The sequence below is a fragment of the Bidens hawaiensis genome, unplaced genomic scaffold, assembly GCF_021521415.1.
Source record: "Bidens hawaiensis isolate Kalapana, Puna unplaced genomic scaffold, B.hawaiensis_p1.1 tig00028494_1, whole genome shotgun sequence".
Taxonomy (NCBI): domain Eukaryota; kingdom Viridiplantae; phylum Streptophyta; class Magnoliopsida; order Asterales; family Asteraceae; genus Bidens; species Bidens hawaiensis.
The window spans coordinates 17,853-88,987 of record NW_027494656.1 but is presented as its reverse complement, the minus strand read 5'-3'; the positions used below and the strand labels follow the sequence as shown (position 1 = coordinate 88,987).

The 71,135-nt window shown below is 36.6% G+C and overlaps 8 protein-coding genes and 1 pseudogene across 8 annotated transcripts; 3 read left to right on the top strand and 6 right to left on the bottom strand.

Moving 5' to 3' along the window:
• The first annotated feature begins 19,827 nt into the window (after positions 1-19,827).
• Positions 19,828-20,538, top strand: LOC143577218 (homeobox-leucine zipper protein HOX22-like). The gene is made up of 3 exons (XM_077061115.1): positions 19,828-20,149; positions 20,236-20,461; positions 20,507-20,538. The coding sequence occupies exons 1-2, from the start codon at positions 19,844-19,846 to the stop codon at positions 20,455-20,457; spliced, it is 528 nt and encodes a 175-aa protein (XP_076917230.1). The 5' UTR covers positions 19,828-19,843; the 3' UTR covers positions 20,458-20,461; positions 20,507-20,538.
• An 840-nt stretch (positions 20,539-21,378) lies between these two features.
• Positions 21,379-25,163, bottom strand: LOC143577217 (mediator of RNA polymerase II transcription subunit 10b-like). Its single transcript, XM_077061114.1, has 5 exons — positions 24,952-25,163; positions 24,784-24,864; positions 24,583-24,685; positions 23,304-23,393; positions 21,379-21,512 (listed from the first exon to the last, which is right to left on the bottom strand). Exons 1-5 carry the CDS (start codon positions 25,161-25,163, stop codon positions 21,441-21,443), a joined length of 558 nt encoding a protein of 185 aa, XP_076917229.1. The 3' UTR covers positions 21,379-21,440.
• A 770-nt stretch (positions 25,164-25,933) lies between these two features.
• On the top strand, positions 25,934-26,531 carry LOC143577216 (homeobox-leucine zipper protein HOX24-like). The gene is made up of 3 exons (XM_077061113.1): positions 25,934-26,133; positions 26,229-26,454; positions 26,500-26,531. Exons 1-2 carry the CDS (start codon positions 25,945-25,947, stop codon positions 26,448-26,450), a joined length of 411 nt encoding a protein of 136 aa, XP_076917228.1. The 5' UTR covers positions 25,934-25,944; the 3' UTR covers positions 26,451-26,454; positions 26,500-26,531.
• An 837-nt stretch (positions 26,532-27,368) lies between these two features.
• LOC143577214 (mediator of RNA polymerase II transcription subunit 10b-like) lies at positions 27,369-31,153 on the bottom strand. The gene is made up of 5 exons (XM_077061112.1): positions 30,942-31,153; positions 30,774-30,854; positions 30,573-30,675; positions 29,294-29,383; positions 27,369-27,502 (listed from the first exon to the last, which is right to left on the bottom strand). The coding sequence occupies exons 1-5, from the start codon at positions 31,151-31,153 to the stop codon at positions 27,431-27,433; spliced, it is 558 nt and encodes a 185-aa protein (XP_076917227.1). The 3' UTR covers positions 27,369-27,430.
• Positions 31,154-31,911: 758 nt separating this feature from the next.
• Positions 31,912-32,521, top strand: LOC143577213 (homeobox-leucine zipper protein HOX24-like). The gene is made up of 3 exons (XM_077061111.1): positions 31,912-32,123; positions 32,219-32,444; positions 32,490-32,521. The coding sequence occupies exons 1-2, from the start codon at positions 31,935-31,937 to the stop codon at positions 32,438-32,440; spliced, it is 411 nt and encodes a 136-aa protein (XP_076917226.1). The 5' UTR covers positions 31,912-31,934; the 3' UTR covers positions 32,441-32,444; positions 32,490-32,521.
• Positions 32,522-33,358: 837 nt separating this feature from the next.
• LOC143577212 (mediator of RNA polymerase II transcription subunit 10b-like) lies at positions 33,359-37,143 on the bottom strand. Its single transcript, XM_077061110.1, has 5 exons — positions 36,932-37,143; positions 36,764-36,844; positions 36,563-36,665; positions 35,284-35,373; positions 33,359-33,492 (listed from the first exon to the last, which is right to left on the bottom strand). The coding sequence occupies exons 1-5, from the start codon at positions 37,141-37,143 to the stop codon at positions 33,421-33,423; spliced, it is 558 nt and encodes a 185-aa protein (XP_076917225.1). The 3' UTR covers positions 33,359-33,420.
• Positions 37,144-41,811: 4,668 nt separating this feature from the next.
• LOC143577211 (methionine gamma-lyase pseudogene) lies at positions 41,812-42,189 on the bottom strand (annotated as a pseudogene).
• An 8,237-nt stretch (positions 42,190-50,426) lies between these two features.
• LOC143577209 (short-chain dehydrogenase TIC 32, chloroplastic-like) lies at positions 50,427-53,258 on the bottom strand. The gene is made up of 7 exons (XM_077061108.1): positions 53,105-53,258; positions 51,763-51,994; positions 51,557-51,636; positions 51,302-51,455; positions 50,900-51,060; positions 50,743-50,789; positions 50,427-50,634 (listed from the first exon to the last, which is right to left on the bottom strand). The coding sequence occupies exons 1-7, from the start codon at positions 53,211-53,213 to the stop codon at positions 50,470-50,472; spliced, it is 948 nt and encodes a 315-aa protein (XP_076917223.1). The 5' UTR covers positions 53,214-53,258; the 3' UTR covers positions 50,427-50,469.
• A 5,508-nt stretch (positions 53,259-58,766) lies between these two features.
• LOC143577208 (aquaporin PIP1-2) lies at positions 58,767-61,823 on the bottom strand. The gene is made up of 4 exons (XM_077061107.1): positions 61,438-61,823; positions 59,946-60,244; positions 59,141-59,281; positions 58,767-59,029 (listed from the first exon to the last, which is right to left on the bottom strand). Exons 1-4 carry the CDS (start codon positions 61,763-61,765, stop codon positions 58,934-58,936), a joined length of 864 nt encoding a protein of 287 aa, XP_076917222.1. The 5' UTR covers positions 61,766-61,823; the 3' UTR covers positions 58,767-58,933.
• Positions 61,824-71,135: the final 9,312 nt, after the last annotated feature.

Sequence of the window (71,135 nt, the reverse complement as noted above, 5' to 3'; positions counted from 1 at the left end):
ACATCAGGGACTTGGATGTGTCCTTATGCAGCGAGACAAAGTCATAGCGTATGCCTCACGCCAACTCAAGACCAATGAAAAGAACTACACAACGCATGATTTAGAACTTGGAGCGGTTGTCTTCGCGCTAAAGATTTGGCGCCATTACCTCTATGGTACAAAGTGTATAATCTTTACGGATCACAAGAGCCTTCAGCATATATTTGATCAAAAGGATTTAAACATGAGGCAACGAAGATGGGTGGAGTTGTTGAACGATTATGATTGTGAAATTAAGTACCACCCTGGAAAGGCGAATGTGGTAGCAGACGCGCTAAGTAGGAAGGAGCGAATAAAAACGCTACGAGTCAAGGCTCTAAGGTTAACCATTCACGCAGATCTCTCTACCCGCATCCGAGACGCTCAGCAAGAAGCCTTGAAACCAGAGTTTGTTAAAAACGAATGCCTTGGGGGTATGGTTAAGAATTTGGAACTTAAAGAGAACGGCAATCTATATTTCGCTAACCGCATATGGGTCCCTCTCAAGGGAGGATTGCGCGAGCAGGTATTGAACGAAGCTCACAAGACGCGGTATTCCGTACATCCTGGCGCAGACAAGATGTACCAAGATGTTAAAACGCTGTATTGGTGGCCCAATCTTAAAGGCGCCATCGCGATGTATGTCAGTAAGTGCCTGACGTGTTCGAAGGTAAAGGCTGAATACCAGAATCCATCAGGGTTGCTTCAACAGCCAGAAATTCCCATGTGGAAGTGGGAACAAATCTCTATGGACTTCATCACCAAACTGCCAAGGACACCTGGGGGTTATGACACAATATGGGTTATTGTGGATCGGCTAACTAAGTCAGCGCACTTCCTGCCTATCAAGGAAACCGATAAGATGGAAAAGTTAGCCCGACTGTATATTCGAGAAGTAGTTTCAAAACATGGAGTCCCAGTGTCCATCATTTCTGATAGAGATAGTCGGTTCACATCAAGGTTTTGGAGATCGTTACAAGGGGCTTTAGGTACTCGTCTTGACATGAGTACGGCATATCATCCTCAAACGGATGGGCAAAGCGAGCGAACAATCCAGACATTGGAAGATATGCTACGCGCGTGCGCAATCGATTTCGAAGGTAGCTGGGATACTCATCTCCCATTGGTTGAATTTTCTTACAACAACAGCTATCACACAAGCATTAAGGCTGCGCCGTTCGAAGCTTTGTATGGGCGCAAGTGTAGATCCCCACTGTGCTGGGCTGAAGTAGGTGACAAGCAAATGACTGGTCCAGAATTGATCCAGGAAACAACAGACAAGATTTTTCAGATAAGGGATCGCCTTAAGACAGCGCGCGACAGACAGAAGAGCTACGCAGATGTGCGAAGGAAACCATTGGAGTTTCAAGTAGGGGATAAAGTACTTTTGAAAGTCTCTCCATGGAAAGGAGTCCCCCGTTTCGGCAAGCGAGGAAAGTTGAATCCGCGCTACATTGGACCATTTGAGATCCTGGAAAGGATCGGTCCGGTTGCTTATAAACTCCGTTTACCCGCCGAACTCAGTGGAGTTCATGATACGTTTCATGTGTCCAACCTCAAAAAGTGCTTATCTGACGAAACGTTGATTTTGCCGTTGGAAGAGATTCACATCGACAAACAGCTGCACTTCATAGAAGAACCTATAGCAGTAACCGATTGGAAAGAACAAAAGTTACGCAGGAGCAAAATCAAGTTAGTAAAGGTTCAATGGAACTCGAGGCGTGGGCCTGAATTCACTTGGGAAAGAGAAGACCAAATGCGCAAGAAATACCCACACCTCTTTCAGAACATGGCTTCTGCCAGCAACGTCTCCTAAATTTCGGGACGAAATTCGTTTAACGAGGGGAGAATGTGACACCCGGTAAATTCCCAATCCCTTAAACTAAGTAATCAACCTAATAATTAGGTGATTGTAAATATTATGCGCGCCATGTTAGTCAGCGCGTGCATTTGTTATGTACGCCCTGCGCGAGCGCGCCATGTTAGTCAGCGCGTGCATTTGTTATGTGCGCCCTGCGCGATCGCACCATGTTAAGAACCAGCGTGAGCATATGTTATATGCGCCATGCGTGAATGTTTTGGCTTTATGTTATGGTCTATGGGTTGACCATCCCGCATGATGCTAAGGCGGGTGCATCCTACATCGTTTATGCGCGTGCGGAAGGGAACTAACCTCCCCGCATGGCGGGAACATTGAGAGCTAGTTTGTCTGAAGCTCCAAGATGGAATTGACTTCAACATGACTGATCACTATGTTGAAATACCAAGACCACCTGGAGAATCTACAAATGAAACTCAATATCCCCAACTGCGAGAAGGTTACGCACCTACCCGCAGCAAAGAAATGTCCTTCACGCAGAAAGCTATGCGCACAAAAGTGATGCGCACAGAACACTTAGTCTATTCTCCAGACATAAGGAGATTACTCCCGCCCAAAAGGAAACAGTAGCGTGTTTCAGAGATTTTCCACTTTTTTTTACTGTACACTGACAAAAGTACCTGAAAAAGCACACTGTAACATGAAAAGTCAACTGTCAGCCACCCTATTCTCACCAACCCCAGACCTGCATGTCCTGTCCAAATCAAATCAAGATCTTTTGTCCACTCCTCCACTTTTAAGTAAACAATAAACAATAATAATTTCCATACTTTATCATCATTACACCTAGATATGAAAAGATTTCAATCCCCTAAAGCAAGGGATTGTGTTCCCTTGAGTTTGCCTATAAATTTGTAACCTAAATTATCACCCAAAACACACTTCAAAGAACTACAAACTTGCACTAATCCTCTCCCAAGCATCCGTTGTTTCCAGCTCCGATCCTGTTACTAGGTAAGCCGAGAATATAACCTTGAGACCTACTATCCAACCCTTATATTCTCCTATTTCTTGATCTTAATATATATACTTGTTATTTAATCGTATTCTAGACCTTCGATTCCGAGGCCAACACCAAGAAAACCCGAATCTCGATTAATCCCTTAACAAGAACCACAGGTGAGTCTCACAGCCCCTATTTTCACTGTTTTCACTATTTTTAAACTGTTTTCGGGGCGAGGGACACGTACTTAAATAATGTTTTATCATGGTATACTTACAAGCTATGCAAGCGATTATGTGTTTAAGTTATGTTTCATGATGAGTAATGCAAACGGTTATCTAAGGTTTTCGATGTATGTGCGCTAGAACTCGAGTAAGTGATCACTTTACCATTGGAACTCTAAGGGTAGGGACTGCTGGTTTGATCCACCCACTCGTAGGGGTCGCACCTCTTTGCATGGACGAGTGCCTAGTATGGTCATGGGGCAGTACTATGGGTTTGAACCCGCTCGTAGGGGTCGCGCCTCTTTGCATGGACGAGCGCCTTGTTTTCCGGCACAACGTCCGCGCGTAACCCGCGGGACGGTATTATTATTTTAGCTCGTAGTGGCAGCGCCACTTTGCATGGACGAGCACATGTTCCTGAAACGTTCGCGCGTAACCCGCGGGACGGTATTACTTATTTTAGCTCGTAGTGGCAGCGCCACTTTGCATAGACGAGCACAGTTCCCAGAAATGTTCGCGCGTAACCCGCGGGACGATTTTATCAGAATATGTTGATATAACTGTCTTACCAAGCATGTGTTTTAATGATGCTATCAGAATTATGTTTCAGAATGATTTGTATCAAGATTATGATGCAATACGATTTATCAAGTTACTAAGACTTGTGAACTCACTCAGTTTATACTGATTCAAATGTTTTTACGTGTCTTTCAGGAGATAACTAGGTAGCGCATGGAGTCACACATAGAGCACCTCACGCTGAACATCTAAACTAGCTTTTTGGAAGATTTTAGTTCTATCCCTTCGATGCGCGTGGTCGTTCCCGCCGCGCATGGGGATATGGCGTGGAAATCTTCAATAATTTTTATACTTGGATGTTTTTATAATTTTTAATCAATGTAATGTATTTGTATTAAACTTTTCATGCGCAATGAAAATCTTACTTTGAATGTTTGCAATGGCCCGTGCTTAAGTATCAATTCCCACTCGCGCACGCCCGGCTGTTTCCGCCGCTCAGGGCCGGGTGTGACAAGCGTCGTTCCCAGGAAATGGCCACCGCAATAGCCCAAGCCTTAAATCAAAATAATACCAACCCCTCCGGATACAATATTAAGTCCTTTAATGCGGGTAACCCTCCGAAATTCACAGGGCTCGAAGGAGCCACCGTAATGCTCCAATGGCTCGAGAAAATTGAGAACACCTTCCTCCATACCCATTGCCCTCCAGACCGACGAACCTTATACGCCTCAAGTGTCCTGGAATCAAGGGCGCTTACATGGTGGAACGGAGTAGCTCACGCGCGTGGCGCAGAGGCTGCTTCTAGCATGCTCTGGGAGGAATTCAAGGATCTTTTGGCTCAAGAATTCTGCCCTCCCAACGAAGTAAAGCGCCTTGAGGAGGAATTTTGGAACTTGAAACAGTACAGTGGCGAAGCGCGCGAGTACGCTACGCGCTTTCACGAACTAAGTCTGCTTGTCCCGCACCTAGTTACCCCTTCCCGCCGCGCCATCGAAAAGTTTCTTGGGGGTCTTCCCATGGAAATTCAAGATTCTGTATGGGCCAGGAACCCAGTAACCCTCTCTGACGCCATCGAGTTGGCCGCTGTGCTTAGCGACAACCATGTCAGGGCAGGAACCCTGTTCCTGCGGGGAGCCGAGAAGACCAAACTCACCAAGACTGTCCCAGAACCAACAGAAACCAAGCCAGAACCCTCAAACCGTAACAACCTCAAACGCAGGCGCAAACCCAATCATCAAGCCTACGCGCTTACCAACCCGCTCATTGTCCAACAACCCGCCTACCAACCTCCAGTATACGCTCCTAACCCACTGTCAACCTACCCAACACCCCCTGTAGTCCATAACTATGCCTTAACCAATGCCGCACTCCCTGCCCCGTCAACTAAGAAACCTTACACCGGAAACCAACCCTTTTGCCCAACCTGTAAACTTCATCACCCAACTCAAACCCCGTGTCGACAATGCAACCAATGTAGTCGTATTGGTCACACTGCTGAGTACTGTAGAGTCCTTCCCGCCAACCCAATCGCGCAAACACCACCAACCTACCCGCAAAACCCACAATCAACATACCATAATCCACGACCCAGGTCGTGCTATAACTGCGGTGACCCCAGTCATTTCCGGAACGCGTGCCCGAGACTGCAAGTACAAATTACGCAAGCTAATCCGGTTAACCAAATTTCAAACCAAGTGGCACGCGGACGAGCTTTTAATATAACCGCGCACCAAGCGCAAGCGAATAATGACGTGGTTAATGGTACATTTTTACTTAACGGACAATATGCATCTATACTTTTTGATACTGGCGACGATAGGAGTTTTATTTCTCGCGCATTTGAACAAAAACTTGCGCGACCGCGAATAAACTTAAACGAAAACTTTACAGTTGAAATGGCTAACGGTGAAACAATTATAATAAACTCCGTGATCAAAGATTGCACGCTTAACCTTAATGAACACGATTTTCTAATCAACCTCATTCCCATGCCTCTTGGAAGTTTTGATGTTATTATTGGTATGGACTGGCTCTCGCAAAATCGCGCCGAAGTAATCTGCGCCAAGAAATTGATTCGCATTCCTCGGGAAAATGGTCAAGATCTTCATATCTACGGCGAGAAACCATCTAACGGTCTTAAACTTATGTCATGCACTGAAGCCCGAAGACTTTTACGAAAGAAATGTGTCGCGTTCTTAGCTCATGTGGTCAAACCCGATGAAGGAAAGAAGAAACTTCATGAAATCCCCATCGTGCATGACTTCCCTGAAGTCTTTCCTGAAGATCTTTCTGGTTTACCTCCCGCTCGGGAAGTCGAGTTTCGTGTTGATCTTGTTCCTGGTGCATCCCCCGTAGCCAAATCTCCTTATCGACTTGCACCCTCTGAAATGCAAGAATTAGCAAGTCAACTTCAAGAGTTGACCGATAAAGGATTCATTCGCCCTAGCTCTTAGCCGTGGGGTGCTCCGGTTTTGTGCGTTAAAAAGAAAGACGGTTCGTTTCGCATGTGTATCGATTACCGGGAGCTGAACAAGCTCACCATTAAGAACCGGTATCCCTTACCGCGTATTGACGACCTCTTTGACCAACTCCAAGGTGCCTCTTGTTTCTCCAAAATCGATCTCCGTTCTGGCTATCACCAGTTGCGTATCCGCGAAGAAGATATTCCCAAAACTGCCTTTCGAACCCGCTACGGTCATTTTGAATTCTTGGTCATGCCCTTCGGTTTAACCAACGCACCCGCTGTCTTCATGGATCTAATGAACCGGGTGTGTAGGCCTTTCTTGGACCAATTCGTGATCGTGTTTATCGATGACGTTCTGGTATATTCCAAAACCAAGGCCGAGCATGAACAACATCTTCTGTTGGTGTTGCAAAAGCTTCGAACCGAACAACTCTATGCCAAACTCTCCAAGTGTGAGTTTTGGTCTGACGAAGTACAGTTTCTTGGTCATGTTGTAAACAAGATGGGTATTCATGTCGACCCATCCAAAATTGAAGCAATCAAGCACTGGATTACACCGACCACTCCTACCGAAATCCGTTCCTTTTTGGGCTTAGCTGGTTACTACCGGCGATTCATTTCGAACTTCTCAAAAATCGCCTTGCCTTTAACAGCATTAACGCACAAAGGCAAACCGTATATTTGGGGCTCGATGCAAGAAGAAGCCTTTCAAACGCTCAAGCGAAAGTTGTGCGAAGCTCCTGTTCTAACGTTACCTGAGGGTACTGACGACCTTGTCGTTTTTTGTGATGCCTCCAACCAAGGTCTCGGTTGTGTACTTATGCAACGAGGCAAAGTTATCGCTTACGCGTCAAGGCAACTCAAAATTCATGAAAAGAATTATACGACTCACGACCTCGAACTTGGTTCAGTTGTATTTGCCTTAAAAATCTGGAGACACTACCTCTATGGTACTAAGTGCATCATTTACACCGACCATAAAAGCCTTCAGCACATTTTTGATCAAAAGGAACTTAACATGAGACAACGCCGATGGAACGAACTCATCAGCGATTACGATTGTGAGATCCGATATCACCCTGGAAAGGCTAATGTGGTAGCCGATGCGCTCAGCCGTAAACCCAGTCAACTCAACTGTATTTTGCCGCACACGCAGCTTCACTTCGCGCCGATCCAAAGCAATCTTGAATCGCGCATTCGCGACGCGCAGCGCGCATCGATCAGCCAAGGCAACCTACGCGCCGAGTTAGCGTGTGGTGCGGAAGCGCATCTAGTCCCTAACCTGAATGGAACTCTCTGTTATCTCAATCGCATCTGGATTCCCAATGATGAGATTCTTCGCACTGACATACTGAGTGAAGCGCACAAAACTCGGTATTCCATTCATCCTGGCGCTGACAAAATGTACAAAGATTTGCGCCTTACTTATTGGTGGCCCGGTATGAAAAAGGATATTGCTGTGTTCGTAGCTAAATGCCTAACTTGTTCTAAGGTAAAAGCTGAACATCAACGCCCATCTGGTTTGCTCGAACAACCAGAAATTCCTACGTGGAAATGGGAAAGTATAGCAATGGACTTTATCACCAATTTACCCTTGACCGCAAGCAAACATGATAGCATTTGGGTAATAGTGGATCGATTGACCAAGTCTGCCCACTTTCTGCCCATTCGTGAAACCTACCGTGTTGAACAACTTGCGCATCTATATGTCAAAGAAATTGTCTGCCGTTATGGTACTCCCTTGAGCATAATATCCGATCGCGATGGCCGTTTTATATCTCACTTTTGGAAATCTCTCCAATCTGCGTTAGGAACTCGTTTGGACATGAGTACTGCATATCATCCTCAGACTGACGGACAGTCTGAGCGAACCATCCAAACCCTTGAGGATATGCTTAGATTTTGTGTTCTTGATTTTGGAGGTAATTGGGATTCACACCTACCTCTGATCGAGTTCTCTTATAATAACAGCTATCATTCCAGCATCGGTATGGCCCCATTTGAAGCACTTTACGGTCGAAAGTGCCGCTCACCGATTTGTTGGAACGAAGTGGGTGAAGTTCAAATCACAGGACCCGAACTAGTTCAAGAGACAACCGATAAAATCGCCAAGGTCCGTGATCATCTGCTAACTGCCAGAAGCCGGCAGAAGAGTTACGCAGACCGCAGGCGGAAGCCTCTTGAATTTCTAGTTGGTGATCTTGTTCTCCTCAAAGTGTCGCCCTGGAAGGGTGTTGTCCGCTTTGGGAAGAAAGGTAAGCTTGCACCTCGTTATGTTGGTCCATTCAAGATTCTTGCGAGGGTAGGAAAGGTTGCCTACAAACTGGACCTGCCGCCCGCGCTCAGCAATGTGCATCCAACGTTCCATGTATCCAATCTCAAGAAATGTTTAGCTGACGAGAACCTCCACATACCGCTTGATGAAGTTCAAGTTGATGAGTCTATGCATTTCGTTGAGAAGCCTGTTGAGATTATGTATCGCGAGGTGAAGAAAACCAAGCGCAGTCGCATCCCTATTGTCAAAGTTCGCTGGGAGTCCAAGCGCGGAGCCGAGTTCACTTGGGAAAGGGAAGATCAAATGAAGATCAAGTACCCGCACCTTTTCTCTGCGCATCCTACTTCGAGATAAATTTCGGGACGAAATTTCTTAAAGTAGGGGAGACTGTGACATCTGCCCAATCCGACCCGACCCAGGTACCCGTTTTCGGATCCGTTTTTAAGATTTAATATTTATTATAATCTTTATAAATTTATCTTATATATATTTATATATTACTAATAATAATAATTCCTTTCCGCCGTCCCGCCCCTTTTTCTCTCTTGTCGCCGTCCCGCCCCTCTGCTTAACCCTTAAGCCTTGAACCCCTTTATCTCTTAACTCTTTGCTTGTCCTTTGGTTCTTCCCGCCTAAGGATGTCTGCGCAGCTCCACGCGCCAGACTCCTTACAAGGAAGCCTGCGTGAAGACCAGCTGTTCCTGCGATACGCGAGACGAATTCTTCCCGCGGCGCGCTAAGGATTGTAGTTCTTCCCGCGGCGCGCTAAGGATTGTAGTTCTTCCCGCGGCGCGCAAAGGATTGTAGTTCTTCCCGCGGCGCGCAAAGGATTGTAGTTCTTCCCGCGGCGCGCTAAGGATTGTTCTGTCTGCCTTCGCCCTCGCACACTCAAGCCTTCTCGCGCTGGACACTTAAGTCTTTTCTCCAGTTTAAGCCAGCCTGTATGCTTTTGAAATATCTTATCTTCTGTGCTATACCTGCCAAGGTATGGGCACAGTAGGCCAGATCTGACATCTGTCCGAAAAGTCACTTTCGGCGCAGCTTGCTTACCAACCCTCTTGGTTGTCAGAAAAAGTAACTGGCATAATCTTTTAAAATCTTCTTTTCCATGTCTTGAACAGTACTTTGTCTGACCCCTCTCATGCTATGAACAGTAACCTGTCAGCCTTCCCCATCCCCTGCAGCTGCCACCATATCTTTTGCTTGTGATATCTTTTGCTTTTGATATCTTTTGCTTTTGATATCTTTTGCTTTTGATATCTTTTGCTTTGATTTGATAAGATCTTTTTCCCCAATTCTAGGGATGTGTTCCCTAGGGTTTTCCTATAAATAAAACTAATATCTTGGATAATTAAACTCTACACTCAAACACTTAAACACTCCCCAAAACCTTTCTCCCTCACTCTCTGCCGAAGATCCTCAGCGACGCCTCCTTGCAATCCGTCTTCTCTTCTTTTCTGCCCAGAAATCTCGGTAAATATATAATTTGTTTAAGTAACTTGCATATATTCAAGTCATAAAAACCAATCGTTAAACCAATAACCTCTTATTTATAGGTTAACTTTCGCTTGTTTAAAAGTTGGTTCTTACGTTATCTTTCAACGCACCTTTTACAAGTGAGTAATCTCGTACCTAATCCCCTTTTATTTTTAACGTTTTGGGATGTTCATGTGTTCGTACAACTTGAGTCTTAAACTTGTTTATGAAATTATGTGCGCAAAACCCATGTGTTATGGACGTTTACTAGTGTTGTATATTTGTATGTGTTGATCATTAACCGCTTTGATCGGCCTATTCCGAAGTTTTCATGGATCCATTAGATGAACACGGGAGACCTATCGTTACGATTTTCTTGGTTTCTTTGCACATACACGAATGATTATTTGTTTTTGCTCGATTTGGAGCACGTTATGAACTATGAGCTATGATCTATTTAGGCTTGATCACAATCTGTTTACACACTATGTTGAACACCAGTTATACACATGTTGCGCGCAGAGCTTTGTTATTATCTATTTATATCTATTTAACTTGATTTCTCACCGACACGCAAGTGTTGACGTTTTATTTTAACACATGTTCAGGTTTGCTGTAGCTGCTTTTGGAAACTCGAGGACACGTAGGATGTTTTCTTTTACTTTGGACCTAGTTTAAAATATAAAGATAAATTTATGTATTTGAATATTATGATTTATGTTATGTGATTTATGTTACTTTATGGTGTGTTCTGCGCGTGCGCAATGAAATGTATTTATTAAATATTGACACCCTAATAGTGTCACGGGTAATGAAACAATTGGTAGCGCCCCGATGTATAATCCGCCATCGGTCGGGGTGTTACAGTTTCTACCAAGGCAGCCTCCGCTATGCCTCCTCCGGCGCCGGCGACTACGGCCGGCCCTTCAGGTATGTCCGGGGTTGGGGCGTCAAGCCAATCTCTGCCTCCTTCCCATCTGCCTGACCTCTTGGATGGATATCCGTTAGGTTCGGGTGATGGGTTTGGCGGCTACAGGCCTGTCGTTGACCCTACAGGTGCGTAGGGTTATTTTGGCCTTTATTTAATATATATATATATATATATATATATATTATCATCTTTTCCTAACTGCTTTTTGCTTTTGCAGTGTCAGATTCCAATGAAGTGTATGTTCCACGATGGAACATCCGCCGAGGAACAACCCTTCGGACGCCTGTAGAATGCGTCGAATGGGCGCGCCACGCCTCCCCCGCCGGTGCGCTGGGAGAAGCCATGTCCAGCTACCAGGAGGGTAGGCTGTCGAATGAACTGCGGATTCTCCTTGCCCGGAGGCAGCCGCGCGTCGAGTTACTTTGTCGTGAAAACGACAAGTTAAAGACGGCGCGTAGCCTGGAAGTGGCTCAGGCGCGGGCCATCTGGGAGGAGAACAAGAGGCTTGCCGCAGTGGCTGCGGAAAAGGAGAAGGCCTTCCAGGCCCTTGAAGTTGAAGTTCAGGCCCGTCTCGAGGCCCGTTCCAAGGCTGCCCAAGCTGTTAATGAACAGCTTCGGCTGGCTAAGGAAACTGCACGGAACGCAACTGAGAGGGCCACCAAGGCTGAAGCTGTTGCTGAGCCTCTACGCATTGAGAATGAGGAGCTTAAAGCCAAGCTAGAGAGGCTCCAGCAGGCTCATGATGCCTTGGCTATGGAAGACGCCAAGAAGCTCCAAGAGATCTTGGACCAGAGGGGCGTGCTTGACCACACTGAGCGGAAGCTAAAGGGCGTTGAAGAGGCTGCTGTTAAGGAAGTGTTGCTCGCCAACCTTAACAAAAGTGAAGCCGAACGCGCCCGTAACCAAGCTCAAGCCGCCCTCCAGGAGGCTCTGGTTGCCAAGGAATGGCTTCTTCGAGAAGCGTTGTCTCAGGTATGCGTAATTTCATAATATCTTTACGCTTTTCTTTGTAAATAGAAAAGGTTTTGATACTTGTATTTTTTTCTTGTAGGTTGTGCATCGAGTCTTCACGGACACGTCATACGAAGATGCCATGAGCGCAGCCCTCAACGCTTCTCATGAGGATGGGGAAAAGGCCGGCTTCCTGCTTGGTCTAGGGTTCGTTGAGAAAGGCATCCCGCCTTCCAACTTCCCTTTATATGATGTGGATACTGAAGCTGTATATGACCAAGCAGTGAACCAGTATGCCGCCTTCCCGCATCCGGTGGTGGAGAAGGTGAACGAAGTTGCTGCTGCTGATGATGGGCTAGCCATTCTAAAGACCTTCCTTGAACCGCCACAGCCAACTGATGGTGCGGGTACAAGTGGGTTTGGAGGGAGTGGTCCTGAAGCTTGAACCTTAAGATCCCTTCCCATTGTTATTTATAGGTTTACATTGTATAGATTTATATTCATGTAGGCGGGTAGTTACCCGGCCATTCTTGTAATACTTGAATTATTATGAAATATAAATCTTTGTGCGGGTAGGACCGCTACTTTCACTGGATGACTTGCTTTATAAACGTTATATGACTTGCTCATGCATACTTTAGTTTAAATTAGCAACCTTCCAAGTGTTCTGAATAAGTTAACCTTTGAACGTGGTAGATAATAGGTTGAAGTTTTGCTTCCTCCTTCGTGATTGTGCGGGTAAGACCGTCACTTGCACTTAGGATGGCTAAACTTTACCAATATCTGACCTGCGTGGAGGTTTTCCTCATCTTTTCCTTAGAAATTTTCTAAGTGTTTAGAATAAGTTAACCTTTGAACGTGGTAGATAATAGGTTGAAGTTTTGCTTCCTCCTTTGTGATTGTGCGGGTAAGACCGTCACTTGCACTTAGTAGGATGGCTAAACTTTACCTACATCTGACCTGCGTGGAGGTTTTCCTCATCTTTTCGTTAGAAATTTTCTAAGCGTTTAGAATAAGTTAACCGTTCGACGCGCGGTTGTCAATAGGTTAGTTCGGTTTCTTCTATCATGATTTGTGCGGTTAGGACCGACACTTTCATTTAGTGGGATGACCAAACTTTACCTGTGACTGACATGCGTGAAGGTTTGCCGTTTTTTTGTGTTTATGCGGGTTTTGCCGCCGTCCACACGCAACGATTTCTTTACACTTATTTATGCGGTGAAAACCGGCATATCAGTGTTTTGAATAAATTAACCGTTCGACGCGCGGTTGTCAATAGGTTAGTTCGGTTTCTTCTATCATGATTTGTGCGGCTAGGACCGGCACTTTCATTTACCTATGACTGACCTGCGTGAAGGTTTGCCGTTTTTTGTGTTTATGCGGGTTTTGCCGCCTTCCACACGCAACGACTTCTTTCCCCACTTATGTATGCGATGAAGACCGGCATATCAGTGTGGAAAGTTCATAAGTATAAATGTAAGACCATCAGCGTCAATGTGATAAGGAGAATCATTTCCATTAGAAGTGGCTCTGGGCCTTTTCTTTTACAAGTTTGGAATTGATCTACATGCAGATTGTGTAATTGAGCTCCCTTCCATGTTCTTGGGAGTGTCATCGAGCCTTTCGAGCCGATATGCACTTGGTTCGGAATCTCGTTGTTTACACAGTATGTAGTCTCCAACATTGAAGCTGCAATTTTATTCGTGTTTTCCCCAACTGGGGTTCTACACGCATCAGCCTGCTCAGCGTTCGTTACGCCACGAGGTGCGCGAGCGTCCCATCTCTGACAAATGCTTCGACGATGTCCTTCACGTCTGTGCATTCTTCAGTGTTGTGGCCTTTTGTCCTGTGAAAGTCACAGTATTTGCTCCGATCAGCATTGTGACGATGTCGGATTATTGGAGCCTTTGGCCATGGGAGCTTCTCAGTGGTGAATATCTCGGTGACGCTTTTGGTGAGTGGCGTCCATCTGGAGTTCTGGTTCGACTGTACGTTATCCCTTCCGCCTAACCGATGTTGCAAGCCGGATGAGGTGTCAAAGTTGACCCTTGACTGCCAAATGCCTAGCTTCCGCTTTTTGTTTAGTCGGGCGGTAAGGACGTTGTCTTCTCTTGTTTTCTGGGTGTAGAGGTTTGTGCTCTGGGGAAGATCTCTACCCAATTGCTTCTCCGTTTCCGCAAAGCGTTTAGCTGCTGTCATGATGGCATCCCATGTGGATGGCATGCCATCTTTACCCGTTAAGGTGCGGATGAGCTCTGGGTCATTCGCGCCCTGGATGAAAGCAGCGCGAACAAGATCTTCGCTAATATTACCCAGACTTAGCTTCTTTGAGTTGAAGCGAGTGATGAAGTCTGGCAAAGATTCATCTTCCTCTCGAATGCAATTGAGGATTGTCCATTGCTTTTCGGTATACTTTCTTTGTTGGCTGAAGTGTTGGCTAAACTTCTGCTGGAAGTCTGCCCAATCGTAGATGTGGTGGACCGGTAGACGATCGAACCACGCTCTAGCTGCCCCAACAAGCGTCATTTGGAACATGTAACACCACGTAGGTTCCGTCCAACTACTGACGGTTGCCCCCGCTATGAACCTGTTCAAATGACCGTCTGGATCAGATATACCATCGTAAGTGCCGATGTTGGACATCTGTTTGGCACTTTTCGGGGCGATTGCTTCCGCAATGTCCCTTGCAAATTTGGACGTTCCCGCCTTTGCAGCAGTTGGTCTAAATGTTTTGGAGAAGTCACGTGGGTTTCCACCCGCGTTTTTTGGTTTGAAGGTTTCTCCAAAATGCCTTCTCGGTTGGGAGTCCGTTTCCTTACGCTTCCCTTTCGCCCTGTGACGAGGGTTTGCGTCACTATCGGATTCCTCCGAATCATCGTCCAAGTACTCTCCGAATTCATCAGCCTGTTGGAATGAACGTAAGCGTTCATCCAACTCAGCTTGGAATTCTTTTTGACGTGCTTCCGCCCACGCTTTAACTTCATCGAGTGTTTGGCGGGGGAGCCTCGTTCGTTGTCTCTCTAACTGGGTATCGGTGAATCCCAGTGAAAGATTATTTACTGCACTTTCCCCAGCTTGGGTAACCGGGGTAGTGTTCGTAAAAACTGTGTAGTCGCCGGTATTCCCCCTAGTAGCTGGGGTTGTGGTTACCGGTATTTCTTGGTCACTCGCTGGTTTTGGGACCGGAGTAACTTTAACCATCTTTCCAGAAGTTTTGAGAAAACTGAGAATTAAGTTCTAGCTTTTATGCACGGATGGCGCCAATGAAGAAACACTAATCGACCCCGGGTAGATTACGGATAATCTGGGGGTTAAATAGATGTTTCCCACGAGGGGTTAGACCCGGCGAAGATGGTTCTTCTGATAACCTGCAAAACAGACACCGTGAGCTCGTCACTGGGAAGGGGGGGTACCTCCTTGTGACCACCCTCCGGCGTGAGAATCAGACTAGATTGCTCTTGAATATAAGTGTATATTAAGAGAATGACTAGAGCAGATATCAGGTAATATCAAGATATGAGATATGAGATAAGATGAGATAATACCATTCCAAGGTGTTGGAGTATTTATAGCCGAAGGTAGGTTTCCAAGCAGGTACAGCCGGCTGAATAGTGTTCATGTTCTGCCAACTGTGGGCTACGCACATGCCATGCTGGTGGTTGGTGGATAGGCAGCGGCTGATAGTGACCACATGCCATGCTGGTGGTTGGTGGATAGGCAGTGGTTGGTGGATAGGCAGCGGCTGTGTACTATTCCTGTTCCACCAACTGCAGGCCATGCCTTGCACGTCCTCCGACAGGTTGGTGAGTAGGCAGCGGCTAATAGTGACATACAGTACAAGAGCGTGCTGCTCGTCATACTGTTGTCAGTGAGCTGTCGTATCTTTGGTCAGATCTTTTGTCCATACCTCGTCAGGTACAGTACAAAAGATCCTCCAGTATCGTACGGACTGGCTCATCTGGGCGGGAGTTTTCCCGGCTTTGTGCGGGAGTATTCCCGGCTTTGCTCATTCCTTCTTCAGGTGACATTACTGAATTATTATGAGAGTTAAGTGCCTTGTGCGTGTAGCTTTGCTGCGCAGGTAGCCTTCCCTGATGGCTTGTATCCGCAGCTGCGGGAACAGGCAGAGTACTTCACCATTGGGAGGCTTTTCCTGCGGGAACAGCTTGCGTACTGCGCGTAAGGACGTCACGTCTCTGAGCATGGTGGGTCCTGCGGACCCAGTTGGTTTCTGCGCAGACGTCCTTCTTAAAGGTGAGTCTTGCGGGTCCAACTGGGCTCTGCTGGGACCTACCTCTTCACTATTGTTTTCATGATTTCATCTTTGTGGTTTTGACAAAAATTTTGGATTCGGTCACTTCTTTTTGTGTTTAATCCTCTAGTTTTCTTCTACTATTAGTTGCATGTCTTTGTGCTACACGTATTCATCTTATCAAATTCGAATTATTCAGACTTAAAATTTTAAACTGAATTCCAATTTAGATCAAATTCATAAAAAGAAAAAAACAACTGAGATACCTAGGATCTGAATTCGATTTGCATTCAAATTAGAATTTTGAATCGAATGAAAATTCGATTCGAGTAACCTAAAATCCAAACTCAAATTCGTTGTCCGAACTTGGTTCAAATTTCAAAATATTCTGAGTCTGATTCGAATAATAACCTGTACCTTTTGCTAGAGTTTTTTGATGTCATTTTTGTTAAAAAAAAAGGTTGTATAATATAAAATGGAACTATTACAACCACCTTTTATTGTTTCTTCAAGCTTCTTTACTACTCTTTTAAATGGAAAGTGTTTTTCGTAATCACTTTGACTATCAAAGATTCAAAGTCATCTAAATCATCATCAACGCATTATCATTATTTATATTATCATTCTCCATAAGATCCTTCACTCATGTCAAAAGTTGATTTAGTTTCATCCATGTCAACTTTCACATCCCCAGCTATCTTTTCATAATAAACTATAAAAATCAGAATCCTTATAAACACCAAAAGCTTCATTCTTAATAGCTTGATCCTCAAGACATGTTTTAACAACAGTAGCTTGATTCTCAACCATGATTTCATTTTTTTAAACGGATTTTTTTCATGCCACTTAATGTTAGTTGTTTTCTACATTCTTTTGTAATCAAATTTGAGCTTCTTCTAGGATTAGATATTTCAGGCTCAACCATTTACTCGGTTATAACTTGGCCACCCTGGGGTGACTGGAAATAACAAATCCGTGTTCAATATATGTCTCACTAATTTTAAAGCTTCACATACAAGAAAATAACTCAAGCACATCATTAATATTCGGAAAAAATTCCCAAAATGTCTCATTAATTAAAAGAGATTCAATTTTTGCCCCTACAAATAAAATTTTTAAAAAATGTCCCCTACAAACACGTCTTTGACGACGTGTTAATCCTCAATGCGTCTTTCACGACCTGTTTAGCCACCGAATGAGTCTTTCACGATCTATTAGCCTCTAACGTGTCTTTCACGACATATTTGTCCTATTAATTGTTTTTTTAGTATTACATTATTATAATTAATTTTATCCATATTTGGTTTTTCTTTTATAACTTGTAATACATAAATTTATATATAATTTCGAATATGTCACTGAGACGTGCTTATTTTTTCTACATGTTGTCATAAATTTTACTCAAAACCGAGTATCAAATTGATATCAAACTGTTCAATACATAGTTAATAAAATTTGACCAGGCTCATTTCAAGTAAAGTTTATGCAAACAGCTAGATAAAAATAAGCACGTTTCAACAGTATATTTGGTACTTTATAAAACTTTATGCATTACACGTTATTAAAAAACCAAATATGAGAAAATTAATGTTAATAATGTAATATTTAAAATTAAAAAATAGTAATATGGCAAACATTCCATGAAAGATGCGTTTAGGCATAACACGTGCAAAAACGTGTTTATAGAAAAACTTTTATTTATGGAAATAAAAATATAATCTCTCTCCATTAATGAAACATTTTAGGAATTTTTCCTTAATATTCCAAAAGCTCTTAAAACCAAAATTCAAGTCTTGCTCAAAAATCTTTAAATGCTAATAAATTACTTCCTCTTTTAGTTAACATAGCAACCCCATAGACTAAACCAATTACTATGGGCCTACAATACAATGTAGCATATATTCTTAAATATTACTCCCTCCGTCTCATTAAAAGTGTCTTTATTTTCTTTTTTATTTGTCCCATTATAAAAGTTCAGTTTCAAAATTTATTAGTCAATTTTCAAGTTTACCCTTAAGCACACACAACTAGAATTAATAAACAATATGATTGACCCATTTTCCAATGGCATTATTATCATTTGGTTAGCAAAAAAAAGTAATCATTCAATCCATCTTAAACTTTGTGTTTTTCAAACTAAAACACTTTGACCGGGACGGAGGAAGTAAAACAGAAAACAAACGGGGCAACAAACTGTGCCACTAGCCTCTAAAACTTTATTCGAGCTTGCCAACAAGTCAAATAAAAAACAATAACAAACTCTATATACACACATGTATATGCAACATAAAAAACACTACATACATACTTACAAACCAATTACTATGGGCCGGGCCCATGATACATCACCATACATATCCATAACCATGAAGTGGCTTCTCTACTTTAGCCTATTATGTTTATAGCTATTTTAAAAAAAGACCTCTCCATAGTTTCATTTACACGTTTTTCCTTAAAAACAATAAACCACAAAGTACCACATCAGCTCATTCCAACACACCAGTCCTCATCCAATTGGCCCATCTGGCACATCGTATCTTATCCCTTTTGTCGTTTCCGACACACCCCACCTACAAACGTGTCGTTTCATTCTTCACCCGTTTCATTTCCTTTTCCTTTTAGTCAATCATCTTAAAAGCCACAGGCCCACACACTCGTTACCTACCTATTCCCACTTATTAATATTATTATTTAATATATTTAAAAAATATCTCACAAGATACTAACCAAAGTTTCAAACATGTTTCAATTAGGTTACTTATTTAATTTTTCTTTAAATCGAGTCTCGTCAATTTTTTTGTACGTCAAGAAAGAAATGGAGGATAAGATGTAGGAGTCGGAATTTGCAATATATGAGGTTAATTTTAAATAATTTAAAAAAACGTTAATTATATTAAAGAGTAAATTGCGGTTTTCGTCCCTGTGCTTTGTCCGAATCTGTAGTTTTAGTCCGATAATTTTAAATCTGCGATTTTCGTCCCTGCGGTTTCATTTCACTTGCAATTAAACCCGACACCACCAACACCGTTAAGTCTGGTGGTTAAATCCATCAGCGTGCCCCTTACGTGAGGGGCAGTTTTGTCCGTTTTCTCTCTAAATAAACCGCAACCCTAATTCGCAAGCCCCCTCGCATGAGGAGCTGAGGTGTATTTGGGGAAAAAGGGACAAAACTGCCCCTCACGTGAGGGGTGCGCTGATGGGTTTAACGATCAGATTTAACACAGTTAGTGGGATCGGGTTTAATTACAAGTGAAATGAAAACACAGGGACAAAAATCGCAGATTGGAAACTATTAGACTAAAACCGCATATTTGGAAAAACCATAGGGACGAAAACCGCAGTTTACTTTATATTAAAATTTAAAAATAAAAATAAAATTCACGACACTACTCTACGTCAACATCAAAACCAGATAAAAATATATGTGAAACAAAAAAGAAAAATGCTAAAAAAACATGTTAAAACCTTTAATTTAATAAAATACGAAATTTAAGTGACTTAATTAGAACACTTTTTAAAGTTGAATAACCTAATTGAAACACTTTTGAAAGTTGATTATTAGTCTACGAAATTGCCCCTAATATTTAACACTTATTACACACGCTATAAGCACTTGTGCTTTTATCCCCACACAACTCTTTCCATAAAATATCAAGCCAAATGAATACCAGTTTTAACTCTAGTGAGTGTGACATGAATCGACATGACGAAAACGTGTAAAGGTACAAGTCGTTAATGCATGTAACAAGACAAAAGTGGTAGGATTCTTGTCAAATTCAACGCGTACACCTGTGCTTCATCTAAAACCTCACACTCACTATATATTATATATCATATTATCACACACCCCTTACCATAGTACTTACTCATAGTACTCGCAACTCTCCACCCGACCGAGAATAATAATAATAATGTCTACGACATCCGAAACCAGGAAGAACCGAAACGAGGGTGGGAAGAGGTTTACCGACAAACAAATAAGTTTCCTAGAGTACATGTTTGAGACACAGTCGAGACCCGAGTTAAGGATGAAACATCAGTTGGCACATAAGCTCGGGCTTCATCCGCGCCAAGTGGCGATATGGTTCCAAAATAAACGAGCCAGGTCGAAGTCAAGGCAGATTGAGCAAGAGTATAATACTTTAAAACATAATTACGAGACGCTAGCATCGAAATCCGAGTCGCTTAAGAAAGAGAATCAGGCACTCCTTAATCAGGTGAGGTATAACGGTTCGGTTTATGGTTTATATGTTTGAAACCGAATAATGAACACGAATTTATATTAATGTTGTTTGATTAACAGTTGGAGGTGTTGAGAAATGTAGCAAAAGAGCATCAAGAGAAAACTAGCAGCAGTGGGAGCGGTGAGGAATCGAATGATCGATTTACTAACTCTACCGATGATATGTTCGGTCAAGAAATGAATGTTCCGTTTTGCGACGGTTTTGCGTACTTTGAAGAAGGAAACAGTTTGCTGGAGATTGAAGAACAATTGCCAGATTTGCAAAAGTGGTGGGAGTTTTAAAGAGGTTAATGGAGGATGTAGAAGCAGTCAAGCAGTAGAGTTAGAGTAGTTTCACTTTTGTTTCCAGAGTAAAACATAAAACACAGTAGTTAGAATACACTTGTATATATCACCACCACCACATAAATGAATGCATCTTTGATGTTATCAGAGTGTTTACAGAATAATAATAATTCAGCTGATGCTTCTTTGAAATTATTAGAATGTTTACAGAATAATTCAACTGACTTACTTTGTGCTTGTGCAAGGCGCATCTGACCCGGAAGCAGTTCGTACCCGACCTACGGGACGGACCGAACCCGACCCGAACCCACCGTTAAAACCCGGACCGACCCTACCCGAAACCCCCAAAAAAACCTGGTCAAATACCCTACCCGACCTACAGGCCGGACCCAACCCGACCCGAGCCCGAACCCGCCAGAACCGGTTCCATCTTTACCCGGTCAAAACCCGGACCGACCCTACCCGAAACCCCCAAAAAAACTGGTCAAATACCCGACTATATCCGGAACTGGTTCCTACCCGGGTCGGTTTTGACTTTTGTTGACCATACAAGAAACCGGTTCCTACCTGGTTCCGGTTTCTAAAAATACCCGGTTCGTGCGCCTCTGCAGGTACCTACCTCATGTCTGGTCAATATCGTCTCAATGCGTTTAAAACATGTTGATAATATTTAGATCAGGCATTACTAATGGTCCAGCATCTAAATTGTAGACCAGCAATGTGATTTGTCTCATGTGTCATATATAGCCTAAAGCTTACACCAGCCAGATGTAGCCTTTTTTACTCAAGGGACCAATAGTGTACCAGTTACATGGTGAATAAGAACTAAAAGGTTACAGAATTGTACATAAACGTTACAAAAACTTGTAAGGCTAGAAATATAGAAGTTTAAAGCTTTATTGAACTGACTGTTTATATAGGCTTAAAACAAGCTATTAAAAACTACACAATCCAGTTTAACAATGAGTATAACACTGACTCTACATCTCAGGTTTAAGCTTCACATCTCCATTTGGTAACATGCTTTGTGCTTGTGCAAGGCGCATCGTTTCCTGCATATTGTAACAGTTTAAGGTCAGAAAGTATGCTTTAATAGGGTGCTTGACTAACAATTAACAATTTCTTTCAATGAGAAGTTAATTATTCGGACGCTCCTAGCGTGGATGACCATTTAGTTTTCCAGTTAAGTGGATATAAAATTACAATTGCACCCTATGCAGTTAATGCGAAAAAAAAAATCGGATATCGGTCTTGACCGATATTTGAGATATCGGTGAGATATCGGTAATTTTAATATCATGCAGAATTTATATATATGGCAATTTAACACCAACAATTCGGTGTACTATCCTACCATTAATAAATTAACCTTTTACAACTTGCAAAACACAAACAATTTCAGCAAGCAGGAACTTATTAAGACTTTAAAATACTAACATTAAAAACTAAAAATTGAGAATTAAGACTTTAAACACTGATATCGGAAACATCGATGATATATCGGTCCAATAGTGGTCAAATATCAGTCAATGTCGCCGATAATATCGGAGCCGATATTATACCAAGGGGCCGACAACCGATATACAATATCGACTGCATAGATTGCACCCTCTATTTAAAAAACAAATAGTAAATTCATAACATCAGGGCCCACATGAAGGTGAACTTGTAAAACCATTTTGTCTCTTCTCCGTTTCATCCCGCACTTCCACCCCAACACGTCAATTTCTAATCTGGTGAAGGAAGGAGAAGTTGTAGGACCGCCGGAGATGGGACGGATCGATGACATGGCCATCGATTTAGCAGAGATTCATCGAAAGTAGAGAGATGGGACTGATCGGATAAATCATTCTGAACCAGATATTAAAATGGTTGAGTTACCAATTGCAGAAGAGAGAGATGAGATAGTGTGGCGTTTTGGTCGTCTTCATAAAAACTAGAGGCCGCCGGAAAAACCAGGATTATCTTCTCCGGCGATTCAACATAGCATATTTTTCAGCACATTTCATGCCAAACAACACATTTCAAGCTTCTGCCACGTGTTGAAGTCGATAAACACTATAAAACCCCACAAACGCAGCTGTGATTTGAATATCATCCTAAAAAATACCCTCAAACTTGTGTTGCAACAATTAGGATATGAAATCATCAATTGTGGCAGTGTGTCAGCGTTTGATAGGCTGAATCAGGTAGAAACATAAGAGTTCATCGAATTCAGTAAGTTGGTTTTAACCCAAAAACTCTATTGTTCACCAGATTACAAGCTAAATAAAATATCTAAGTTTCCGTTCAAATGGTTTGTGAGTAATAACAGCCACAGATTTAATCAAAGGAGTAGAAGGTTTTGAGAAGAACATGACCAGTAAACCAAAAACGGCCAGAGAATATGGTCGGATGTCCGCCAGTAAAGGTGACGATAGTGGTCGGAATAATGTGAAGACAGGGGTTTCGGTTTGGGATTGGTCAATGTGAGTCCTGATATTACATTTTTATTTTTTTTTAATTCTTTTGCTTTTTAGTATTAATGGTAAAAATGACATTTCACACACACTCAACCGGAAAAACTAACGGCCATCCACGCTAGGGAGCACCAATGTTTACCCGGTGCATACTTGTAATTTTAGAAAAGTGAATAAATGTGCAATATGCGTAAACCACAAAGAGCGAGTAATTAACTCCTTAATAATAAACTATCCACTAGAACAAGAAAGATTTCAATGGTTGCAATGCTAGTTTCAGAGAAACAAATTAAAGGGGTACTAAAGATATAAAATAAGTTATACCGCAATAAGTGAATATGAGATCAAATCAGTGACACAAAACCAAAAGGTAAGAGAACTCACAGCCGCAGAAGCCGCACGAATCTCCCTGTAATCTTCAACTTCATCAGGAAATGCTTGTTCTAGTTCTTCCAGAAGGTGCTTCCTCAAAGCCTGCAAACATTAACAGTGGGTAAACAATGTTGGGTTATAAAGCCTTCGTTGGGATTGATTAGTCGACGCGAAAAAACAAGAAAAAAAAGGCCGGTTTTTCAATTAGGTTATTTTAGGCCCACGTTTACATTCTTGCTCCGCAAGTTATTAGCCCTAGTTTTAGCTAATAAATACCATAGTTATCAAATGTGCTAGGCGCACTAAAGGCGCATAGGCCTCGCTTGGGGCCTAGACGCAAGGCGCAAAAAAAGTGAGGGTCTGAGGAAAAAAAAGGGCTCTTGAATAAAAAATTATAAAATATATTATGTGTTTGAATACTATTTCAATATATCTATATATTATTATCATTATTATTACTAAGTGTATTATTAATTATATTACTGTTGAACTTGGATTGACTTCTATATCCTCCCATACATATGATTTTTAGAGCTGAGGGTCTCTCTGGAAGCCACCTCTCTATTCTGTTGGATAGAGGTGCGGTGTGCCTACATCCCACCCTCCCCAGACCCTACTTATAGCTTTGCTATTGGTGAGATTTTCCACTCGGTATGATTGATTGATTGATTGATTGAATTAGGAATATATCATGTATTTGAAAAATAATACTATTCTTAAATAAAATAAACAAAAGCTATTATAAAACATATAATATAATCTAATTAATATCAAAAGTTCTAAAATAGTCGTCAAATGTAATCAAATGTAATTCCAAAACTTAAATAACAAAATGTATCAATTTAATGCCTTTGACCTCTCCTAGGTCTAAGTTTCAATGGCACTCCTTGCGATTCTTTTACTCAACTTTTATCTTCTCATGTTCTTGGCATAGACAATGCCGAAGCGCTCACCTAGGAACTCGAAGCGCATTTATTGAGCCTCGCCTGAAAATGGGCCTAGGCGCAAGAAGCGAGGGCTTTTAATAACTATGATAAATACCCTGCTATGTAATTGTAATCTTAATACTAAACTAACAAAAAGGCGTTTCACGCTGAAACCAAACCACGTTATTTCTCCTACGTCATTCCGTGCGTTAAATCGTCCGTTGATCGTTTCCGTTACATTTCACTTTGTTTCCTAACAAACGAGTCATATACATACGATATACGCAAGACACACACGGACACTCGTAGCAAATGTCCATTCATCACAATGAAAGACAATAAAGAATGTAGCGCAAACTGCAAACCTTGAAGGCATCAGTTTTGCCTTTAGTGATCTGGTTTTTGGCGATGCAGCTATTCAAAACATCCCTCGTAAACTCATCCGGGTTCTTTCCGTCATCAATCAAGCTACAAATTCAATCAAATCAATTTTACACAATCAATACACACACGCGGATTCGAAACATAAATAAACATATAAATATAAACCTTAATTAAATAATTACTTTAACACTTCCATGGGAATCTGAATGTTACACTTCTCAGACAGTTTCGCCATGTTATCCATCTCCATAACAAGTGCGTTTCTGCATACACAGATATACATATAATATGAAAACCCTAAAGCATATAATATGAACAAATAGTGTAATTAATAATAATAATAATAATACAGGCGTTGGAGGAGAGGTAATTGGGAAGAAACATTGAAGGAGGAGACAGTGAGGTAGAGCTGGTGGATGGTTCCTAGGGTTTTCTGGATGGAATTGATGACTTGGTTAAGGTTTTGTTTGGGATCGTCGGAGGATGAGGTGGTGGATGTGCCGGTGGATCCGACGGGTGAAGCGTCGTTGCCGTTGCCGCCGGTGGTCTGTGAGGATTCCATGGTTGAATCTGTAGAGAAGAATTTGGGTTTTGGTGTTTTTTCGGGTCGCCTGTTTGACGTAGGTGGATCACATTTGCAGATATATTATGTATGGAACAAGAATCGGACCAAACCTCTACCCTACGACAACAACAAAAGAAATGTTTGTTTTTTAACGTACATAGATTGCTAAAATAATTAGTGGTGGTGCACAAACTGAATTGGAGGGTGGTGGGGCTGGATGGTGATAGTGGTAGTGGTGGGTGGTGGTAATCGGTGGCGGATGATGGGTGGGTGGTGGACGGTGATGGTGGTGGCGGATGGCGAGGTGGGTGGAGGATGGTGGTGGTGGCGAACGGTGGTGGGCGGTGGTAGAGTCTGGTGTTTTAACCATCTACAGACCTTAGAAGATGTCAGAAGGGGATGGGCTAAGTCAGCACCAAGAAGAGCTTGCGCAAACGTTTTTTAATGAAACATTTTCAAGAAAACAAACAGTCTGTCGATGACAATGTCTGCGCGTGACAAAAGAGCCTGCAAATATTTTTTTTCAGAAAAATAAACAGCACCATAAAAAACTTGTTAACAAATAATAAAATATAATCATTAAAAAATCATAGCTCAAGATATAAATAGAAAACGAAAAAATTTGAAAAACCAAAATGTTTCCCCATCGTTTCCGTTCCTGAAAAAAATGCCGAAAAGACGCAATGCTGTGAAAAAGACATAATGCCGAAAATGAACTAACAACACAATATAAAAGGACAAAATATCAGTTGAGACACATTCGAGACCCGAGTTAAGGATGAAACATCAGTTGGCACATAAGCTCGGGCTTCATCCGCGCCAAGTGGCGATATGGTTCCAAAATAAACGAGCCAGGTCGAAGTCAAGGCAGATTGAGCAAGAGTATAATACTTTAAAACATAATTACGAGACGCTAGCATCGAAATCCGAGTCGCTTAAGAAAGAGAATCAGGCACTCCTTAATCAGGTGAGGTATAACGGTTCGGTTTATGGTTTATATGTTTAAAATGTTTGAAACCGAATAATGAACACGAATTTATATTAATGTTGTTTGATTAACAGTTGGAGGTGTTGAGAAATGTAGCAAAAGAGCATCAAGAGAAAACTAGCAGCAGTGGGAGCGGTGAGGAATCGAATGATCGATTTACTAACTCTACCGATGATATGTTCGGTCAAGAAATGAATGTTCCGTTTTGCGACGGTTTTGCGTACTTTGAAGAAGGAAACAGTTTGCTGGAGATTGAAGAACAATTGCCAGATTTGCAAAAGTGGTGGGAGTTTTAAAGAGGTTAATGGAGGATGTAGAAGCAGTCAAGCAGTAGAGTTAGAGTAGTTTCACTTTTGTTTCCAGAGTAAAACATAAAACACAGTAGTTAGAATACACTTGTATATATCACCACCACCACATAAATGAATGCATCTTTGATGTTATCAGAGTGTTTACAGAATAAATAATTCAGCTGATGCTTCTTTGAAATTATTAGAATGTTTACAGAATAATTCAACTGACTTACTTTGTGCTTGTGCAAGGCGCATCTGACCCGGAAGCAGTTCGTACCCGACCTACGGGACGGACCGAACCCGACCCGAACCCACCGTTAAAACCCGGACCGACCCTACCCGAAACCCCCAAAAAAACCTGGTCAAATACCCTACCCGACCTACAGGCCGGACCCAACCCGACCCGAGCCCGAACCCGCCAGAACCGGTTCCATCTTTACCCGGTCAAAACCCGGACCGACCCTACCCGAAACCCCCAAAAAAACTGGTCAAATACCCGACTATATCCGGAACTGGTTCCTACCCGGGTCGGTTTTGACTTTTGTTGACCATACAAGAAACCGGTTCCTACCTGGTTCCGGTTTCTAAAAATACCCGGTTCGTGCGCCTCTGCAGGTACCTACCTCATGTCGGTCAATATCGTCTCAATGCGTTTAAAACATGTTGATAATATTTAGATCAGGCATTACTAATGGTCCAGCATCTAAATTGTAGACCAGCAATGTGATTTGTCTCATGTGTCATATATAGCCTAAAGCTTACACCAGCCAGATGTAGCCTTTTTTACTCAAGGGACCAATAGTGTACCAGTTACATGGTGAATAAGAACTAAAAGGTTACAGAATTGTACATAAACGTTACAAAAACTTGTAAGGCTAGAAATATAGAAGTTTAAAGCTTTATTGAACTGACTGTTTATATAGGCTTAAAACAAGCTATTAAAAACTACACAATCCAGTTTAACAATGAGTATAACACTGACTCTACATCTCAGGTTTAAGCTTCACATCTCCATTTGGTAACATGCTTTGTGCTTGTGCAAGGCGCATCGTTTCCTGCATATTGTAACAGTTTAAGGTCAGAAAGTATGCTTTAATAGGGTGCTTGACTAACAATTAACAATTTCTTTTAATGAGAAGTTAATTATTCGGACGCTCCTAGCGTGGATGACCATTTAGTTTTCCAGTTAAGTGGATATAAAATTACAATTGCACCCTATGCAGTTAATGCGAAAAAAAAAATCGGATATCGGTCTTGACCGATATTTGAGATATCGGTGAGATATCGGTAATTTTAATATCATGCAGAATTTATATATATGGCAATTTAACACCAACAATTCGGTGTACTATCCTACCATTAATAAATTAACCTTTTACAACTTGCAAAACACAAACAATTTCAGCAAGCAGGAACTTATTAAGACTTTAAAATACTAACATTAAAAACTAAAAATTGAGAATTAAGACTTTAAACACTGATATCGGAAACATCGATGATATATCGGTCCAATAGTGGTCAAATATCAGTCAATGTCGCCGATAATATCGGAGCCGATATTATACCAAGGGGCCGACAACCGATATACAATATCGACTGCATAGATTGCACCCTCTATTTAAAAAACAAATAGTAAATTCATAACATCAGGGCCCACATGAAGGTGAACTTGTAAAACCATTTTGTCTCTTCTCCGTTTCATCCCGCACTTCCACCCCAACACGTCAATTTCTAATCTGGTGAAGGAAGGAGAAGTTGTAGGACCGCCGGAGATGGGACGGATCGATGACATGGCCATCGATTTAGCAGAGATTCATCGAAAGTAGAGAGATGGGACTGATCGGATAAATCATTCTGAACCAGATATTAAAATGGTTGAGTTACCAATTGCAGAAGAGAGAGATGAGATAGTGTGGCGTTTTGGTCGTCTTCATAAAAACTAGAGGCCGCCGGAAAAACCAGGATTATCTTCTCCGGCGATTCAACATAGCATATTTTTCAGCACATTTCATGCCAAACAACACATTTCAAGCTTCTGCCACGTGTTGAAGTCGATAAACACTATAAAACCCCACAAACGCAGCTGTGATTTGAATATCATCCTAAAAAATACCCTCAAACTTGTGTTGCAACAATTAGGATATGAAATCATCAATTGTGGCAGTGTGTCAGCGTTTGATAGGCTGAATCAGGTAGAAACATAAGAGTTCATCGAATTCAGTAAGTTGGTTTTAACCCAAAAACTCTATTGTTCACCAGATTACAAGCTAAATAAAATATCTAAGTTTCAGTTCAAATGGTTTGTGAGTAATAACAGCCACAGATTTAATCAAAGGAGTAGAAGGTTTTGAGAAGAACATGACCAGTAAACCAAAAACGGCCAGAGAATATGGTCGGATGTCCGCCAGTAAAGGTGACGATAGTGGTCGGAATAATGTGAAGACAGGGGTTTCGGTTTGGGATTGGTCAATGTGAGTCCTGATATTACATTTTTATTTTTTTTTAATTCTTTTGCTTTTTAGTATTAATGGTAAAAATGACATTTCACACACACTCAACCGGAAAAACTAACGGCCATCCACGCTAGGGAGCACCAATGTTTACCCGGTGCATACTTGTAATTTTAGAAAAGTGAATAAATGTGCAATATGCGTAAACCACAAAGAGCGAGTAATTAACTCCTTAATAATAAACTATCCACTAGAACAAGAAAGTTTTCAATGGTTGCAATGCTAGTTTCAGAGAAACAAATTAAAGGGGTACTAAAGATATAAAATAAGTTATACCGCAATAAGTGAATATGAGATCAAATCAGTGACACAAAACCAAAAGGTAAGAGAACTCACAGCCGCAGAAGCCGCACGAATCTCCCTGTAATCTTCAACTTCATCAGGAAATGCTTGTTCTAGTTCTTCCAGAAGGTGCTTCCTCAAAGCCTGCAAACATTAACAGTGGGTAAACAATGTTGGGTTATAAAGCCTTCGTTGGGATTGATTAGTCGACGCGAAAAAACAAGAAAAAAAAGGCCGGTTTTTCAATTAGGTTATTTTAGGCCCACGTTTACATTCTTGCTCCGAAAGTTATTAGCCCTAGTTTTAGCTAATAAATACCATAGTTATCAAATGTGCTAGGCGCACTAAAGGCGCATAGGCCTCGCTTGGGGCCTAGACGCAAGGCGCAAAAAAAGTGAGGGTCTGAGGAAAAAAAAGGGCTCTTGAATAAAAAATTATAAAATATATTATGTGTTTGAATACTATTTCAATATATCTATATATTATTATCATTATTATTACTAAGTGTATTATTAATTATATTACTGTTGAACTTGGATTGACTTCTATATCCTCCCATACATATGATTTTTAGAGCTGAGGGTCTCTCTGGAAGCCACCTCTCTATTCTGTTGGATAGAGGTGCGGTGTGCCTACATCCCACCCTCCCCAGACCCTACTTATAGCTTTGCTATTGGTGAGATTTTCCACTCGGTATGATTGATTGATTGATTGATTGAATTAGGAATATATTATGTATTTGAAAAATAATACTATTCTTAAATAAAATAAACAAAAGCTATTATAAAACATATAATATAATCTAATTAATATCAAAAGTTCTAAAATAGTCGTCAAATGTAATCAAATGTAATTCCAAAACTTAAATAACAAAATGTATCAATTTAATGCCTTTGACCTCTCCTAGGTCTAAGTTTCAATGGCACTCCTTGCGATTCTTTTACTCAACTTTTATCTTCTCATGTTCTTGGCATAGACAATGCCGAAGCGCTCACCTAGGAACTCGAAGCGCATTTATTGAGCCTCGCCTGAAAATGGGCCTAGGCGCAAGAAGCGAGGGCTTTTAATAACTATGATAAATACCCTGCTATGTAATTGTAATCTAAATACTAAACTAACAAAAAGGCGTTTCACGCTGAAACCAAACCACGTTATTTCTCCTACGTCATTCCGTGCGTTAAATCGTCCGTTGATCGTTTCCGTTACATTTCACTTTGTTTCCTAACAAACGAGTCATATACATACGATATACGCAAGACACACACGGACACTCGTAGCAAATGTCCATTCATCACAATGAAAGACAATAAAGAATGTAGCGCAAACTGCAAACCTTGAAGGCATCAGTTTTGCCTTTAGTGATCTGGTTTTTGGCGATGCAGCTATTCAAAACATCCCTCGTAAACTCATCCGGGTTCTTTCCGTCATCAATCAAGCTACAAATTCAATCAAATCAATTTTACACAATCAATACACACACGCGGATTCGAAACATAAATAAACATATAAATATAAACCTTAATTAAATAATTACTTTAACACTTCCATGGGAATCTGAATGTTACACTTCTCAGACAGTTTCGCCATGTTATCCATCTCCATAACAAGTGCGTTTCTGCATACACAGATATACATATAATATGAAAACCCTAAAGCATATAATATGAACAAATAGTGTAATTAATAATAATAATAATAATACAGGCGTTGGAGGAGAGGTAATTGGGAAGAAACATTGAAGGAGGAGACAGTGAGGTAGAGCTGGTGGATGGTTCCTAGGGTTTTCTGGATGGAATTGATGACTTGGTTAAGGTTTTGTTTGGGATCGTCGGAGGATGAGGTGGTGGATGTGCCGGTGGATCCGACGGGTGAAGCGTCGTTGCCGTTGCCGCCGGTGGTCTGTGAGGATTCCATGGTTGAATCTGTAGAGAAGAATTTGGGTTTTGGTGTTTTTTCGGGTCGCCTGTTTGACGTAGGTGGATCACATTTGCAGATATATTATGTATGGAACAAGAATCGGACCAAACCTCTACCCTACGACAACAACAAAAGAAATGTTTGTTTTTTAACGTACATAGATTGCTAAAATAATTAGTGGTGGTGCACAAACTGAATTGGAGGGTGGTGGGGCTGGATGGTGATAGTGGTAGTGGTGGGTGGTGGTAATCGGTGGCGGATGATGGGTGGGTGGTGGACGGTGATGGTGGTGGCGGATGGCGAGGTGGGTGGAGGATGGTGGTGGTGGCGAACGGTGGTGGGCGGTGGTAGAGTCTGGTGTTTTAACCATCTACAGACCTTAGAAGATGTCAGAAGGGGATGGGCTAAGTCAGCACCAAGAAGAGCTTGCGCAAACGTTTTTTAATGAAACATTTTCAAGAAAACAAACAGTCTGTCGATGACAATGTCTGCGCGTGACAAAAGAGCCTGCAAATATTTTTTTTCAGAAAAATAAACAGCACCATAAAAAACTTGTTAACAAATAATAAAATATAATCATTAAAAAATCATAGCTCAAGATATAAATAGAAAACGAAAAAATTTGAAAAACCAAAATGTTTCCCCATCGTTTCCGTTCCTGAAAAAAATGCCGAAAAGACGCAATGCTGTGAAAAAGACATAATGCCGAAAATGAACTAACAACACAATATAAAAGGACAAAATATCAGTTGAGACACAGTCGAGACCCGAGTTAAGGATGAAACATCAGTTGGCACATAAGCTCGGGCTTCATCCGCGCCAAGTGGCGATATGGTTCCAAAATAAACGAGCCAGGTCGAAGTCAAGGCAGATTGAGCAAGAGTATAATACTTTAAAACATAATTACGAGACGCTAGCATCGAAATCCGAGTCGCTTAAGAAAGAGAATCAGGCACTCCTTAATCAGGTGAGGTATAACGGTTCGGTTTATGGTTTATATGTTTAAAATGTTTGAAACCGAATAATGAACACGAATTTATATTAATGTTGTTTGATTAACAGTTGGAGGTGTTGAGAAATGTAGCAAAAGAGCATCAAGAGAAAACTAGCAGCAGTGGGAGCGGTGAGGAATCGAATGATCGATTTACTAACTCTACCGATGATATGTTCGGTCAAGAAATGAATGTTCCGTTTTGCGACGGTTTTGCGTACTTTGAAGAAGGAAACAGTTTGCTGGAGATTGAAGAACAATTGCCAGATTTGCAAAAGTGGTGGGAGTTTTAAAGAGGTTAATGGAGGATGTAGAAGCAGTCAAGCAGTAGAGTTAGAGTAGTTTCACTTTTGTTTCCAGAGTAAAACATAAAACACAGTAGTTAGAATACACTTGTATATATCACCACCACCACATAAATGAATGCATCTTTGATGTTATCAGAGTGTTTACAGAATAAATAATTCAGCTGATGCTTCTTTGAAATTATTAGAATGTTTACAGAATAATTCAACTGACTTACTTTGTGCTTGTGCAAGGCGCATCTGACCCGGAAGCAGTTCGTACCCGACCTACGGGACGGACCGAACCCGACCCGAACCCACCGTTAAAACCCGGACCGACCCTACCCGAAACCCCCAAAAAAACCTGGTCAAATACCCTACCCGACCTACAGGCCGGACCCAACCCGACCCGAGCCCGAACCCGCCAGAACCGGTTCCATCTTTACCCGGTCAAAACCCGGACCGACCCTACCCGAAACCCCCAAAAAAACTGGTCAAATACCCGACTATATCCGGAACTGGTTCCTACCCGGGTCGGTTTTGACTTTTGTTGACCATACAAGAAACCGGTTCCTACCTGGTTCCGGTTTCTAAAAATACCCGGTTCGTGCGCCTCTGCAGGTACCTACCTCATGTCGGTCAATATCGTCTCAATGCGTTTAAAACATGTTGATAATATTTAGATCAGGCATTACTAATGGTCCAGCATCTAAATTGTAGACCAGCAATGTGATTTGTCTCATGTGTCATATATAGCCTAAAGCTTACACCAGCCAGATGTAGCCTTTTTTACTCAAGGGACCAATAGTGTACCAGTTACATGGTGAATAAGAACTAAAAGGTTACAGAATTGTACATAAACGTTACAAAAACTTGTAAGGCTAGAAATATAGAAGTTTAAAGCTTTATTGAACTGACTGTTTATATAGGCTTAAAACAAGCTATTAAAAACTACACAATCCAGTTTAACAATGAGTATAACACTGACTCTACATCTCAGGTTTAAGCTTCACATCTCCATTTGGTAACATGCTTTGTGCTTGTGCAAGGCGCATCGTTTCCTGCATATTGTAACAGTTTAAGGTCAGAAAGTATGCTTTAATAGGGTGCTTGACTAACAATTAACAATTTCTTTTAATGAGAAGTTAATTATTCGGACGCTCCTAGCGTGGATGACCATTTAGTTTTCCAGTTAAGTGGATATAAAATTACAATTGCACCCTATGCAGTTAATGCGAAAAAAAAAATCGGATATCGGTCTTGACCGATATTTGAGATATCGGTGAGATATCGGTAATTTTAATATCATGCAGAATTTATATATATGGCAATTTAACACCAACAATTCGGTGTACTATCCTACCATTAATAAATTAACCTTTTACAACTTGCAAAACACAAACAATTTCAGCAAGCAGGAACTTATTAAGACTTTAAAATACTAACATTAAAAACTAAAAATTGAGAATTAAGACTTTAAACACTGATATCGGAAACATCGATGATATATCGGTCCAATAGTGGTCAAATATCAGTCAATGTCGCCGATAATATCGGAGCCGATATTATACCAAGGGGCCGACAACCGATATACAATATCGACTGCATAGATTGCACCCTCTATTTAAAAAACAAATAGTAAATTCATAACATCAGGGCCCACATGAAGGTGAACTTGTAAAACCATTTTGTCTCTTCTCCGTTTCATCCCGCACTTCCACCCCAACACGTCAATTTCTAATCTGGTGAAGGAAGGAGAAGTTGTAGGACCGCCGGAGATGGGACGGATCGATGACATGGCCATCGATTTAGCAGAGATTCATCGAAAGTAGAGAGATGGGACTGATCGGATAAATCATTCTGAACCAGATATTAAAATGGTTGAGTTACCAATTGCAGAAGAGAGAGATGAGATAGTGTGGCGTTTTGGTCGTCTTCATAAAAACTAGAGGCCGCCGGAAAAACCAGGATTATCTTCTCCGGCGATTCAACATAGCATATTTTTCAGCACATTTCATGCCAAACAACACATTTCAAGCTTCTGCCACGTGTTGAAGTCGATAAACACTATAAAACCCCACAAACGCAGCTGTGATTTGAATATCATCCTAAAAAATACCCTCAAACTTGTGTTGCAACAATTAGGATATGAAATCATCAATTGTGGCAGTGTGTCAGCGTTTGATAGGCTGAATCAGGTAGAAACATAAGAGTTCATCGAATTCAGTAAGTTGGTTTTAACCCAAAAACTCTATTGTTCACCAGATTACAAGCTAAATAAAATATCTAAGTTTCAGTTCAAATGGTTTGTGAGTAATAACAGCCACAGATTTAATCAAAGGAGTAGAAGGTTTTGAGAAGAACATGACCAGTAAACCAAAAACGGCCAGAGAATATGGTCGGATGTCCGCCAGTAAAGGTGACGATAGTGGTCGGAATAATGTGAAGACAGGGGTTTCGGTTTGGGATTGGTCAATGTGAGTCCTGATATTACATTTTTATTTTTTTTTAATTCTTTTGCTTTTTAGTATTAATGGTAAAAATGACATTTCACACACACTCAACCGGAAAAACTAACGGCCATCCACGCTAGGGAGCACCAATGTTTACCCGGTGCATACTTGTAATTTTAGAAAAGTGAATAAATGTGCAATATGCGTAAACCACAAAGAGCGAGTAATTAACTCCTTAATAATAAACTATCCACTAGAACAAGAAAGTTTTCAATGGTTGCAATGCTAGTTTCAGAGAAACAAATTAAAGGGGTACTAAAGATATAAAATAAGTTATACCGCAATAAGTGAATATGAGATCAAATCAGTGACACAAAACCAAAAGGTAAGAGAACTCACAGCCGCAGAAGCCGCACGAATCTCCCTGTAATCTTCAACTTCATCAGGAAATGCTTGTTCTAGTTCTTCCAGAAGGTGCTTCCTCAAAGCCTGCAAACATTAACAGTGGGTAAACAATGTTGGGTTATAAAGCCTTCGTTGGGATTGATTAGTCGACGCGAAAAAACAAGAAAAAAAAGGCCGGTTTTTCAATTAGGTTATTTTAGGCCCACGTTTACATTCTTGCTCCGAAAGTTATTAGCCCTAGTTTTAGCTAATAAATACCATAGTTATCAAATGTGCTAGGCGCACTAAAGGCGCATAGGCCTCGCTTGGGGCCTAGACGCAAGGCGCAAAAAAAGTGAGGGTCTGAGGAAAAAAAAGGGCTCTTGAATAAAAAATTATAAAATATATTATGTGTTTGAATACTATTTCAATATATCTATATATTATTATCATTATTATTACTAAGTGTATTATTAATTATATTACTGTTGAACTTGGATTGACTTCTATATCCTCCCATACATATGATTTTTAGAGCTGAGGGTCTCTCTGGAAGCCACCTCTCTATTCTGTTGGATAGAGGTGCGGTGTGCCTACATCCCACCCTCCCCAGACCCTACTTATAGCTTTGCTATTGGTGAGATTTTCCACTCGGTATGATTGATTGATTGATTGATTGAATTAGGAATATATTATGTATTTGAAAAATAATACTATTCTTAAATAAAATAAACAAAAGCTATTATAAAACATATAATATAATCTAATTAATATCAAAAGTTCTAAAATAGTCGTCAAATGTAATCAAATGTAATTCCAAAACTTAAATAACAAAATGTATCAATTTAATGCCTTTGACCTCTCCTAGGTCTAAGTTTCAATGGCACTCCTTGCGATTCTTTTACTCAACTTTTATCTTCTCATGTTCTTGGCATAGACAATGCCGAAGCGCTCACCTAGGAACTCGAAGCGCATTTATTGAGCCTCGCCTGAAAATGGGCCTAGGCGCAAGAAGCGAGGGCTTTTAATAACTATGATAAATACCCTGCTATGTAATTGTAATCTTAATACTAAACTAACAAAAAGGCGTTTCACGCTGAAACCAAACCACGTTATTTCTCCTACGTCATTCCGTGCGTTAAATCGTCCGTTGATCGTTTCCGTTACATTTCACTTTGTTTCCTAACAAACGAGTCATATACATACGATATACGCAAGACACACACGGACACTCGTAGCAAATGTCCATTCATCACAATGAAAGACAATAAAGAATGTAGCGCAAACTGCAAACCTTGAAGGCATCAGTTTTGCCTTTAGTGATCTGGTTTTTGGCGATGCAGCTATTCAAAACATCCCTCGTAAACTCATCCGGGTTCTTTCCGTCATCAATCAAGCTACAAATTCAATCAAATCAATTTTACACAATCAATACACACACGCGGATTCGAAACATAAATAAACATATAAATATAAACCTTAATTAAATAATTACTTTAACACTTCCATGGGAATCTGAATGTTACACTTCTCAGACAGTTTCGCCATGTTATCCATCTCCATAACAAGTGCGTTTCTGCATACACAGATATACATATAATATGAAAACCCTAAAGCATATAATATGAACAAATAGTGTAATTAATAATAATAATAATAATACAGGCGTTGGAGGAGAGGTAATTGGGAAGAAACATTGAAGGAGGAGACAGTGAGGTAGAGCTGGTGGATGGTTCCTAGGGTTTTCTGGATGGAATTGATGACTTGGTTAAGGTTTTGTTTGGGATCGTCGGAGGATGAGGTGGTGGATGTGCCGGTGGATCCGACGGGTGAAGCGTCGTTGCCGTTGCCGCCGGTGGTCTGTGAGGATTCCATGGTTGAATCTGTAGAGAAGAATTTGGGTTTTGGTGTTTTTTCGGGTCGCCTGTTTGACGTAGGTGGATCACATTTGCAGATATATTATGTATGGAACAAGAATCGGACCAAACCTCTACCCTACGACAACAACAAAAGAAATGTTTGTTTTTTAACGTACATAGATTGCTAAAATAATTAGTGGTGGTGCACAAACTGAATTGGAGGGTGGTGGGGCTGGATGGTGATAGTGGTAGTGGTGGGTGGTGGTAATCGGTGGCGGATGATGGGTGGGTGGTGGACGGTGATGGTGGTGGCGGATGGCGAGGTGGGTGGAGGATGGTGGTGGTGGCGAACGGTGGTGGGCGGTGGTAGAGTCTGGTGTTTTAACCATCTACAGACCTTAGAAGATGTCAGAAGGGGATGGGCTAAGTCAGCACCAAGAAGAGCTTGCGCAAACGTTTTTTAATGAAACATTTTCAAGAAAACAAACAGTCTGTCGATGACAATGTCTGCGCGTGACAAAAGAGCCTGCAAATATTTTTTTTCAGAAAAACAAACAGCACCATAAAAAACTTGTTAACAAATAATAAAAAATAATCATTAAAAAATCATAGCTCAAGATATAAATAGAAAACGAAAAAATTTGAAAAACCAAAATGTTTCCCCATCGTTTCCGTTCCGGAAAAAAATGCCGAAAAGACGCAATGCTGTGAAAAAGACATAATGCCGAAAATGAACTAACAACACAATATAAAAGGACAAAATATGTCGCAAAATATGCACAATACCAAACAAAATATAACACAATGTTGAGTGATATAATACGGGAAAATTCCCAAAATAAGCATTTATGAAAACCAATTTCAAGCTTTAGGTTTCATTTGCAAAAAATTTCTGAAATAGATATTATAAACTAGTCATGACTAGGGGTGATCAAATTAACCGTCATAACCGCAAACCGAACCATAACCGACATAACCGAACCGATTTTAACCGATAACCAATATAACCAATGGGTCGGTTTAATGAATTTTTGAAAACCACCAAATGTGGGTCGGTTTTGGTTAATGTTAATTCCAAACCCGACATAATCGAACCGCCCCATTTTATGTAACTAATGATCGAGAAATAAGGGTTTGAAAATTAGAATTAGTGCATAAGCAGATATTTTTACAGTTATTGTTGTTATAGAAAAAAATTCTCCACACCTACTAGTATTTAGGCCAATAACATTAGTGATATTGGTTACCATATTCATTCCAACGTTTTATAATTGTCGTTCTGAATTTTCATCCAAATTGCCATTTGAATTATTTAATATGCCAATTAGATATGTATATTACATACATTGTAGTGAAAAAAGAAAATATATTTGAAATCCACAATACAATTAGTGACTATTTAGTGTTCACAATCATACGAAATGATTGTTTATTTTGGCCACGGTTAACCGACCCATAACCGACTCGTTATAACCGTTAAAACCGATTAACCGAAACCGCTATGACGGATCGGTTATGGTTATGGTTATCCATTAACCGCTATATCGGTTATGGTTAGGGGTTTGGCCAAAAACCGCTACAAACCGACCCATGCATACCCCTAGTCATGACGAGTAGTTTGTAGAACCAACTAAAACTTGTCGTGCGTCATTAAACTAGCCGTAACGAGCACGTTCACTAATCATTTATTCGTCACGACTAAATAAGTTTCATGTCTCGTAATCAACGCCCACGAGTAATTCATAAGTCCTTTAGTCGCGATGACTAGTTTACCCAGTTTACATTCCCTACACGAGTGGTTTATTAGTAGTTAACTCATTGCGACTCGTTTAACCTTATAATCTACTCATCGCGACTAAAGGACTTATGAATTACTTGTCGGCGTTGATTATGAGGCATGAAACTTATTTAGTCATGATGAGTAAATAATTAGTGAACGTGCTCGTTACGGTTAGTTTAAGGATACATAGTAAGTTCTAATTGGTTCTACAAACTACTCGTCACGAATAGTTTATAGTATATATATATATTTCTGGAATGTTTTGCAAATGGTACCTAAAACTTGAAATTTGTTTTCATAAATGCTTATTTTAGGAATTTTCCCAATATGACACAATATCAAGAAAAAAAGACACAATGTCAAGAAAAAAAAACGCAATCAATAATGAAAATAAATAAAAAAAACACAATGATTCGTTTTCCTCAACATTGTGTCTTTTTTGAGTTTTTTTTTTGGAGCGAGGAAGACGGTGAAAACATTTTTTTAGTTTTTACATTTTTTTTTATTAAATTTCGAGTTATGATTTTTTTTAATTAATTTTTCAATATTTTTTTAAGGGCTTTTTTTTCCCTGCAAATTCTTTTCGTCATTCTCATATTGGTTCTCGTTTACAGAATAACCTGACCCTTAATAAGATTATTAATTCTAGTTGGCGTTTTTTCATCTGTAGAATATATTTAATCAAAAGTGTTGGATTATGGGTTTATGGATTTGTAGCTGATGGTGGGCTGCTAGTTGGTAGGTATAAATGGGCTTGTAGCTAGTATGTCAAGATAAAAGCTAGCCCGCCTTCAGTCTATGTAATACTTGGCAAGTTGGCATAAAGATAAAATAAAAAGGAGCGTGGTGTACAATAAAACACATCATTTTTTGTTTGTCTTGCCTTTGTTTTTGTTTTCCATATTCTTCTTCGTTTTACCCTAATCGTTCATCGTTTTCATTTGTTTTAGTTAGGGGGATTAATCTTGTATAGCAATCGTGTTGACGGGGCAATTCCAGAGACTTCTATAACAATCGTACCTTCATCATATTGAAGATCAAGGGTAACTCATCAATAAAGGTTTGGGTGAGGTTCTTGGTTACGAGTTTAAACACGAGGTTTTTTTTTGCAACGAAATTTATCTATTAAAAATCATAACAACTGACGTTAAGTTATAATAGAAGTATACTAGATGCCACGATTCGCCTATATACAAAACATTTCGTGAGTTCTGGGATGCTTTCAGAACACTTTGGATGCATTAAGGGCTCCGAGTTCTTTATTTATTATTATTTTAAAAATGATTCTTCGCCACTAGTGGCAAGGAAGTTCTTGGTAATTAGCAAGGGGGAAGGAAGATCTCCACTCATTTCATTCATTCAGTGCCTGCGGTGAGGCGTGACCCACAACAAACGAAGGGGGAAAGCTTGCTTGGCTTGCTGTAGCCCTATTTTTAGGCTTGGCCTAGAAGTCTCTGGAACCGCCCCGAAGTTTCTGGACCAGCTTAGCACCGTGGAATCGAACAAGAAACACAGCCAAGTGTTTGGCTGGTTTAATCAACCACACAAATCTGGTCAAAAACGTTTAGAAAAGTCTTGCTAAATATCAAAGATATGAAGTATGAAAATGCTAGAAGGATCCACCAAAATATCATCAATATTATGTATAAATTATAGTTAGAATTCTCTAGATTAGCAATAACTAGCAAGAAAACCCGTCGCGTTGCGGCGAGACGTTATTGGTTAAGTTCGTTACGACATGATGCTAATCAAAATATAACTTTGTAAACAACCAAAACAACTAACATCGGCACACATACAATTTATGATCAAAGCGACACGAATTCGGTCGGTGATATTAAGTTTGTACCGACGGACACTAAACCCAAAAAATAAATTAGTAAACGGTCAAAATAGTAGAGACTCGTATAGCTTATGATGCATCACGAATATAATTGGTATCGATTAGGTTCATTACGATGTCGAGAGAAAAAGAATTAAACAATATCAAATAGTAATATGTCTAAAATAACTTCCGACTCATGTTTGGTTTGTTGATATCTTTATTATATTTAACTAAGATACAACTATTATTTAATATTTTAATTACTTCAAATACTAACTTAAAATAATGAAAACTTGAAGGAGGTTATGTGATTGAGGCGGGGCCACGTGAGGATCAAAATGTTACGTATGATGATGATGTAATAACAGCTATACTGTTTGCATCTTTTATTGAACAACTTATGAATAGTGTCCAAATGTGAGTGCAACTCACTTTGGTTTTTAGTATATATATAATCTAGACTGGCTAGCAAAGGAGTATAAATAGAGGATTAGTAAGCTCATTTAACATTTAACAATTACACAAGTTAAATACTTGTACCGTCAAACTCTCTAGTAATCAAAGCCTCGAAACTTCTATAGTCGTCAAGAATCGTTACTCTTACAAGCTTTAGCTAAAGGCTGATCTTAGAAGTCTAGGAGCCGCACGCAAGTTTGAGAAATTACTATGTGACATAAAAATCACTTAGCTTAATATTAAAGATCAAAATAATTCAAGTTATATAAATGAAAGTAACTACTTCTATAAAAAATCTAACTTCAGTTAATTTTTAAATGAAGTTGGATTTTGATTTTAGTTAATAAAATCATAAGACACAACCTTATATTATTGATGATTTAATGCCAAACACAATGGTCACAACTAAGCAACCCTTCCAGCAATACATAAACTGAAAACATATGCATATATATACAACACAATCCCATTCAACATGTTGAGCCAGAGGCCACTAATAAGAGAGAAACATAATCCCATGGGTTTAGATTTGGACACAGATTAACTGAAAGCTTAAAACATTAACATAGTCCAACATGAAACAACAGTAGCATAATTAACAACCGACATTGTTTGTGTTCACATTAAAATTTCAAATCTTGAAGCCTCGAGAGCGCCTTCTCAAACTGGCTCCACCTTTGTTCGAGGGTCCCACTATAGCCGATCGACATCCTAACCAAACCAGGCGAGATTCCCGCCAGTGCCCGCTCCTCTTGGTTCATTTCACTGCTCGTGCTGCTACCCGAGCAAGACATAAGGGTCTCATAGTACCCAAGACTAACCGCCATGAGCCCGAATTGGGTGTGGTTTTGCAAGAGGTTCATCAATTTATTGGCGCGGTCTTCGGTCTCCATGTCCAAACAAAGCATCCCACCAAAGCCATAGTCCTTGTTTGAGATGGACTTCAAAAGATGGTGATCAGGGTGGTCCTCAAGGCCCGGGTAGATGACCTTGAGGCCCATTTTCTTCAAGAATTCAAACTAAAAAAAGCAGAAATCTATGAATAGGAGAATAGCAAATTCGATTTAGGGTTTAGATCAAGAGTCTGTCAAACACATAAACTGAAGTCGAAGATTATTGTTTGAAAACCACAGGGCAAGTTTCACTTCTTTTCATGCATCCATTCAAGAATACACGACAAATGGAAATGACAATCGTAAACGATATGTGGTTCGAATTTAGCCCTAATGTAACAATCACATTCACGGTCATTAGTTCTTATAGCTAAAGGCTCAAAATCGTTGTGAAAGTTGTTTTTCCTAAATTATAAGTTTTCCAATATCTGTAAAACTGATTTTATATTAGCAAAATCTCAACTTGTGTTTTTAAACATTTTGAGACAAGGCTAACTTATTCAAGTGTGTGTGGTTTGATCGGCTCACAACATTGTAGTTGTTGATCATTCTTGGATTGATTGATCTTGTTGGGACTTAAGTAGTGCAATCGATGGACGATTGGACAATAAAGTGGAAGTAAATATCGCTCTGGTGATAGGTAATAGAATTGATATGGTTTCAAACTTGATCCATTTTTATTCATACTATACAAACACACAATATTAAATCACTGAAAAATGTGTTGCAAATATGGACAAGACCAAGCATAATGATCACAAACATTAGGAGATAGACTGCGCAAAGCCAGTCAGTCACGACAGATGGATCAACCTTTAGAGCCTAGTTTTGGGTCAGCGTATTAATTATGATGTTTATCCTATAAATTGAATTCTTTGCGAACCATTTTCCTCACCCCATTTGTTCTAATATTCCATAAAACATTACTTAACATATGTCTGTTTAAGATCCTTTATATAAAGACGAAGGAGCAAAAAGAAGGAAGTGTTCATGACAATCATCATCATTCTATTATTTGTTTTGGAGAGTTTATCATTTGTTGATGTTTTAAGGAGAGAAACACTGTCTTGATATGGCGTTGGCTTATTGTAAAAGGTTGGGAACACAATCTTGACATAGTGTTGTCATGATACACTATTTTGATTTTTGATACAGGGAGCATTTCAAGACTTGTAAAAGCATACTATCTTGATATAGTGTGCTGAAGAAGATGATCATTATTCATTACCTATGTCTAGTGGGGACATTATATTGGTGATCCATACATTTTACAAAAAAGAATTGTGAACAACTTAAAACTCACAGAGAGAGGACTAAAGTGAATTAATTAACATACATTTGAACTTTTTACAATTCTTGCATACTTTACTTACCTACTTGCTTATCTATTTAGTTGAGTTATACAAAAAGTTTCTATAATTGATTAGCTTTTCTAATCAAGTTTAAAACAAGTTAAAAAAAAAAAAAAGCTTAAAAACCTATTCATCCTATAGGTTTCTATTGTGACGTAAATAAAAAAAGTTTGGAGTTTTTTTTATATGTAACCTGCATTACATTTTTTCAACCAGCCGAAAGTCGACCTCGATATTTTGAACTTATTTAGAAAATATCAGCTTATACATGTGTTTGAAAACAATTTAAGAGGAAAAGTAATTAGTATAAAATGCGATTAAGTATTCTTGTTATTTTTTAGAAATGGTTATGTGAATGTTATATTATCTTTTTATGTTCATTATTACCTCAAAAACCTTATTCTAACTTTTAGTTTTATGGGTTGTCACAAGTTATTGTGATTAATGAATTAAGAGACATTCAAGGACCGAAGAAAATCAACACGCTAAGAAAAAATAAATGAAAAAAGATGGACACCCAATATAAATATATATATTAACATCATAATGACTTATTGTCTTTTTTTCAACTTTATATAAATAGTAAAGAGCATAAATAGTAAGCGGTGCTCACGTATTACAACAATAAATGAAAATGGCATCATGAAGTATTAAAGTGCGAGGCATACCACAGTTAGCATGAGCGTGGTGCTGCCACGCTGGCTCACGGTCACAACACATCGTGTCTTGTGGCAGTGAGCGGGGCGATGTGAATGTGGCAACGAGCGTGGAACCATTGTATAATTACGCTAAAACAAAAAGAAAATAAAAGTCAAACAAATATATGAGTTTGTATACATACGCATTATACTTTTACACATTTTATATACGAAAACTCAAATTAAAAACCTGTATATACAATGAGATGGCATGTTTTCGAAAAATTAAGTAAATATTAGTCTTTTATTTGTGTGTTATTTCATTTACAACAATACAACTATTTAAAGAAAATAAAAAGACATGTATTGAAAAAAAATAATTCCAAAATCCACAAACATCCATACAAGATATGGACTTCCCATGTGAGTTTTGAGTTTGTGTGTATTGAAAACTATATTTTATCCTCAATATTACGAGGGTTCTTTTATATTATTCGTTTTTAATATATATATATATATTTAGATTTTAATTTTATTTATTGTAAGAAAGTTAATAATTAATATACTTGAGGTTTGATGATAAAATGGTTTCACAAATAAATGATATGTTATAATCCGGTTTAAAAGCTATCTGGGTTTGGTGATACCCATTACCTGTTTATTTTCTTTATTATAAAATTGTTTCTTAATTATAAATAATATATTTTTTGAAATAAAATAGGATATTAATTTTTGGTATATCCCTATTTTAAAGGATTTTCATATCAAATATTTGATGAGATTAATTTTTAATATAATGAAATGTTATAACCCGTTTAAGAGCTATCTGAGTTTGGTGAGACCTTTACCCGTGAATTCGGGTCAAATGCGTGAGAAGCCTTCATTTACAAATAAAACAATCTGATGGCTTGAGAGAATGGTTGTTTTACATTTTTCTTTTTTTTTAATATTTATTTTTTGGATTTTAATTTTCTTTATTGTAAGAAAGTTAATAATATATTTAGCTTTGATGATGAAAGGGTTTCATAAATAAATGATATGTTATAACCCGTTTAAAAACTATCTGGATTTGGTGACCCATGACCCGCTTATGTTTTTTACTATAAAATTGTTTATTAATTATAAATAATATCTTTTTCTTTTTAAATTGGATATTAAATTTTAGTATATCTCTATTTTATAGGATTTTCATATCAAATAACTAGTAAAATTAATTTTTAATTTAATGAGATATTATTACCCGTTTAAGAGCTATCTGATTTTGGTAAGACCCATACCCATGAATTTAGGTAAATTAATGAGAGACCTCCATTTAAAAATCAAGCAATCTGGTGACATTCACAAAAGAGGGGAGCAACCATATCGCGACACATGGGATTTTAGGGTTTTTATTTAGATATATTATAGATTAGATATAAAAAATAATATATATATGCTTATACATACATATAGATATATATGTATGATAAAATAATGAAGTATTGATCACTATGACTAGTTGACAATGAACTAGTTGACAATGAACTAGTTGAGTTTAGTTTAAACCGAGTTTAATTTACTTATCTATATTTCTTCAGAAATCTTACATGGAGACAATGATTCAATACTACATCAATTATCAACTGCATTTGTAACGAGGTACAAGTTGAATTCACATGACACTACTATTAATTTTTTTAGATATTATATTATGTTATTATTTTTACCACAAAATAAATAATATTAATATTAATGTACTATATGACATTAAATGTATAACATGCATCATTTTTATTTAATATTTAATTCATTTATGAGTTTTTCATTAATATTAATTCAATTTTCTTTTAATATTTTATTCAAATTTAATATTATAAAAAAAATACAATATATACATTTTTTACAGCATTAAGTGAGCCAATAATATTGTTAGAAAAGTTAAAAAAAACTAAAGCATCATGTACAAACACATAAAGCATGTTTTCATGTTATAGTACGACCCATTTCATACTTACAATATAACCTATTCTATTTTAATTAAACTTATCATTTGCACCTTACACTTTTCCGAATATATAAATTTTTTTAAATTTTCTATTTAGCCAATTACAAATTGACAAGTATTCTACTCATACTTTTTTTTGTTATTTTATAACTTTAAAAATATAAAATTTTATAGGAAGATACCACTTTAACGTGTTTATTTTTATCTATGTTTCGATATAAGTTTTGTTTAAAATAAAGTTGCATGTGAAAATGTACAAGTCATCTAAGCATAGATGAACAAACCACTAAGGTTTTTTAGTTTTTTTTTTGCGTGGGGTTTTACCGTTACAAATAGGTTATTCTTTTCTATGATAGTGTTTTACGTTTCGAACTATATTTTGTTATATCAAGTTTTAACGTGCCAAAATGTCAGGACCGAGATCTCATGTTACACTACAACAGTTTGACAAAAACACACACACGAAATCAATATATGAAGACCCACTGACTATATCAGGCGGAATCAGCTATAATCAGGATTTTGGAATAGCTATATGATCGTCTAAACACTCACAAATATACTTAAAAGATTTCCAGTATATTATAATATTCACTCAAGAACAGTAGAAGTATTTAGGGTTTGCATAGAACGTCTAGGGTTTCGTATTCAATGACGGCCGTACTAGGTTTGCATAAATGAGGTCTTAGTCTCTCATTAATCGTTTATGCACGCATACCCCTGATGTAAACATAGTAGGTTTATCGCCCATAGACGTTCCTTCTAGAAGCCCTAATGATTACAAAATACAATCAAATTAAATACAAGTGTAAACTAGATATTCGAGTATGATATATCCTTGTCGAGCAGACCTTGTAACATTGAGTATGCTCGAAACATGTCTTCAAGCAACCTTTACTTATAATATTTTCCTTAAAAAAATATTATACTTCAGCAGACTTCAATCTTCATAACTTATCCCAACTTTGCTCGGACAAATCCCACGAGCAAACATATTCTTCTAGATCACTTCAATCTCCACTAAGGTTTATTGAGAACAACTCCAGTATGCTCGGGTACTGAAACTTGTTCGAGATTGAACCATGCTCGAAGCATTACTTAGAACATATTAAGACCACCCTTTTATTGTATCCATGCTCGACCCACCAAAATACTTATAGACTTTGAGATCAAGTGTTTGCTCGAATAAAAAACTGTGCTTGATGAAGAACATCCTTGCTCGATGAAGTGTAGCTTGCTTGAAACTTTCAACACTTAGAAAAATTCCAGAAGATAATCTTACACGAGTAAGATATCATGCTCGAGCTAGAAAAAGTCGTGCTCGAAGGTCCAAACTTGCTCGAGTTCCATACTTAGCTATTTTCTGAGGAGGTTGAGAAGATTCCACTCTGTCTAGTCAATTTTTCGACCCAACACAAAACTCCGAGTTAACGCGTTGCGACATGCGTGCACGCTTCAACATTTTAACATTTGTTTTTTGTATGGTTAACAACCCTTCCGTAATAAGCGGGTCCTAAGTATATATATACACATATCTCTTTTTCCTTATTGTTAGCTCTCCTTATTGCAATACGCGGGGTTTTTATACCTAGTATATATATATAGAATGCTCTATTATATTTTCTTGTTTAAACAAATATATAAAAGATGGATATTCAAATGCTCATAAATCCCCTTTTATATAACGACTAACTCATGCACAATCTAATTTTATACATTTTTCATATCATAGATTTGAACAATCATCACTTAAGAATAAATATCCTTTTCCAACGCCTTGGTACCACCAGTTCATCACTAACAAACTCTGGTTACAAAGCCCAACTAAAAATTAATTCAATCTATTCACAAATAAAGCTTTAAAAACATATTAGCCTAAACTAGCTTCACACAAACTGCAAGTGTACCAGTCGCGTGTAGCACAGACCAGGAAGTCCGAATATCGAACTCAATGGCACGTGAGGTGGCTCAGATACTAAACCCTAAATAAGTACTGCCTATTAAAATATATTTTACTTTAATTTAATCTAACTTTACTAACTAACTAACTAACTGACATACTTAACTGAAGAAACTTAACGGAGACTTAACTAATATGAAGGAAGGACTACCTAGGTAAGAATCCTATTTACAATTCAACGGCTAATGGAATTTGAATGATCACACGACACCGGGATCTAAAGATTAATCTACTAAGACTCGCTAAAGCTCGTTAGATCACCTCTCGGTCTCACCAACAAACCGTACAAATTTCAGACGATTGATTAAACGCATCGGGATAAAAAATTGCTAATGTGATTCCCCAACAAACCATACAAATCTCGCTATATCACCTCCCCGTCTCGCACATATAACGCATGGGCTTCTTGGCTCGACACGGTCGTGCCACTCCTTGCACAGTTGTGCATATATGGGCAAAATCTGGTTTTTGTCCTAGAACACCATCTTTTCATCATTTATTCGTCAAGCGGAAGACCGGACCTGCAAATTCACAAATAACTCAATTAAGTACCAAATACAATGAATTTGCATGGAATTTTAAATAAATATGGGGTTGATTTGATACTAAAAGATGAACTCTTTGTGCTACATCAAGACACAAGATAACTCAACTCCCTATCACCTCTTGGTCTTAAGGAAGATGAACCTACTAATTTCTAATGGACCAAAAGCTCACAAGACTCCTATGGAGTACTAACTACAACAAGATAAAAGTACATAAAGTCTAAGGCCTACCTATAAACCCTAACTGGGATATACTAAATCAAACAATCAAGACGCATGGGGAATCACAAGCAACCAACTCAATAATCTTAGTAGCTAACACAACCAAAGTCAGTATTTAACAAAGGTTTTTAATAGCAACACATCATGTGATCAAATAAAATCGAATAAACCGCTAAACAATGCCAGTAATCATCAAACCTAGGTTGAACAAAGGATTTAGCTACTCATGATCAAAACCAGAACATAAATATTAATGTTTTTTATAATGTCCATAGTCTGATTACAAAATATTGAGCATAAAACCAAAACACAACTTACGGGACTCGCTTAACTCTTTAATTCTTCAACCGATTGATTTTCAACGAATCCATAAGCTTGTCCCTCTCCAAAATCTCCCTAGAACTATTCTTTAATGACTGGAATGCGTGGTATCTTGTCTAGGGTTGTAAAAGTGGCCGAAATAGGTTTTAACCAATTTTTGCCAACAAAGGGTGTAACATTTGTTACTTTTCAAACCCGAAAACCCAACCCATTTCGAATTTTCGGTTTTGTATAATATATATATATATATAATATTCTCAAGTTTCGTTTCATGTAACGTTCGTTAATTTTTATTTTATTTGAATTTAAATGTACATTTGCATTCGTTAAACCGACCTGATTTGTCATTTTAATGTAATCTTGTTCGTCTTTTATCATATGTTCATTTTCTATTCGTATTGAATTCCGAGGATTTACGGTTATCATTTGTCGCTTTCAATTCATTTTGCGCAATTAACGAAAGTTAACGTTTTAAAGTTAAAACAATTTGCAAACTATGCGGGTAAAATATAAAAATATCCAAGTTGTATAAATTCTATTTCAAATAGATCACACATCAAGGTTCAAGGACTAAAGAGTAAATATATTTTGAAAACTGATCCGTTTTATTAGTCAATGTGATCCATTTAGTTATACATACAATCATATGTTACATATTTCGTATGTAATAGCTTTTCCTAAAGTTATTTAAATATATTAACCATTACTAATATACGCGTGTGTATATCTATATAGGGTAAGGATCCTAAGAAAACCATTGGGTTTTTGAGAACCATTGAGAACCAATTTGGTCCACGTATATAGAAAATCAGGGATTTTAAAAAATAATGGTAGTTTTGTAAATATGAACAACCTAGAGGGGCAATTATGGCTTTTTGAAATATGAAATCAAGCATCCTCAATGAAATCAAAATTGATCTGTCCCCAATCTCTCCAATACGAACGACGAATTTAGGGTTTTCAAGGGTACAACAATCAAATAGCTGTGATCCACCATATGAATTTTGAATTATTTAGTATTTCATTTGGTTTTTCACATTTTTGTTAATGGATCGGGAAAAATGGACCGGTAACCGCTTCAACCACCACACCGACCCAAATCGGCCAGCCCATTGAAAAACGATCCATACGCACCTAACTGGCGAACTGAACCAGCCCATGAAAGTTGAGATTATATTAAAATCATACTTATGACATATATATAATATATTTAACCAAACTCATTACACATGTACAAATCACTTGCACCAAGCCTGCACCTTAACTACCATAAGCATTCAATTATAATGTAATACTCAAAGTTCTTAATGCCAATAAAGAAAATTGAAAAACACCACATACAATAACTATTATTTTATTTCATTGATCACTTGGATTCGGTCAACTTCACGCTGAAATCCCACAGTTTCTTTGCTAGTTCGGGGTCTCGTGCAAGCCCGCTTGCTTTACTCAAGTTGCTGTCAGCAAAATACTGCCCACTAATGCCCTTAAGTTGCGGGTGCAATGCTACATAGCATTGTGTTGCAGCTCCCTAAATAACCATCAATATTATTAGTCACATAGTATCCTTAACCAAACAAGAATATACAAACATAAAACATAAAAAAAAATAAACTTTTTTTTTCAAAAATCATCGAACCTGTGGGACGTTCTTTAAGAAACTCTGAACGGCGCTAACAAATACAGCTGCACCAGTCACATAAAGCATAGAAACAATTAAAAGATGACAACTTTATGCATAAAATTTTTAATCTTAAAATATGCATGAAAATGAAAGAAAAAGGATTGAGACATACAGAAGAAACCGCCATGGCGTGCTAGATTCGTTTTAATAACTCCAGGGTGCAGTGCATTCGCGGTTATGTTCACTCCCTCTTCCTGCAGACGGCGAGTGAGCTCAAACGCGTGCAATGCATTAGCGAGCTTTGATTGCCCATAAGCGTACAACGGTTTGTAGCTGAAAATCAAATCACATGTAAAAGACATCAATCCTTAAAATGTAATCTCAGCGCATGTATCTAAATGAGTCAAACGGGTTGACGGGCTATAATTGTTAGTCAAACAGTAAACGTGTTAAATAGGTCAACCCAAACACAACCTATATATTAAACAGGCTAGCTATGGCAACATATTTCGTGCACCGTGACTAACACATTTTTTTAAAAATATATTTCATTGAATAAATTTAATATTTTTACCTCTTTTCGTCATTGAGTTTATCGAACATAATTCCTCCTTTGTATGTCACGCGATGGACCTCGGAGGAAACAATAACTATCCTTCCTTCTTTCCCACTTTCTTTCGCAGTCTTTTTCATCGTATCCAATAATAAGTTTGTCAAAAGAAAGTTACCTAGAAAAAGAAAGGAATTTTAGCGTTTAATAACATGTTTGACACGAACAAAAAATATATAACATGACTTAAAAACTATAAAAACTTGACAATGTACATACCAACATGGTTGGTTGCAAACTGCAATTCTATGTTGTCTTTGCTGAGAGTAAAAGGTGGAGTCATAATCCCTGCATTAAGACTTTTGACACCAAACATGAATCATATTAGTTCTCTTGTGTCTTGCAACAATGAATGTTTTTTTTTTTTTAAATAATCTATTAGAGTTTTTTTTTTTAATAAATAATAATGTAATTAGTTGTCTTACACCAATATGTTTAATGGAAGTCCTTTTGAACAATATTGTGATGCAAATTTTCTAACAGATTCCTGTGAGCTGATATCCAACTCCATCACTTCAAGTTTTGCATTTGGGATTTTTTCTGCAATGGATTCTTTTATTTTGTAACCGGCCTCGAGATTCCTGACCGGCATAACGACTTGGACACCACGTAAGGCCAGCACGCGCGCGGTTTCTAAGCCGATACCGCTTGTAGCGCCTGAAAGTTGCATAATCCATTGTTAAATATGCATATGGTTCAGAATTCTTTTTAAAAGTTATGATTTGAAATTTAATAAAAACCTGAGTTATATCTAACAAACTTAGTGAAAAAAAAATATACAATTATATAGAAACTAACATATATATTGAAAAGAAAACATTTTTTTGACTTAGATTCTAAGTTCTAAAAAGTATAATAAATTAAATAAAAAGTCCTATGGTTTATGTAACACAACAGGATATATTAATATTTCATTTCCGGAATATATGTCTATAACTATTTATCATGCATGTTCATCTTTATTATTTTAAAATTTTAATATAAACTAATGATCTTTAAAAAAAATTATTTCAAACCGCTAAAACCGGCCTGTTTGAATTGTCGTTTCTCAAGACATGATCGGTTTGGTCTGTCGTTTCTCGAAACCATAATAGTGGTTTGGCCTAAAAGAGTAAAATCTATGTGAAAACCTACATAACCTGATCACGGTTAACAGTGTGACTGTTTAAATTATTAATTCATAACAGAACACAATTATTATCTTTTTTAAGTGCGAGTGGAGCAGGGCTGTCATTTTTACACATAAACCCAAATCCGAAGTCAACCGAACTCGAATTAGAGAGAACCCAAAAAAACCCAAAACCGACCAACCTGAATTTTAGATGGGTCGATTATCAGGTCACTTTTTCCCAACAAAAAACCAAAAAAACCCGACGAATGAAAAAAAAAACCCGAACATATTTTGTCTTTTTTTTAAGAGATATGTTTTGATTTGGAGTTTTTGGTATTTGAAATATTAAGTTTTGGGACTTTTGAACATTATCATATCATAATATATAAATATACAACGATGTTTGAATTTTAATGATATTTTTTTTGTAGCATGAAAAATAATGATAATATTTTTTGAAAAAAACTTATTTTTTTAATTTTACATCTAAATCCGAAAACCGGACAACCTAACCTAAACAGGACCAACCCAAACTTTAAATGAGTTGGTTGTCGTGTCACTTTTTTTTCAACCAAAAACCCGAATTACCCTACCCGGAAAAAAAAAAAAAACAAACAAACCCGAAGAACACGCCTAAGATGAAGCAGTAAGATTACCGGTAACAATAGCGGTAAGACCGGTTCCATCAACTCCTTTAGTAACATCTTCAGCTGTCGAAGAAGCAGCAAATCCTGATTTGCCTGTGAAGATTGAAATCCAAGTCATGTTTTTTAAGTTTCTTGTGGATTAATCGTAAGAAAACACTATGTTTTTATTTGTGCTACAACTTGTAATGCACTGCAAGTATATATATATATAAGGTTGCACACTTTGGAAAAAAAGAATATTATAATCATTTAATGGTTCACATTTCACACATCATAGGAGTCACATATTTGAAGAATATCTAGAAGATTGAACTGCATTTTTCAGGCCCTTCAACTTTTAATATTTTAATTTCTTGACCCTCCAAATTTTGTGTTTTAATATATTCCATCAACTGGTTGATATGATATGATATAATATAATTATAGAAAACAATATAATATGGTGTGAAATTATATGGTAAGATTCAATATGATATGATTTGATACAATGCTATACAATATGATATGGTATGATACAATAATAATCAGTAAAATTCTAGAGTTTGAAAATTATTAAAAAATATATAAAAAGAAATAAGAAAAAACCTGATAATTGTTGTTTTGAAAATAGCATGTTTAGCAGGGCTAGGCTCGACGGTGGGCGAGCTGCACCTGCTGCAAGTCACGTTTTCTCCGAGGGCCTAAAACTTTATATATATTTGGGGTGGCAAATGTAACCCATGGGTTGAATGAGTTGTAATAAAATTATATAATAGGTCAGAATATGTCAAACTAAAAAAAGAAAATAATTGAAATTGGTCAAAACGGGTTGACATTTCATGAGTTTTTTTTATGGAACAAGAAAAACGGATGAGACTTTTTAGTTTTTTTACTTTTTTAGTTTTTGATTTATATTTCGAGTTGTGATTTTTTAATTATTTTTTTAATATCTTAGTGAGGGGTTTTTGAAATCTCAACCTATTTTGACCCATTTCAAAACCCTCTAATTAAAAAATTCAAAAAAAAATTTAAAAAATCATAACTTGAAATATAAATCAAAAACTAAAAAAGTAAAAAAACTAAAAAGTTTCCTCCGTTTTTCTCGTTCCATAAAAAAAACCCTCAAGAAATGTCAACCTGTTTTGACCCGTTTTCAATCATTTTCTTTTTTTTAACTTAACCCATTCTGACACATTATATACATTTTATTATAACACATTCAACCCATAATTCACATTTACCACCCTTATTTAAAAATATAAAACCTTGTAAAAGTAATCGGATCCTATAAAAAGTTTAAAACCTTATAGTTATTGAGCCCAAATAAGTTTTTCGATCCATAAACCAAGTAATTGGCCACCTTGTCCTCCACTGTCGAGTACACCCCGTTATTGACCACCAAGGTATGTTTTACTATTATTATTTTTTATTTCTTAATACGCTTAATTTATCTCCAACATATAGTTTTTAATTTAACCGTATATTGGGTGTTTATTATTTGTTGAGCCATAAATTAGATGTATAATTCGTTACTTTTTAGGGTGCGCTCGCTTCACATAATGGAATAGAATTGGAATTGGAAATTACATATGATTTGGAATTGGAAGGAATTGTATTTGGAATCTAAACATTCCAATAGGAATTGGAATTGGAATTGGAAGGAATTGAAATCCAATTACATTCTTGGCATGCTCGTTTGACAAATGAACTGAAATCTATCACCACAAATGAATTGGACCCTTTTTGTATTTTTTTAACGAGGATAATGAATAAAAGATTTTAATTTTTTTAGATTTTTTGTTTTTTATTTATATTTTGCGTCATGATTTTTTTATTGTTTTTTTAAGGGTTTTCTGTTAATATCAAAAACCCCTAAAAAATATTCAAAAATAATAATAATAAATTCACAACTCAAAATATAAATCAAAAACAAAAAAAATAAAAAAACAAAAATGTTTTATTCGTTATCCTCGTAAAAAAAAAAAGAAAGAGAAAAAAAAAACATTGAGAAAAGATTCCAATGAATTTACTTCAAATCCTCCACATTTTCGAAGGATTTGGAATCTCTTTATTTAAAGGAATTTGAAAGAATTGGGTTCCAATTCCAATTATGACAACCGAACACACCAAAATGAAATTAAGATTCCAATTCCAACTAAACGAGCACGCCATATCATAAGATTTTAATTGTAATTTCTTTGAATTTCAGTCAATTCTGTAAAACGAACGCGCTCAGAGCATATAAATGGAATTAAGGTCTAATGGGCCTTTTTCTCTTGGTTCGACCAAGGCATATAAACCTGAAAAGGGTCCAGGATAAAAGATTCAACAGGATTTAGGATTAGCAAGTCGCAACACAACTAACTAATTGTTGTTTTAAAAAAGATGATAATTGTTAAGGGGCTAAAGATATAAATTAGTTTATATGGCACACGTCATTGCTGACTCGGCGTGCATATGAATACGAAAAGTAAACCTGCCCATGATAGAAAGTCAACTTTATATGTGAAGCATAATTCCGGTCAAAGTATTTATTAGTTTATTATTTATACAATTCAATACAAATAATTTGAATAAAGACTCCGGTCAAAGCCTTGCATACTCACGTACTCGCCAAAGCACATTCCTTTTCGGTGGTGGGTATGTAACGCGCTAGGGTTGGGTTTCCGGGACAAACTCTGGTGTAGATTGAGTTTGGAATGTCGTTGCTTTAGCTAGAAACGCGTTTTATTAGATTTATACAATTCAACACAAATAATTTGAATGTTAGGGCTGTCATTTTTAATCGCAACTCGAAATCCGACCTGAATAACTATTAACCCGAACTCAAAAGTGCCCGCACTCATGAAACCCGAACTTGAATAACCCGTAGAGATTAGGGTCAGGTATGAGTACTCGAAATAATTTCTCGAACCCGAATAACACCCCTAGCTATAATAGCATCTATAAAAAAAATCAAAAAACAAAGCTACTAATTACATAGATTAATAAATTATGAATGAAAACACATAATACAACAAAAGTGTGTTTATAAGTTGCTCGCTCCATACATTACATAGCAAGATTATTTTTTATCTCAATCCTTTCATTGTAGTGGATACGTTATTTATGGTGTCCTAGAATTCGAATAGGCCAGAGGTGACAAAATGGTTGGGTCACCCTTAGTTGATCATGAAAGTTCCCTTTTCAGGGTCGTTGTGACATGACCTAACGACTTGTCCATGAAAGAGGAAAATAAACGAAAAACAAATTTGGTGTGGTTGTTATACCGAATTTGTAACATGAGTACACGGATGATGACTTTTTTGGTTGGTGCATTTTATATGCACATGTTATTGAATATCATTTAGGTTAAAAGTACATCAATATTGTTAAATATATTGCTTTGATTTGTTTTTATAATTTTGTAGGTTAGAAAGGAAACAAGGTTAAACGATCCAAATACGTTAACAAGCGTTACTTACAGCATCACATCTCATTCTTTATAATATTATATATCGTTAAAACATATAGAAAATATAAATGTTACACCTATTACAATTTACATTAATAATTCTACTATTTTACCCAGATTTAAACTTCAAACCTCCTCTTTAATGTCTCTACCAAGTGAGTTAGCCCACGTTCGAGAATCAGGAATGCTATTACTCAACTGAGTTCAAACTTCAAAGGGAAAAAATCGTTGGGCTGCCAGGAATTAAAATGGTAATGCATGGATTGCCATTAAAATTTGGTGGGCTAGTTATTGGGCTAAAGAAATATAAATGACCCATGAGAAAATAAAGAAAGTCTATTTCATAATTCATAGTCCTAATGATTTTATTTAATTTGATTTCAGTTTTAACGATTTGTTTGATTTTCATTGTTGAACATATAATTAGTTGTAAACATTGGCATACAATTGTGTTCCAACTCATTATGTGTGTTTGATTTAATGTTAATTCAATGGATAGTTAATCATAAATACGCATAGCCCAAAAATTCAATCCGCGACTAAAAAAACATATTTAAACTCTAAACTTAAATTTTAGTTCATGATATGATATGATACGATCAGCTGGCCGATAATATAATTTAATAGTTAGTCATATTTCATTTTCAAAGTCATTTTATATATAATATTCAACAAACAACATTCTGACTTTTGGTTGCATTTGTGATGGCTTATTTGGCATTTGATTTAATGAACTATTTGTGTAATTTACATATTTTACTTGGGAGTTGTTTTTAACTTAGTTATATATTTTTAATGAATACAAAACAAAACCACACTTATAATTATTATTTTTTAAATAATGGAATACAAACATTACTAAATATGATGAAGTGGTACGTTTAGAATACTAATCAATAATTTTATAATAAAGTACATATTACACAGGTTTAGACGTGTTTTGAAACATTATCCCATGACGAATGGATAACATTTAAATATTTTGTACTGTTAAAAAACACATACATATTTTGTTACTTTCAACATTTTTAAATGATTTTATAATATTATATTAAAGTGATATGCTTTTTTTCTTCTTTTATTGTACACATGATGCGATTGAATATTTAAAGAAGTACATCTAATCAAAACAGCTTTAATATTTATTTATATTTGAAAATAAATAAAGTCATGTTTTTTTATTATGTCAAAATTTTTAAAGCGTGCGTGGTAGTCAAGTGGCAATTTTCTATGACGTGATGTCTATATTGGCTTTTTTATTTTTTAACGGCTAACAAACATATAATACCAAGGTACTTTGTATGAGATGATTCAATGACAAAAGCCATCGTTAGCTGGCCTAACCCAATCATACGAAGCCCTTAAACGCCTCAAAGTTATCTTCAGTTTCGGAGAAAACTCACCGCCCGAAGGCTCATGGTGGTAAATCCCGGACGCCCTCACATTATTATTCTTTATATACGACATTTTAATAAAATTTTAAATATGTTATTAATATTAATATTATTAGCATTATTATTGTTATTTTTATTATTTGATGTCACACAATTTCATTGTAACCTCCAAAGCCGAGGTGGTAACCCCTATTTATCACATCTTCTTTTACTTTCATGTTCTAACAAGATAGTCTACATTTAAATATAGCTAGCTGTCTTCGATAATTTAAATACCTCGGCCAGGCCGAAATAAATATAAGCTAATTTTTTTAAATGACAATTAACGTCATTTTTTCAGTTTTAAATTTAGTTTGGACCCAATAGCTTAAATAGATTTTGAATAAAAAAAAAGTTATGGACCCAATATATTTAACATTAGATCCATACCTATTTATAAAAATATAAATTTAAAATATAAAAAAATTAGCTTCTAAAAATTACGTGTCTCGACCGACCGCCCTATTCATCTACCCTAGGGCGTTGTAGTTAAACCTTCAAATAGTACAAATCTCATTTCCTACATGTATGAAACTTTGAATCTTGATTCAGCTGGTTTTTTATCGTAACCTCATGAATCTTGTCACCTGTCCAGCACAAACTGCAATATATCCGGTTTTGGGTTTTGTTGATTAATATAATATTGAAAGTTCCCGTTTATTTTTACCGATAATCGGTTCTAATGGTTAAATTTTATTGTTTATCACAGTACTTATTTGGAATACAAGTTACCATTACTAATTAGAAACATGCAAAAATGATAAATCACAAGATAAAGAAAATAAACAAACAAATAAAACATATGTTCATCTCAAACATTGTTGATTATAACTTAGCATCAATCCAACACCAACTCAACCCAAGGGTACACAGGTAATTTACACACATTCATCAACATAACACTAGAAGATAATAATAATAACAATAACAACAATCCAAACAACAAATCAAACAAGTACAAGTTTTCTTGTTTTAAGATCTGCTCTTGAAAGGAATGGCCCTGATGACAATCTGGTGATACAAAGCAGCAAGTGCAGCTCCAATGAATGGCCCAACCCAGAATATCCACTGCAAATATTTAAAAAAGAAAATTACCCTTTTGCCCCCATAGTTATATGCACATGTTGACCAAGTCAAAATGTGATCTTGATTAATATTTTGTTAGTAAAAAAGGCTTACATGGTCATTCCATGCATGGTCCTTGTTGTAGATGATTGCAGCACCAAGACTCCTAGCAGGATTGATACCGGTTCCGGTGATTGGGATGGTGGCCAAATGGACCAAGAATACCGCAAACCCAATTGGCAAAGGGGCCAAAATCTGTGGACAGTTCATTTCAAAAAGTCAACAAAAGTCAAAAGGTAAATTGATAGTACAACTTTCGCAAGAGAAATAGTTCTCAAAACTCTAGAAAGTGTTTAAATGACAAGAAAACCATTTATCACTCTTTATTTACATAAATGCCACTCAATAATATATATTATTATATAACTTTTACTACACCAATCATAAATTGACACACCATGGCCACAAAAAGCACTAGCTAATCTCATAGCACATGGAATCAAATCATTTTCACATGCATATGTACAGACAAAAGAAGAGATAAAGACATCCACCTACTCTTCCATTATCATTATCCTCTACAATCATTTATATAATATTTTTTCAGAATATATATTTATTTAATAATTTTATATTCACTTCATCCTCAAATTTTTATGTTAATTTTTATATAAACACGTCTGGCATATAATACGAGTCATATTCGGTTATACGACATATATGATATCGCAGCAAACCACAAATGTCATATTTGTCAAATCATACGGGCCATAAAACAAACGTTTACATCATACGCGAATAAGTTATAGGACCACTGATATATTAGTCGGTTTAGTAAATCTATTAGAGACCGTAAAACACTTTATACCGGCCCCTATGAAAACTAGATAATAATATACAAGGGGAAGAGGACAGATACCGGGACGTGTGAGTCTCTGGCACTTCTTTTGGCATCGGTGGCAGAGAAAACGGTGTAGACAAGAACAAAGGTGCCAACAATCTCAGCACCAAGACCATCACCCTTGGTGTAACCATGGGCTACAACATTGGCTCCACCACCCAAAGCGGTGTACTGGTGTCTACCCTGGAACCCCTTGACCACACCTGCACCACAGATGGCTCCAAGACACTGCATCACCATGTAGAATAAGGCCCTGGTTAAAGACAGCTTCCTGGCCAGCAACAAACCGAATGTCACAGCCGGGTTGATGTGTCCTCCTGTTGTACATCAAATGCTTAGTCTAGCACAAAAATATGATTTTTGAAACACAAAATTAATGTTGAAATGAAGATTTAGCAACAAACAAAAAGTTACTGATTTTATTATTATTATTATTATTTTATATTTTTTTAAGAGAATCTTGAATAAATCATGTCTTCTGTAACATTTGTAGATCAAATGGAAACTACAAAAAAAACACATGTGATGTGATCATATGAGGGTAATTTTAACCTCAAAAACTAATCTTTATTACTCAAGACTGAAACTTTAGCCCAAATATAAACAGGGTTTTCAAACAACAAAGTTAGATTTCAAGAAAACTACAAATAGATACTTGTTGAAGTAATTTTCTTGCTCAAAACTAATCTTTATTACTCAATTTTGAGACTTTAGATCAAAAGAGAAACATGTTTTGTAAAAAAAAACTAAGTTAATTTATTAAGAAACTACAAATATACACTTGCAAGAATAATTTTCTACCTCAAAACTAATCTTTATAATTCAAGATTGAGACTTTAGCTCAAAAGACAAACAGGGTTTATTAAAAAAAATGTGTTAAATTTCAAGAAAACTACAATACACTTGTGATGAGTAATTTTCTACCTGAAAACTAATATTTATAACTCAAGATTGAGACTTTAGCTCAAAAGATAAACAGGATTTATTAAAAAAATATGCTAAATTTCAAGAAAACTACACACACTTGTGATGACTAATTTTCTACCTCGAAACTAATCTTTATAACTCAAGATTGAGACTTTAGCTCAAAAGATAAACAGAATTTATTAAAAAAAATATGTTAAATTTTCAAGAAAACTACAAACACTTGTGATGAGTAATTTTCTACCTCAAAACTAATCTTTATAACTCAAGATTGAGACTTTAGCTCAAAAGATAAACAGGGTTAATTATTATTATTATTTATTTTTGTTAAATTTCAAGAAAACTACAATACACTTGTGATTAGTAATTTTCTACCTCAAAACTAATATTTATTACCCAAGATTGAGACTTTAGCTTAAAAGATGAACATTATGCTAATTCTTAAACCTTTTTTTTCTATTTTTGTTTTTTTTTTCCTAAATTCATATCCATATCATGAGGATGTAAACAAGCAAAATATATATACACATCTTAACTAGATCTAAAGTAATAAAACTCTAAAAATAAAAAATAGAAACATACATACCTGAGATACCAGCGGTGCAGTAGACAAGTGCAAAGATCATACCACCAAAAGCCCAAGCAATCCCTTGAATCCCAACAGTCCCACACTTGGTAGGAGACTTGACCACACCCATGACAGTCAACACAGAGATGTACAAGAACAAGAAGGTGGCTATGAACTCTGCAATCCCAGCCCTGTAGAAAGACCATGATGACAACTCACCAGGCTCAAACAAGGGTGCAGGTGGTGGCTCCTTGTAGTCTTTGTCAGTTTGAGCTGAGGTCCCAATGGGCTGCCTCTCTGAGAACTTGTTGGCTCCCAACTTAACATCTTCTTCCTTACCTTCCATTGTTGTTAGTGACTCAAAGCTAGAGCTTTTTGTTTGGAAAGTGAGTGTGTGGTGAGTGGATAGGCCTTGTGGGGTGTTTTATAATGGAGAACTCATCATCTTACTTAAAAACTTTATTTTTTTTTCTTTGTTAATTTCTAGTCTAATGATTGAGGTTTGAGTTTGAGTTTGAGTTTGAGTTTGAGTTTGAGTTTGAGTTTGAGTATATATTCCACTCCTCTTTTCTATCATATATTGGATTTTATATCGGGTTTGTTTTACATTATTCGTATATAATATTTATATATATTTTTAGATTTTAATTTTATTTATTATAAAATAGGTTAATAACATAATTATGATTTAATTATGAAAGAGTTTCGTAAATAAATAAGATGTTATAATCCGATTTAAAAGTTATCTGGGTTTGATGAGACCCATAACTCACTTTTTATTTTACTATAAAATTGTTTTTTAATTATAAATAATATTTTTTTTTAAATCGAATATTAATTTTTAGTATATCCCTTTTTTATAGGATTTTCATATCAAATATTTGATGAGATTAGTTTTTAATATAATGAGATGTTATAATCCGTTTAAGAGCTATCAATGTTTGGTGAGACCCATACTCATGAATTCAGATCAAATGCATGAGAAGCCTTCATTTACAAATAAAACAATCTGATGGATTGAGATATTTTAGGGAGGTTTTGTTTATATATATATATATATATATAAGATTCTAATAATAATAATAATCTATGTATAATGTATATATAACACGTTAAATACATAATCATGTAAGAAACGGGAAATTAGAAAATAAATAATTTCAAATTTTGTGTATTGGCCTATAATCAATTTAAACACCCGAATTGAAACACTGTTTCATCGTTTGGATTACCGTTTCGAGATAAGTTTTACATCAGTCGACCTGTATCCTTCTTTCAATTAAAAGCCCTAAAGCATCGGTTTGAAATTCGGAAAAACACTTGACGACATTAAGTATTTTTTTAATGGAGGTCCACTGAGAGAAAAATAATCAAAAAGTTGGACCGTTGACAGAGATTTTTTAAGGGTGAGATTATTATCGATCAATACACAAAACGAAAAATTATTTATTTTTAATTTACCTAAAAAAACTGTATATAGAAAAACAACAGTCAGCGAAATACAAAAAGAGACCACTAAAACTTTGTTGATAAGAGAGGATGGATGTTACATTAGTATATATTTTTTTAATTAAATTGCTAGACTATAAGATCTAAGATTAAACCTTTGATATAAGTCGTTAATTTATAAATAAATAAGCTAAAAAATAAAAAACTTGAAAATTTTTTGTGTACTTTTTCCTATGATGAATTTAATTGAACGTGGATGTATAGATGTAAATTTAATAGTCGGGTGGACGTTGACAGGTTTTGTATTTTTGTTTGTTTTTTAGTTGTGTTCTTATCTACTAGAGTATCATCAAATATAAATTATAATATTAGTAATCCGCCTTTTTAATTGTTAATCTTATCTTATATTAACCTAATACCATTACACTTTAATTTTTTTTTTAAAGTACACTATACCAAAGGATTTGTAGTCAAGTGATATTACAAAGTGGTCTGTCTCTTCTTATACTGTTATGTGTTCGAGTTCCGTAATAAATAATGGTGTAGATTTAGGAATATAATTATGAAGGAGGCTTGTTATTCCGTGTTTTTTTTTTTTGAAATTTAAGTACTATATCCATATTTAACTTAAATAAGACGCGAAACTAGTTTTTGGAAGAATAACAATTTGTGGGGCAATAGTTGGTGTTAATTTGTAGTAAATGGTTTAGTTTAATTGATTTAAAAGGAGGAATTATTCTTCTTATTTTATAATATTAAGATATTGGTCTATAAGTTTATAACTTTATATACCATCATTTTTTTTCTTATATTCCATTATAAAAAGATGCTAACATGATATGATTTAGTAGGATGTGAATAAGTTGAATCGAACTCAAGCTCGCCAAAGCACAAATTCAGCCTGTAAACCAAAAGAGTTGAAGCTCGAGAGTATTTTTAGTCTCGGCTCGGTTTAATTAGTTATTATTATTTATATTTATAATTATCTATATACATACATGTGATTATAAAATTTTTATAAAACATAATATATATCATTTAGTATTGATCATAATTTTATATATGAGATTAAATATTTGTAAATCTATATTTAATAAACTAAATAAAAATTATACAAATAATAAGCTTGTATAGCCATGCGAGCCTAGGTTCCTTTATATTTGAATTCTGGATTCCTAGGTTGACAGGTTCAAGCTCGTTTAAGTCCGAACAAGTTCGAGGTTTTACTAACCTAATCTTTCTACGATTTAGCATGTTATTTAAATACATAATCATTTTGATTAAACTTTAAAGTAAAGAAGGATAGCGTGCGACAAATATTTTTTACAACTTTTTCATAATTTAATAAAGTATTATTAATAATATACTAAGATAAAACAGATGCTTAGAGCATTCTCATCCCAACCCTCTAAAAAATTACGTGTTGATGCTTCTTCTAAATTGCGGGTCCCAAAACGGGAAGAAAGAATTTGTGGCTGAAAACAAGTGGCCGGTACTTTTTACATTTTTAATTTCAAAATAAAATGCTACCGTTAGTTCAAAACGTTTAGGTAGTGTTTGGTATGTAGGAATAACAGTAGGAATGGAATGATTCATTACGTGGGAATGAAAAAAGTGGTGTTTGGTTGCTCAATGAAATGGAATCATCAATTACACATGAAATCCCATTTCATCAAAACCATTCCTTCCCACCCCCCCTTTTTTTTTCATTCAATTCCTCCTTCACCCTACTTTCTCAACACCACCACCACCTAACAACCACCACCACCACCACCACTACCATCGACACCACCACCAACTCCGTTGACATAACCACCGTCGCCACCACTATCACCACCATTTTCGTTACCGGAGTTACCACCGTCGCCATTGTCAGTTTTTTTTTTGGTTAAAAAGTATTTTGAGATATAAGTGCTTTTATTTCTATTTCATTTCTACAAATTTTTTTGGATACCAAACAATAAAAATGAATAATTGATTTCATTCTCATAGGTTAACCAAACAAGAAAATGAAATGGTAATGATTCATTTCATTCCCTTGTCCATTCCATTCATTCTCCCATTCCATTACCCCCACCTCATTCTATTAACTCCAACCAAACGTACCCTTAGTTTTATTTATATCTTTAACAAAAAATTTCTTTTAATTTAATTATCGTTGTTCGTAGGACTTGAACTTAAGACCTTCTGAACCCTTCTGACCTAAAGCGTTTAAAGGTTGTGCCTAGGGCTGTTCACAAGCAAAAGCTTGCTCGTTGGTTGGCTCGTTTACAGCCGAACTGAATGGCTGAAATTTGAACCGTGTGAAAATCGAAACAAGCCAAAATCGAATCGAACATCAAACGGTTTTCAAGCATTATTTTTTTCCACTTTAAAACCTTTAATAAGAAACACGCTTGAATGTTGTAAATAATATATTTTGTAAACAAATTAGCAGCTTTTAAACAAACGTGTAATATGTTGTAATTTTTATGAGAAATAAATTTGAACTGATATATAATGAACATGTAAGCAAACTTCTGGTATTCTGAAAACTTGAAGCGAACAAACAAAACTGTAAAATTGACGGAATTTGAAAAATTTTAAAGGGTTTAAAAAATTATAGACTTATATTTATGCCGTGTTGTTTATATATTTATATATTTATTCATATATAATTATATATAAAATAAATTAAAAATATTCGAGCCCAATCGAACCGAGCAGACCTTTGTTCGTTGCTTGGCTCGTTTACAAACCGAACCGAGCATAGCGACTCGTTTACAATCGAGTGAACATTTTCCAAACAAGCGACGAGCAGTTTGAATCATCCTAGCTATGCCTTTGTCAATAGACCACCAACCTCATTAGCTCAAAACAGTATAGAGAATGCTAAAATTATGAATTATCATTTTCAAAACAATTGGAACATTTCCACAACCAATATCTGTGGGACCATATAATATATATTTATTAGAACACAAAAACACAACATTTAATAACTTATTATCATATTTGTTAAAACACAAAAACATTATGACTTTTAATGTTGCAATAAATAACTTTAAGAAAGAGGAGTGACCCCTGTAATGCTAAACTCATACTCAAGGGATGCCTTCTGGTGTTGGCCTACCTCATCACATGGATCCTTTGCTGCCCAGTCACCCTTACCTAGCTATTCTTTTTCTTATTCTTGTCTTGTATAAAATATAAATATAAAACATAAAAACATGCTATTTAATAAAAATAATTTAATTTTACCTATATTTGTAAAATGTACAAACACAATGTTTACTTTCAGGGGTGTTTAGGATTGCTTATTTTTATCAACTTGTAACTTATTAACTTTAAAAAAAAAATAAGGTGTTTGAGATTGCTTTTGATGTAAGAGAGAAAAGTTAATAAGTTATACTTTTGTAACTTATTAACTTATTGAAAAGTTAAAAAGAGGTAAAATAAGAAATCCCAAACACCTCCTTAGTAGGGGTGCAAACGATCCGAGCCGAGCCCGAGCTCGACTAGGCTCGAGCTCGGCTCGTTTAACTTACACAGAGCTCGAGCTCGATTCGTTTCGAGCTCTATTTTCAAAGCTCGAGCTCGAACTCGTGAGTAGATTCTCAAGCTCGAGCTCGAGCTCGGCTCGGGCTCGGCTCGTTTATTGTTTATCAATTATTTTTAATATAATTATAATTATTTTTATATATTTTTTTCTATTATAATTTTATGTATTGAAAAATATAGAAAAAATGTACATTATTTAGTTATTTTTATTTATTTTTTCATAACATTATATATATATATATTAATTATTATTGAATATATATACTTTAAAAAATTATATAAATGACAGGCTCGTTTAAGCTTGCGAGCCGGCTCGAGCTCGATAAGTGAAGCTTCGGCTCGGGCTTAATTATTAAACGAGCTTACTTTTAGGCTCGAGCTCGGGCTTGGGCTCGATTAAGCTCGACTCGATCAAGTATTTTAACGAGCCGATCTAGAGTAGCTCGCGAGCAGCTCGGCTCGTTTGCACCCCTACTCCTTAGTCATGAAAAAGTAGTCCAAAAGAATGTAGTAAAATATGAATTTGACAAACTATGTTTTTTTTTTCTGTTTCTATTGATCTATTATATTCTTACGATTAAATTAATTAATGATTCGTATTATTAAGTTTTAACTGTTTTTATATATAATACACGAGTTTTAACTTTTAAGTATTATATGTCTATGCTTGCTACATTCAAAAGAATAATTTTAAGTATTATATCCGAGCTGGGTAGTATTATTTCAGTTTTGAACCTTCTAAATGGACATGTAAACAAATCAAACGAATACGAACATGAGCACTTAACTCGGAAAAATATGTTTGTTCATGTTCGTTCGCTATAAAATAAACATTTTCGTGTTTGCTTATGTCCGTTCATTGAAAATCTAATCGAATTGTTCACGAACATAAATGAACATAATTCACCAAAGATAAAACGAGCATTTATGAACAAACGTAAGCAAACACAAACAAACACAAAAGAATACACTTAAATAAACACAAACGAACAAATATAAAATATTAAGTTGATTATTCATCTGAAGCTTGATAAAAAAAAACAAAAATGAACGACTGAACGAACATAAATGAACGTTTACGAACATAAATGAGCGAATAAAACATGTGTTCATGTTTGTTCACTTAATTAAATAAGCACAAACTTTTTCATGCCCATTACATAAACAAACTTCCAGACACATAATTCACAAACAGTTAGTTGAACGTTTGATTTATTTACCGACATACTGACTTATAATTCCAAGTTTCAACTCTCCAACTCAGTGACTCACAACCCACAAACATTAACTAATATGGCATCCATCTCACCATAAGTTTATAAACATTCAAAATCTCACTATTTTAAACCCTTTAATCGAGATAAATATTATTTTTAACCAACCCATATTTTAGTTAGTCGAAATTCAGGATTTTGTCATATAAGACTATACGGTATGGACTTCATTTTGCCGTTTAAAGGATGACATGGCAGGCGGTGCCGCCGGCGAACACCGCCCCGTTGTTGTTGGTGCCGTCAGTGGCGAGATTGTTGTGGAGAATCCATCGATTAAAATGCCGCTCAAATTATCTTCCTCCTTTAAAGCTTTAATATATATATATATATATATATATATATATATATATATATATATATATATAAATAGGGATGTTAATTGTTGAATGAGAAAATTAGGTTAACTCGATGAGAAGATCGGAATTTGCGGCAGATGGGGTGGAGTTCGTGGAGAAGGTGGTGGACTCCTTTTAACATAATATTTTTTTAATTTAATGTTTTATTATAGTGTTTTTTTTTTTAATTTTGTATAATTATAATTATTTAACTAGGTTAACTAGTTTTTAGTTAAAAACTTGTTTTTGTTAATTTTCTTAATAAAATTAAATACATAGTTTTGTATAATTTTTTTTATAAACATCTAGGTATAAATTTAAATGAAAACATATTTGTTTTGAAAAAATTATTTTTTGGTCTTGTAAACGACTTTGGCACATGCTTGGACTGGTAAACTTGGCGAAATATATTTACGTTTTGATGACTCCACAACAATGGGTACTCGAAAATTAATATTTTTATTTTAGTTATATTAAATTAATTTTACTTATATTAATATTATTATTTTAATTTAAAAGAGAGGATAGTGATGAATCGGTGAATTGTGATCAATTTCTATGATAAGATTTAATATTAAATATTTTGTTATTTTTTATTTTAGTTATTTAATATTATTATTTTATTTAGAATAAAAAGAGGGAAGTGATGAATTGGTAAAGTGGTGACCATTTTCTTGACGTTATGGAAGAGAGTGAAGTGAAATAAGATATGACATAACGCTGACATGACGCTATGAAATGAGTAGTAAAATGGCATCCATATATGATAGTCAATATAACCATAACAGATGGTAACAACTGGTAAACTATTGACTTGAAACATTAAATGATTACAACGATATATTTTATTGGAGTGGATAATACTACACTATCAACACAAATATTATATAGATTCGAAGCAATATAAATATAACTTTAATTATTGTTACTATTAAAAATAATTCACGGCTTAATTGTCAGATTCTATATTGATAATGTAAATTATTCACAAATGTTGTTATTTTAATATAAATTGTTATCATAAATGAAAATTTAAAACTAAATAAATCATATTACATCTCCAAAAACCGACCATGATGGATGCACTCATAGAATTCAAAGTCAATGCAGGATTCATACATGTGATACAACAGTCTGAGTCAACTCAGTGAGTAGATGTGCATAATAGTGCTATTCTTCTTCGGATATTTTAGGTCGGGTTCCTCAAGTTTGAGAAATTTAAATCTAGAACATATAAACACTCCTTTTTAATAAATAAAGAGAAGAAAGTCACGGGATCTAGAACCAAAACCTGACCCTGGTCTCTCGCATTCTTCAAGTTCGGGTTATTGGGGTTCAGGTTTTATCAGGTTGGGTTAGTCGGATTTCGAGTATTTAACCTAGAAAACTAGAAAAATAAATAAAATGCTAAATTAAAGCAGCATCATCATCTTAATTTGTAACGTAGATAAACAAATAATAAACCAACATAGTCCAAACACAGAATCTAATAATCTATAGAATTAAAGCAACACGCTCACCTTCACCTACAGAATTGATCGAACACTTGTAGAATCAAACTAACTTGAAATCAAATCGTAGAATTAGTAAAATATATAAACAATTATAACTTAGAAGTAGAATAACCAAAGAATTTGAAATAGATGGAACGTAAATCGCAGAGTATGTGAAAAACGTAAATTTGAAAGAATAACACTATGACATGTATTTATTTATTTATCATGTTCTATAGCTGCCTCATTGACAAACTGTCATTAATCATAGAAATATTTGGTGACTGTAATAGCATAGAAACAAAAATGTGACTGAAAAAACCTAAACATAATACAAAAAGGACTAGTGACTAGAAATTTGACCAGTAGCGGGCCGATTCTGAGTTACGTTCGTTTAATAAATAACGTGTCAAATAAGTTGAAGCTTGCTCAGGTGTTTTTACAACCCTCTTTAATTAGTTGTTATATTCGACTTTACTCGTTGTGTCTATAGTAATTTACACCATACGTGTCTTAGTAGTGTCGAGCCTTATCTTGCCATAAAATTGTAACGTTCTCTCCCAATCGATTCATTTTCTACTATTGCAAAATAAGCAAGCATAGGGTAACGGACAACATATACGATGCATAGCTGTCTCTCTGGATATTAACCGCCCATTCACTTCAAGCAAACCAAAAAGTTTAAAAACATATGTGTTTGCATGCTATGATGCTAAACACTTTATTTCATAAACATATTGTATTATAGTACATAGGTGAAATTTACTTATGAATGACAACTTACAATGTCCTGTTCCTACATACTTAGCTTGCAGATGCTCAAGTTGAGAATTGATATTAAACCTGTCACTAGCCTGCCAAACACTCCGATAAGTTAACATTGTTTTGCAAAACATTTCAAACAAAATGTATTATATTATTCATGAACCTTATCATCCACTTGCCTGTAAGCAAACCGAACATTTAGCGAACTGTTTGTGAATCGTTCAGCGAAAAGCTTGCTTATTTAATAAACGAACGACCATGTGAAACCAGTTCATTTACGTTCATGAACGTGCATTTATGTCTATTCATATATTTATTTGTGTTCGTCCGTTTATGTTCATTTAGCCAATATGACTATGTAATTTTATAGATTTTAAAAACAAACACGCATGTCACGTACATAAGAACTCATATATGTTAATCGTGCACTTAATGATTTATATTTGTTTGTTTATGGTTGTTTATATTTGTTCGTTTATATTTGTTCAATTATGTTCGTTTCGATTTTTAACAAACGAACACGGATATGTTCATTTTTTAAATGAACGAATATTAACACATATACTTTTCCGATTAAGCGTTCGTGTTCATTTAAAGTTAAATAAATGAACATGAACATGCCCTTGTTCGTGATAACCCTTAATTTACACCCAAAATGAAGAATTTAGTGCTGTAAACGAAATGAACCGAACCGGACGAGAACTTGTTCGTGTTCGTTCGTTAAGCTTTTGTTGGGCAAACTGACGGCTCTAGAACACTCAATCGAACGAAAATTTGTGCCCGTGTTTGTTCATTAAGGAATTGAGGTTGTTCATGTTCGTTCGTGTTGGTTCGTTAATATTGTAAACGAGAGCAAACAT

Coding starts and splice junctions, on each gene's coding strand:
- LOC143577218 (XM_077061115.1), top strand. CDS start 19,844: ATGTCTACGACATCCGAAACCAGGAAGAACCGAAACGAGGGTGGGAAG. Junction 20,150..20,235: donor ATCAGGCACTCCTTAATCAG/GTGAGGTATAAC, acceptor TTTGATTAACAG/TTGGAGGTGTTGAGAAATGT.
- LOC143577217 (XM_077061114.1), bottom strand. CDS start 25,163: ATGGAATCCTCACAGACCACCGGCGGCAACGGCAACGACGCTTCACCC. Junction 24,865..24,951: donor TTACCTCTCCTCCAACGCCT/GTATTATTATTA, acceptor CTGTGTATGCAG/AAACGCACTTGTTATGGAGA. Junction 23,394..24,582: donor GCAAAACTGATGCCTTCAAG/GTTTGCAGTTTG, acceptor TAATGTTTGCAG/GCTTTGAGGAAGCACCTTCT.
- LOC143577216 (XM_077061113.1), top strand. CDS start 25,945: ATGAAACATCAGTTGGCACATAAGCTCGGGCTTCATCCGCGCCAAGTG. Junction 26,134..26,228: donor ATCAGGCACTCCTTAATCAG/GTGAGGTATAAC, acceptor TTTGATTAACAG/TTGGAGGTGTTGAGAAATGT.
- LOC143577214 (XM_077061112.1), bottom strand. CDS start 31,153: ATGGAATCCTCACAGACCACCGGCGGCAACGGCAACGACGCTTCACCC. Junction 30,855..30,941: donor TTACCTCTCCTCCAACGCCT/GTATTATTATTA, acceptor CTGTGTATGCAG/AAACGCACTTGTTATGGAGA. Junction 29,384..30,572: donor GCAAAACTGATGCCTTCAAG/GTTTGCAGTTTG, acceptor TAATGTTTGCAG/GCTTTGAGGAAGCACCTTCT.
- LOC143577213 (XM_077061111.1), top strand. CDS start 31,935: ATGAAACATCAGTTGGCACATAAGCTCGGGCTTCATCCGCGCCAAGTG. Junction 32,124..32,218: donor ATCAGGCACTCCTTAATCAG/GTGAGGTATAAC, acceptor TTTGATTAACAG/TTGGAGGTGTTGAGAAATGT.
- LOC143577212 (XM_077061110.1), bottom strand. CDS start 37,143: ATGGAATCCTCACAGACCACCGGCGGCAACGGCAACGACGCTTCACCC. Junction 35,374..36,562: donor GCAAAACTGATGCCTTCAAG/GTTTGCAGTTTG, acceptor TAATGTTTGCAG/GCTTTGAGGAAGCACCTTCT. Junction 33,493..35,283: donor TTCGTGCGGCTTCTGCGGCT/GTGAGTTCTCTT, acceptor TACAATATGCAG/GAAACGATGCGCCTTGCACA.
- LOC143577209 (XM_077061108.1), bottom strand. CDS start 53,213: ATGACTTGGATTTCAATCTTCACAGGCAAATCAGGATTTGCTGCTTCT. Junction 51,061..51,301: donor AAACTCAATGACGAAAAGAG/GTAAAAATATTA, acceptor TTTGATTTTCAG/CTACAAACCGTTGTACGCTT. Junction 50,790..50,899: donor ACGCCATGGCGGTTTCTTCT/GTATGTCTCAAT, acceptor TGACTGGTGCAG/CTGTATTTGTTAGCGCCGTT.
- LOC143577208 (XM_077061107.1), bottom strand. CDS start 61,765: ATGGAAGGTAAGGAAGAAGATGTTAAGTTGGGAGCCAACAAGTTCTCA. Junction 60,245..61,437: donor CTGCACCGCTGGTATCTCAG/GTATGTATGTTT, acceptor GATGTACAACAG/GAGGACACATCAACCCGGCT. Junction 59,030..59,140: donor ACCATGCATGGAATGACCAT/GTAAGCCTTTTT, acceptor AAATATTTGCAG/TGGATATTCTGGGTTGGGCC.